This window comes from Neofelis nebulosa, chromosome 10 (genome assembly GCF_028018385.1).
Source record: "Neofelis nebulosa isolate mNeoNeb1 chromosome 10, mNeoNeb1.pri, whole genome shotgun sequence".
Classification (NCBI taxonomy): Eukaryota; Metazoa; Chordata; class Mammalia; order Carnivora; family Felidae; genus Neofelis; species Neofelis nebulosa.
The window spans coordinates 100,812,183-100,868,746 of NC_080791.1; the positions used below are offsets into that span (position 1 = coordinate 100,812,183).

The following is a 56,564-nucleotide window of genomic DNA, read 5'->3' on the forward strand; positions in this document are numbered from 1 at the left end:
TTATAGGAGCCGAGAATTGTGATGTGAAAAAGAAAATTGGAGTTATCTTGCGTTAGAAAATGCAGGTTTGGTGGCCAGACCACACGATGAGCCATTCTGTATGGCAAAGAGACGGTTAAAGTCCATGATTTTAAGACCAAATTTTGGTTTATGATAGGATGGTCACCTAAATGAACTCCAGAGGTATTTAGAAATTAATTACATAGCAAGAAGTGGGCATAATGAAATATGATGTAAAGTGATTCTGTGGTTTTAACTCTGGACTTCACAATGGAAATAAAAATAAACTAGTAAAGGGGCACCTGGGTGGTGCAGTCAGTTGGGTGTCTGACTCTTGGTCTCAGCTCTTGTTGTGGTCTTGCCGTTTATGGGTTTGGGCCCTGTGTTGAGCTCTGGGCTGGTGGTGTGGAGCATGCTGGAGATTCTGTCTCTCCTCTCTGCCCCCCCCCCACCCCGCCACTGTGCTCACTCTCTCTCTTTCTCTCTCTCAAAATAAATAAATACACTTAAAATTTTTTTAGTGATAAGAAATAAACTAGTAAACATAGAGTAAAATCAGTTACTCAAGATATTAAAAACACACTCACTGATTTTCTACATAATGGTCCATTAAAAAAATCCATACAGGAACTGAATCATAAAATGCCAGAAATTAGGAGGACGGACACTGTTTATAAGATCCAGAGTCTTTCTTATTTACACAAGAAGTGAGTTCAAACAAACAAACTTCAATCAAAAAACCCTCTGATACAAATCATGGAAATGAGTGGAAATGACAGACCATCTTTGAAACGAACATGAGGATTCTCTAGACGAACCTGAAACAAATTTGATGAAATGTGTTCATTTGTATCTCTAATAAGATGCAAAAATAAATGCTTTGTTTGAAAACAGGAAATATCACCAAACGGAAGAGATTGTGTAACCAGATTATATGAACAGAATGACAATGAAAATACACGAATAGTTTTAGCCTATGTAAATGCAATACTAAAATTACAATGATTATAAAGGCCTTATATACAGAAGGATAGAAAAGTAGAAAAGTTTATGAGGAAGATGTAATTAAATAGAGTTTTTATAACAGAGAAATTGGATAGATAATCTGTTTGTCAAGTTACTAATAAAAATAATTTTTGCCAGATTTAAAAGTTCAAGCTTTACCCTTTATTTAATGTGTTGCTTTTAACCAAATTTACTCAACTTACCTCTCGGGGGTTCTAACCAGGTAGATCACCACATCTGTGATGTGAAGCCCCTTTTGAAACAGGTATGCAAAAATATTTGTGTTGTTAGTGTCTTCGCGATTGCTAATTCCGGGATGTTGGTGGCAGACATTTTGTTGCCCTGCTGGCTTCTTACCTACTCGTGTGATTTAACCTTAAGACCCGCTCCTCTTCAGGCTACTGCAAAGCTCCACCTGCAACTCTCACATAACAGTGGGAGTTTTGTTCTTTGCCCCCTGTGTCTATCCTTATGTTCTACATGTGGGGTTTTACACAGTGATTGCCTCCATGCTGAATCGTCTCATCTCTACCCTGAGAAACATGGAGATGAAAACCAGCATGCGGAAGGCATGGTCTAAAATGGCCCATTCAGAATTCATGTACATGAGTGATAATCATCGTGCTTTTGATCCTGTGTAGCAAAGGCATTTAACATTTGAGGTGTTGTAGAAAGTACATAAGTTTTGCCTGGACACTTGGGCTAAATTACCCATGACTGCTGTCACATGAGCCAAAGAAACAAGTTACTGGGAATCAGATTACCATCTGCACCTTAAAAGATCCAGCTGGTTCCACGTGTGCCCACTTGCATGTGAGGAAGCTAAAAGTGTCCTGAAGCATCTCTCTGATCCTATCACTCCCCTCTCCAAAAGTTTGTAAGAAATCCCATTTTCCTTGGAATGAAATCCAACCTTCCTGCTTATTAGAAATCTTCCATAAGTTATCTGAGTCTAATTTGCCGATCTCAGAAATCACTACGTTGGTAGAAAGTGTGGTATTACAATGATAGGCTTTAGGGTCAGGGAGAGCTGGGTGATTCCTGACAGCTTTTATCTCTGGGTCTTGACATTGTGCTCTAATTATATTAGTCTCTCTTGTAAAAAGATACTGTACTTCGCAAAGATGTAATATTACTTTGGCTAACACGTGTGAAGTTTTAGCACGGCACGTGGCTACCAGCACCTCCTGTGAGTTATTTTTCTATGTTTGCTTTTCTCTCTGTGTGTCCCTAAGCTCAGAAGCTTTCATCCAGGTACACTGGGTCCACGTCCATTCTCCAAACATATTCTAGAACCTATCAGCTCTGTGGCTTTCCTTCAGCCATTCTTCTGCTTAGGATTCCTCACCCTCAGGCTCCAGGGTCCATGTCTTACATGTAATTCACACTCGTGGTGTCATGTCATTCAGGAAGACTAGATGTGTGAATGCAATATGAGTGTTATATGAAATGTAAAGGTACAAGACATGTGGAGTAACACGTAGAAGATCTCTGTGACCTTGAATTGGAGACAAAAATTTTCTAAACGTGTGGAGCAAAAGTGTCTGTAAAAAAAGATGATTTGTGTTTCACCAATATTAAGACTATGCAGGAGAACTACTATATAGAGAGGAACTAAATAGTGGCAGACGTAAATGCAATTAGTATCTGTCTCTGAAGGTGTGTACAGGGCAAGGTTAGAGATACGACTGGCTGTCTCCTGCTGTAGATTGCTACAGGCTAGCTCTTGAGTACAGCTCGGTCAACACTGGGCATAACGTTGAGGTAGACTAGTTGGAAATCACTGGGCCCTGATGTCCTTGATGCCGAAGTTGTAGAATCTTTCATTTACTCAGGGTTCTTAACCTTTTAAAGCCTGGAAGCAAGCACTAAACTTAGAACAACACATTTTCTTGCTTCAGATCTTTACTGGCTAGTTGAGCTAGTTACTTCACCTCCAGGACCTTCCGTGTTTTTATCTACCAGGGAAGCTAATAATATTTGTGTCAAAATATGTGTTATTATAAGCATTGAATAATATGATGAACCCGATCTGCCCAATCATCTCTCAGTGTATTTTTGCTACTGTTTGGCTAAGTTGTTTGATCTGAAACAGATCAAACATTATAAAATTTGATTTTCTGACATTTTTTGCGTGAGGAAACTTTACATGAATGGTAGAGAGAGACTGTCTGGTTTCAGTGCCTGCAGATGAGACTGAGTCTGAACGACATGTGAAGAGTCAGTGAGCACAGAAAGAACCAGATGTTAAACACAATGAAAGCTCTGTGGTTCTTTGCTCCCTTCCTCTGATTGTCCCATATCATGTTTGCTTTTCCTCCTTGCCAAGTTATGAGGAAGAGATGTTTACTCTTATCTTTTCTTTTGTCTTCCATTTTTCAACATGTATGTCATCAATGGTAACCTCATACCAAGTACGATATCACAAGTCATTGATTTTATTTATCCATCTGCTCCGCACACCAAGGATCTTGATAATCCCCGCAAAAAGACTGTAAGCGGCCATCTTTGGTTCTCCTTGTCCTACTTCATCTCAGATTTTCCAGAAAGAGAACCTGATCCTATTACAGCCCAAAATTTCCCTCCTATTCCTCAGAAATTTGGAAGAACACAGGGCAGCCAGGGTTTCACAAATTGCTTTGACTGTAGCCTTTTTGGGCGTGCAGGGGAAACGGGCCAAGTTATTTTCCAAAGAGGCAAATATGGAAAGTTCATTCTCAAGAGCACCAAGCACATTACTATCGATGGTGGCTTTGGCAGCACTTGGGCTAACATCTGTCTAGAAATGCCTTTGGGAATATAATGACACAGAGCTTTCAAAGACCTATTAATTCTTGCCACGTCAGTTTGTATTCTGTTCCTCTGAACCAGACTGTCCTCGGGTGTAGACATAAAATAAATGCATGATTCCTAGGACCTAAATACTTGTGTTAGCTTTTGCAGGAATATAAAAATACACGTTGCTTATTTTTTCTTCCGAGCTCTTACTAAGAAGTTAAATCAGACTTCAATATTCCTGCTTTTCTGGGGGCTGAAGATCCACTTCTTCATCACTTCGTCTTAGTGAATGTTTGAAGTCCGCTTCCCTGGTAGACTGTAGAAGGTTTGAGACATGTTGAAATTTTCCAGATATTTGCAGAGAATTAACCTGAATGTGTTCGAATTATGGGTTTGTAAAGTCTCTGCAATGTATTCCAGATTTCGGTGCTAGAGACGAACTGGCAGAGTGAGTGTCCGAGGACAGAATGCTTCCTGATGCATGCCCAAGCTAACCCGACAGCCACTCCATCTCATGGTTAGTGAATTATCCTTGTCACCTTGGTTTGGGAAGGGTCCAACAACACATGTGCTAGGCTAATTGTGTGTGCGTATGTGTGTGTGAGACAGAGAGAGAGAGAGAGAGAGAGAGAGAGAGAGTGTGTTTTTAAGTATTTTGTTTGTTTCTTTTGTTTTTTTGAGAAAGAGGGAGTGGGGGCATCAGAGAGGCAGAGAGAGAGGGAGAATCTCAAGCTGACAGCACAGAGCCCAACGCGGGGCTCAAACTCACGACACTGAGATCACGACCTGAGCTGAAATCAAGAGTCAGACACTTAACTGACTGAGCCACCCAGGTGCCCCGATTATGTGTACTTTGTGTTTATTGTATATAATTTCATTTGAGGGCTATAACTTCTTTTGCAGCATAGGATAATTAGATTACGATAACAATGTTTTGGCATCCTTTAGTTTCAATTGCGCATTACCTACAAGCAAAATTCCCTTTCTGGGGAACAGGAGTAGAGCTAGATGAAGCATTTTCAAGTGGGCAGTGAATTTCATCGTGTCCCCAACTCTTGTTTAACGGCATCCTTCATATTACTATTAAGAAACAGACCAGCTTATACTTGAATATGTACAATAACAAATTGTTTTCTTTTATTTCAAAACATCTGCCCTCCTAAAATAGTTTTATCTGAGTCAACTATGGTAAGTTTATCTACATTCTGTTACACTAAGAGAAGATTTGAACGTATGATAGTAACTTGGAGTTACGTATAAGACCTTCTATTCCTTTATGGACAGCATGATCCACAAAGTACACATAATTTGGATTCAATAATACCAAAAAATACAGTAATCGTTTGAGTACACTTTTAGACAAACATGCTAATTGTAACATGCTAATAATGTAACAAATTGTTGTTTACCTGATCATACTTGTCAAATCCATGTTATGTATCTTCTTCTTTATTTCCTTACTTTTTCTGCTGGTCGAATGTGTGTGCATGACAATCTGTGGTTCTAACCTAATCAATCGCTCGGAGAGGAAAAACAGTGAGAGAAAAATGTTTTGAACCACATGTGTCTTGGGCTATTTCATATCACCTCATGTATTCCTCATCAAAATGCTGAATTTTGTAATGATATGTCAGTTGTAAAATGAGTGCGATGATGCTTAAAGAGATTAAAGAATTCACTCAAGGATTGCCCTGGTCAGTTTGAGATTCCAACACTTTCTATGTTGCTCCTGTTTCGGCCACTTGTTCAGTGGTTGCCCGAAGTCCTTTATTTATCCATTGTGATTTCAGTTTTCCCATAGGAGGGTTCCTTAGTATCGCTATATTGTTTGATGATAGTAATTCTCCTCAACTGATTTTTTCCCCTCTTCGCTTTCACCCCTGCTAACAGCATTGATCATACAGCATGGGCAGGGTTGCGAGCTATTATAGATTAAATTCCAATAATGATCTAGAAAACAAGCAGGCATTTTTTTAGTTTATTTATTTATTTAGAGAGCCTGCACAAGTAGAGGAGGGAGAGAGAGAGGGAGAGAGAGAGACAGAAAGAGAGAATCTGAAGCAAGCTCCAGGTTCCCAGCTGTCAGCACAGAGCCTGCTGTGGGGCTCGAACTCACAAACCATGAGATCACGACCTGAGCTGAAGTCGGACACTTAAGTGACTGAGCCACTCAGGTGCCCCAGAAAAGAAGGAGCAATCTTGATGAGGAATTTGCATTTTTGTAAGGCTGAAGGCAAAGAATTTCGAATGTTTTAGAATCAGAGAATTCTAGAATACATATCTATCTTAAATATTCCCTATCTCTTTACTTACAGAAATACTGGAAAGACACATGGGGTATCTGTGAACCCATCATCTTGCATATTTTTTTCTACTCCGATGAGGAATCAAAACAGTCTTTTCACTGCTGCCCTTCATGGCACCTCTCAGCACTCTGCCTTGGAACATAACCCCAGATTGAGGAAGAAGCAGGATTTCTGTCTTTTAACATTCATAGTGTATTACTTTTCAAACCTGAGAAATTACTTAGGTTCTCTCGAAGTTTCTTCTATCTAGAATCAGAGATTTGAATGGGTCAAGTGATTTCCATATGTATATTGCTCAGTCTACTGAAATAATGGTTGCCTGTAAATCAATTCGTTTTATATCAAGAAGTGTATCTGAAAATTAACATTATTTCTACCTAGTATCAGAGGCAACAGGTAGAAAGTGGGCCAATGCCCCTCACATCCTAAAACTTTTCAGTACTCCTTAGTGACTGCTAACTTCCGGACACTGTAACAATAGTTATTTTACTTTGTTGCATCAAGGGGTATAGAGATTCCTTGTTAGTGAGTCTGAAAGCAAAGTAGGAACAAACCGAAAATTTATACTTTTAGGAATGCAGAATTTTGACTAGTAATTTAAAATAGAATGGATGTCTTACAGTACGGGCCATTTAAAAAATGCCGTAACTGTCAACCGTTGGCCATCTAAAATCTTCTCAAAGACTATGAATAACGTAGATATTAAATTTGTGAGTTCCTAGAGATGATAGTTTCTTTTTTTAATGTTTATTAATTTTGGAGAGAGTGACAGAGCATGAGCAGAGGAGGGGCAGAGAAAGAGGGAGACACAAAATGCGAAGCAGGCTCCAGGCTCTGAGCTGTCAGCACAGAGCCCGATGCAGGGCTCAAACTCACGAACTGTGAGATTATGACCTGAGCTGAAGCCAGACACATAACTGACTGAGCCACCCGGGCGCCCCAAGAGAGACAGAATTTTAAGCAGGCTCCACACTCAGCATGGAGCCCACTGTGGGGCTTGATCCCATGACCCTGGGATCATGACCTCAGTTGAAATCAAGAGTTGGGTGCTCAACCCACTGAGCCATGCGGATGATATGACAGTATATATTTTTGAAATTGTATTTAACTCATAAAATATAAAAATGATAAATGAATAGATTTCCTGAGTATTTTTCAAAATTCCAGTCATTAATTGACATCTTCCTTTTGCTGTATAGTTTTCAAACACTCTTTGTTTTTTTTTTTTTTTTTTTAATTTTTTTTTCAAAGTTTTTTATTTTATTTTTGGGACAGAGAGAGACAGAGCATGAACAGGGAGGGGCAGAGAGAGAGGGAGACACAGAATCGGAAACAGGCTCCAGGCTCCGAGCCATCAGCCCAGAGCCTGACGCGGGGCTCGAACTCACGGACCGCGAGATCGTGACCTGGCTGAAGTCGGACTTAACCGACTGCGCCACCCAGGCGCCCCAAACACTCTTTGTTTTTTAATGTAAGAGCAATTCCATTTGTTTAACATGACCCATTGACAACGTTTGGCCAAAAAACAATGAGTAGTATGCTTTACACAAATTAAACTCCAGGAGTTCAAACTGGATGTTTAAACAAATGTGAATCTCTTTGGGATTCATTTCCAGAAAATTAAGGAAATGTACTCAGATAATTTTTAAAAATTTTTTTTTCAACGTTTTTTATTTATTTTTGGGACAGAGAGAGACAGAGCATGAACGGGGGAGGGGCAGAGAGAGAGGGAGACACAGAATCGGAAACAGGCTCCAGGCTCCGAGCCATCAGCCCAGAGCCTGACGCGGGGCTCGAACTCACGGACCGCGAGATCGTGACCTGGCTGAAGTCGGACGCTTAACCGACTGCGCCACCCAGGCGCCCCTGTACTCAGATAATTTTTAAAGAAGGAAAGATGATTTTATCCGTAAGTTACGAGAATTGAGAAATATGGGAGATTTTTTTTTTGTTTTACGTCAATGCGACTAAATAATATCATTAGCAGTTCTTTATCTAAGTATACAATTAATGGTATTAATGCTTTATTTTCCAAATAGCATTTAAATATTTAAGACAACTGCTAGTAATATTGGGTAAAATATATAATTATTCTCATTATTGTCATTACAAAATTATTTCATGACACATTTATAAAAGACAGCATTAAAAAGGTAGCCTAATTCAAGAAATCAATTGTTATCAACTCCAATTATGTCAGCATGTATTTTAATAAATTTTGTATTATCGTGTTCATACAGTTAATTCTCACCTCCAATTATGTTCTCGTTCTTTCAGAAACAGAAGTCCTTGTGAAAGCATACACCAAACTCAAATATATGAAAAGCCAGAGAAACATCTCAGAATTCATTCTTCTGGGACTTTCCTACGACGAGAACATACAAGTATTTTGCTTTGTCCTCTTCTTAGTCTGTTACGTCGCCTTGTTGGCAGGAAACCTGCTGATCCTCGTCTCCATTCGATGCAGCCCTCTTTTTCACCAACCCATGTACTATTTCCTCAGCCACTTATCCTTAATAGACATCTGCTATACCTCTACTGTTACACCCAAGTTAATTGCTGACCTGCTGGTGGAAAGAAAAACCATTTCCTATAGGAGCTGCATGTTACAGGTGTTTACAATGCACTTCTTTGGAGGCACCGAGATCTTCGTTCTTACCGCCATGGCCTTTGATCGCTATGCTGCCATCTGCAAACCTCTCCACTACGTGATTGTCATGAACAGGACAAGATGCAATCTGCTAGTCGTAGCTGCCTGGGCTGGTGGGGCCGTCCATGCCTTCCCTCTCTTTTCTACCGCGATTGGTTTGCCCTTCTGTGGTCCTAATGAAATTGATCACTACTTTTGTGATATTTTTCCTTTGCTAAAAGTTGCCTGCACCGACACCTACGTCACTGGTATCCTTGTGATTGCCTTTTCAGGTCTGGTCGCCTTAGTCACCTTTATTGTTTTATTTGTGTCTTATGGTATTATCTTATTCACTTTAAGAAATCTCTCAGCTGAGGGAAGACGCAAAGCCCTCTCCACCTGTTGGTCTCATATCACTGTGGTCGTCTTATTTTTTGGACCAGTAATCTTTATCTACCTTAGGCCACCTACTACTTTTCCTGAGGACAAAATATTTGCTCTATTTTACACGATCATTGCTCCTATGTTCAATCCCTTAATCTACACTCTGAGAAACTCAGAGATGAAAAACATGATGAGGAAAGTTTGGTGTCACACATTATTTTCAAAGGAAACACACAATTAACGTGAAGAAGCTTCTTGGCTACGCAACTTTGAGAAACGAAAGGGGGAGGTGTGAATGAAAAAGGTGGGGACTATCTCATAGATTTTGTAAACCATCACTCTTGTGAATGGAATGAATGAAAGCAATGGGACTAAAGTTTAAAGTAATCACTAAGCACATATTAATTCTTGCATGCCAAAATTAATTGGCAACTAAGTTAGTTTTATGGTGTATATGTAGGGTAACCTACATGAAAAAAACAATTGGGTCAAAGCAAATACACCAGTGGTATATTGATTAGTGAATTATAATGGAAAATATTTTAATGATAATTTTATTAAAACTTCAGATGTAGAAGCCAGACCACACAATGACAGACATTCTTGGGTAGTTCAGAAGTTGAAATCCAAAAAATAAGGCTATAATCTAAAATTAAATGAATTAACTTAAATTTCATGTACAACATGCATATATACAGCCTCTAGTTCATGTAGAAATCAGTTGTGCAAACAAATAAATATTTAGAGTAGAATCTGCTTTTAAGTGGTTCCTGGGGGTCAGCTCTCCTCATGTCCCATTGAAATCAATAATAATACGTAGTGACGACAGCATGAAAGTCTAGAATTCAGAATGCTGAAACACACTTACTGGTATTCCACCTACTGGGCAGAGTTTAACAACATTTCCCATTAACTTCAGAAACTATATCTATTAAAATTTAAGTGTTGACTCACTGCTATTTGCCTAAAATTGGTAAGTACATGGTTGGTCACTGGATCCTAAACCAAGACTTTTCCTACTGAAATGACAGAGAGAGAGAGAGAGAGAATAGCAAAAGATAAATAAGATGTGATCTAACCACAAAGTGAATGAAGAAACAAAATGCACTTTGGGTGCACACAGGTATTCATTGCAGGTTTATTCATAATCACCAGACGTTGGGAGCAACAACGATATCCTTCAGTAGGTGAATAAATCAACTATTGGAAATACGGAGAATGGAATAAAATTCAGCACTAAAAACGGAGCTATTAAGAAGATATACGCAGGAAACACAAATGCATATTTCAAAGTGAAAGAAGCCAATGTAACGTGGCTATCTTTTGTATGATTTCAACTACACGCCTTCCTTGACTTACAACGGGGTAATGTCCCAATAAACCCATCATCTGTTGAAAAAATTTTAAGTCAAAAATGCATATAATACACCCAACCTACCAAACTTCATAGCTTAGCCTAGCCTACCTTAACTGTGGTCAGAACACTTACATTAGCCTACAGTGGGGGCAAAGTCATCAAATACAAGGCTTATTTATAATAAAGTATTGAATGTCTCATGTAACTTGTTGAATACTGTACTGAAAGCGGAAACCAGAATGATTGTACGGGCACAGAATGGTTACAGGTGTGTTTATGGTTGACCATCGCGATCGATTGGTTGACTGGGAGATGCAGTTCTCTGCCCCTGTCCAGCATCATGAGAAGATATCATAATTCACATCACTGGCCCAGGAAAAGATTCAAATTCAAAGTTCAAAGTACAGTTTCTACTGCATGTGTATCACTTTCGCACCATGGGAAAGTTAGAAAAGTATAAGTCCAACCATTGTAAGTGGGGACCACCTATACATGACATTCTGGGAAAGGCAAAACTATGGAGACGGCAATAAGATCAGTCAGTGGATGCCAAGGATTAGGGAAGGGAGAGGGGTAAATAGGTGGGCCACAAAGGATCTTTAGGGTAGTGAAACTGTTCTGTATGTTACCTCATTTGGATATTGTCATTATACGTGTCAAAAGCCACAGAATGTAAAACATCAAGGACGAACTCTAATGTAAACTGAATTTGGGGGGGGGGATAATGAAGTGTCGATGTAAGTTCATTTACTTATAACAAATGTAATGCTTTGCAGGGAGAGATTCTCCCAGTAAGGGGGAGAATAGTGGCACTTTTATTAATTAAAAGTACCTTGTGGCACAATACCTAAACGAAGTCATCTTGTCACTAAATGAAGAAGAGTCTTCTGGAAAAGATTTTCTACTGGGACCAGATAAAGCTTTTCAACTTTAGTGTAAAGTCTTTTCCTCATGCTTAACAGTTTTAAACTTAAGATTGCCTACGAAACACAGCAATTATAACAGAGAAGGGACTGGATAGTGGAATTTTCAGAAAAGGAAGATAGTTACCGTACTGAAAGAGTTTTAGGTTAGGCAAGTGCGATGCGGGAGGTACAATCATTTTGGGAGAACTGTGCAAAGAAACATAAAGAGCAGGCAAAAGTGATGAGGGAGATAAAATTAGAGTTTTTATAGCAAAGAGAAATTGGGTGAATTGCTATCACAGCGGCTACTAAGGGAAGAAAGAAAATATTGCAAGATTTGATGTTATCTCTTAAAAAAAATCACAAAAACATTTGTCAGTCGAAAGGTTGAAGGGGTATGTGCTTAAAATGACCAATTACAAGGACACCTGGGTGGCTAGGTCACTTAAGCATCAGACCCTTGATTTCAGCACAGGCCATGAGCTCAGTCATGATCTCATGGTCCTGAGATTGAGCCCTGCATTGGGCTCTGTGCTGGGTCTGGAGACTGCTTAAGATTCTCTCCCTCTCCCTCTCCCAACAAAACAAAGCAAAACCAATTTTGTTACTAACAGAAAAATAATTTTCATGTTTAGAGTAGGTAGATCATTCAAATGAGCAGTATCATGTAATCAGCAATCAGATTCAGTCACAAGTTACCAGTAGACCACACCACAAGTCTTCTTTGTACTTCTGTGAAATCCTCACCTTCTGAAAGTAATCACTATCTTCACCTATAAAGTCGATTAAAATTACCTAGTTTTGATTCTGTAGAGAAAGAGCAGTGCATACTGTGCTCCTAAGGGTCTCTTTTCTCATTATCAAGTCTGTGAGATTCAGTCTTCATGCTTTATCTATATTCTGGTCGTTTTCATTCCTTTATAGTCGCTCACTGCATGGACATGTGACAGCTGATCCGTTCTCTTGTTGCTAGACATTGAGGCCATTTCTAATTTATGGATAGTATGAGTTGAGCTGCTTTGACATTTTGAAACATGCTTTGGTGACTCTCTGTCATCTGCTGATATGGACTTTTTACAAAAGATGCACCTAACCCCTAGGCCATTAAAGATTGAAAATAAAGGCATGAAAATGTTAGAACAGTCAAAATGCTGTTGGTATTTGAAGAAATTATATATATGATATATATCATATTATACAAATATATACGTGTATATATAAAACCAAACAGACTTTCAGATAAGAGCCATTCTCGATTCTTCAAATTCTTAAACATTGATAGAATTTGCAACATTGAAGCATTTACAAATCTGAATGTGTGTGCATACGGAAAGATATAGAGGATTTGATCCAAACCAATAAGCAGCCAACTCTGGATGTATATAAAAATGCTACACTCATCAGCTTGTGACTGAATATAAGTTATTTGAAAGAACTCGTCTAATTTGATACCACAGATTTATTCTCCACAAGTGTCAAATTCTCTGCACCACCAGAGCAACTTATCTGATGATAATTCAGTTAAAGTAGGAAACAAAAAATAAAGGCAACTTTCAATCTCAAACAAATGGTAATTTAAAAACTGTTTAAAATAAAAAGTGAAAATAAATCATAAGAGAAATTAGAGAATAACTAAAAATAAAACTATAAAAATAGGATTTATCAAAGAAAGTATACCAATGCTTAGAGGTAAATTTCTAGCACAAAACCATACATTATGGCATCCATAGATGATTTGTTTCCACTTAACTGTAACTACACTTGATCTTAGCCAAAGTACTGGGTGTTGTATGTAAGTGTTGGATCACTAAACTCTATACTGGCAACTAATACTACACTGCATGTTAACTGGGATTGAAATAAAAACTTGAAAATAAACCTAATTGTATCTTAATCCCCAAAGTGTTCCCTATAAATATTTAAAAGAATTATCTACAATTGTTTTAGTGTTTATTTATTTTGGGAGAGAGAGAAAGAGAGAGCAAGCTGGGGAGTGGCAGAGAGAGGGAGACAGGATCCAAAGCAGGCTCTGAACTGTCAACTCAGAGCCCCGTGTGGGCCTTGAACCTACAGACCACGAGATCATTACCGGAGCCAAAGTTGGATGCTTAACCAACTGAGCCACCAAGGTGCCTCACCTAAAATCTTGTAGAACAAACAACATATTGAACTGCGAAATACTAAAAGTTATTCCTTTGAAATCAGGAACAAGTGACACTTGGTATCACCAGTTTAAACTTAACACATTTTTTAAAGTTTATTTATTTTCCGAGAGAGAGAGAGTGGGGGGAGGGGAAGAGAGAGAGAGAGAGAGAGAGAGAGAGAGAGAGAGAGAGAGAATCCCAAGCAGGCTCTGCACCATCAGTGCAAAGCCTAATGTGGGGCTCAAACTCACGAACCCTGAGATCCAGATCTGCGCCAAAACCAGACACTTAACTACTGAGCCACCCAAATGCCCCTTAGTATCAACAATTTAAATTGACATTATTCAATATTATACTGAAGGTCCTAGCCAAGCAATAAGTCAAACAAAGAAACAAACAAAAGAATGGAAATAAGAATTGCATCAAAAATGAGTGGGATACTCTTTGTGTAGACCTACAGAAATTATGAGCCATAAGAGAATATTTTGAACAATTCTATGCTAAATTTAAAAAGACAGACAATGCCAAGTGTTGGTGAGGTTGTGGAGAAACAGGGAGCTCTCAGACATTGCTCATGAAAAATGTAACATAGCGCCACCACCTTTAAAATGCTAATATCCAGTTAACATAAAACCCAGCAATTCAACTCATAAGTATCAGTCCAAGAGAAACTATAATATATCTCCACACTAAGACTTGTACATGATGTTCACAGTGGCATCATTCATCGTAGCCATTGACTGTACACAATTCAAATGTCCACCAACTGGTGAATAAGTCTACAAAATATGGCGGAGCCATGCAGTGAATACTATTCGGTAATGAAGAGGAATTACCATAATGCAACGTGATAAACCTCTAAACCATTATGGTAAATGAAGAAGGTAACAAAATTACACACTACGTCGTTTTTTTTAGGAAGTCCATTTCTCTCCTGGTTGTGGTGTATGGTTTCAATATTTCACATACGAATCGAGGGAAAAACTGGTGTATCTTTGAGGTTCTCTAGTCTCTGACCAAAGCTCTGCTGATTTCTATATGTCTCAGCAGTAGCTGTAAATGTGTATAAAAACGTGGAACCTTGGGGTGCTTGGGTGGTTCAGTCAGTTAAACATCTGACTCTTGACTTCAGCTCAGGTCATGATCTTGCTATAGCAGGTTCCACTCAACTCACCTGCTTGGGACTCACTGTCTCCTTTCTCTTTTCTCCTCCAATGTTAGTGTTCTGTCTCTCTCTTTCTCTCTCTCTCAAAAATAAATAAACTTAAAAAATAAAAAAAACCACACACTTGGATCCTCAGTTCCATCCTGTACCCAGAAATGAAAATTCTCAGGGTAAATGTGATTGTCGCTGTTCACCTCAGCTCTGTGTTTACCAACCCCCCCCGCCCCCATTATTCTTCTCATTCCTTCTAGTTCTTCTTCCCTTAGTAGCTCTCCAGTCTCTTTGGAGATGATTCTCTGTTTCCATCTTCTCCACCTTTTCATGTAGGAATGCGTGTCTGCTGTCAGTCACTCCATCCCACCCAGAAATCTGACATTCATGTTTGAATCTGAACTGTAAAGGGTCTACCTGTAAAATGTGAGTCTGTAGAGTTGAAGAATGGGGGAAACAGCATTCTAACGGACAAATATGATCCCATTGCTCCCTCCTCGGAAAATGTGGGTAATATCCCATTGCCCCTGGGATAAACTCTTACTTTGTATAAGAGCAGTGTTGTAAGTAGAATTCAACATAAGTTGACCAAAACACACTAATTTGATCTGAGAATTCAAAATGATGGATGGGGCTGGGGTTTATGTCAAGTCAAACATGACATAGATTCTGACCCTGTCATATTTTAATTGTGAGGCTTCGCCCAATTAGTTTCAACTTCCTGAGCTTTCTTTTATTAATTCATCTGCACGATTTTGGATAAGTGGGTGACTCACGTATGTTTTCCCACAATACACCTATTAGATTGGCCAAAATGTGGGACACTGCCACCAATGCAGCTGATGGGGATGTGGAACAATGGGAACTCTCATTCATGGCTGGTGTGAAGGCAAACTGGCGCAGCCATTTGGGAAGACAGTTTGTCAGTTTCTTCCCAAACCATCATATTCTTACTGCACAGTCCAGCAACCTCACTCCTTGGTATTTACCCAAAGGAGTTGAAAACTCTTGTCCACATAAAACACTTGCACACAGATCTTTATTCATAAAGCTTTATTCATAGCTGTGAAAATAATTGGAGGCAGCCAAGATGTCCTTCAGTAGGTTAGAAGAGATAAACTGTGTGACATCAGACAATGGAGTATTATTCAGTGCGAAAAGAAATGAGCTATCAGGCCATGAAAAGATGTGGAAGAACATCGCAATGTGTTCCCCGTGTGCAGGCGTTCAACTTTAACACACAAGATTCTTCTTGATCTTCTCTGTCGCTAATTTGCCAGTTTCACATCTTACTAATTAGACTTTTACAAGCACAGTGTCCAGCTTATAACCTGACACACAGGAGGGGCTCAGTAATTCATTATTGAATAAATAGATGAATTAATAGCCACAACCATATTGAAATGATAAGGTTTTCTGCTTATTCTTTTTCACCCAGTGGCCTTTGTTATGGGTCCTCTCCTAGAATACTCTCATCCCAACACATGCCTCTTCACGCTGATGATTTCCTTTCATGCTTTGTATCCCATTTTAGTTGTGTTTTCATCTAGGAAGTCTCCTCGAACCCCCAAGTCTTTGTCGTGTGTCCCCCAAACATGCTTTCATAGCACCCTGTGCTGCCCCTCTCTTACCATTTATAACATGGTGTTGTCATTTTCTGCGCCCCTCTGGTTGTCTGTCAGTGGATCCTAAGCCTGTGAAGGCAAGATCTGGTTTCCTCTCTATTCACCACTGAAGTTCCAGCAACTATCAATGTGTCTGATGTACCTTTGGGCTTAAGAAATTACTGTTAACTAATGAGTGAGGGATGGAAGGAACAAATGGAATATATTTATCCTGAAGTTGTTTTGTGTGTAAATGGAGCCACATATTTTTAAAAACACCTTTTCATAATGAGATGTTACCAAGAAGTAAACTAATTTTCAGAGAAGAATAACATAAACAGCCCACAATCGTAAGATGATGAAATCTTGCTGAGAGCAGGGAGAATATCAAGGTAAGCTATTTTCCCCTTCACTGAGAATCAGAGTTTCAAATTCTTTCTCATTACACAGGCGAAGCAGGAGTTAAAAGAAATTGTGGTTTCTCTAAGAGATCTAGCTAGGATTTATCAGATAAAAGTAGGAAAAAGTCCCTTATCTCCAGTACTATTTACTGGTTCAACATTTTATTGACTTCATTCATCTTCCTTTATACCATTATTCATTCGTTCCATATCTATTGTGCACCAGACATTAAACCTTAGTGTAGAAACTATTTTTAGCAAGTAGTTAAGTACCCTAAGGAGAGTGACTTTATTTAATAAATAGAAATTCCTGTCAAATAATAAAATGTTCATTTATTTGAATCATCATTCTTTATGATGGGTTAGAATTCAACAACGGGTGACACAAACAATTCAAATGGCTCTGAAGTCTACAAGGAATTTGGAAACTTGGGGTAATTTTTGTTACGCCTCAGGGGTTAAGTGGCCCTTTGCTTTTACAGCCCTATAGTAGTTTTTTTGCCATAATTTTATAGACAACACATTACTGTCAACCCTGATGTATAAAAAGGAGCAGAATTATTAATAAGAATATGTTGTAATTTAAAGATAATGATTATAATTCATATAATTAATGATAATATATATGATATATATGACAATATATATGATATAGTTTGCAGCATAGTCCACGTTTATGTTTGCTTTCTCTTGCACACATTTCTGCTCCACTCACTGCGATCATCCAAAATGTCCTTTTGACCCTTGCCTCAGTTGAATCAACGTGGGTGTCCAGGCATATTTATTTCTCTCCTGAAATTGCTTTCCTACTACACAATTTCCTAATGGCATTTTTCATCTGGTCATTTCTCAAGGTATAGATTAAGGGATTTAACATGGGAGTTATCATAGTATAGAACACTGCCACTGCTTTATCGATAGATAAAGTAGCTACAGGTCTCATGTACACAAAAATGCAGGGCACAAAGAATAAAACGACCACCGTGATGTGGGAGGCACAGGTGGAGAGGGCTTTGCGCCTTGCCTCCAAGCTGTGGTTCCTGAGGGAGCGCAGAATGACCACATAGGAGACCATCAAGAGGAGGAAGTTTAAGACACAGATGAAACCACTGTTGGCAGCAACGAAGAGGCCTAGAGTGTGCGTATCAGTGCAGGCAAGTTTCAGCAAAGGGTTCAGATCACACATAAAGTGGTCTATGATGTTAGGGCCACAGAAGGGTAACGGGATGATAAAGAAGATCTGTATGGTTGCATGAAGAAAGCCTCCCACCCACACCACTCCCATTAGCAGCCCACATACCCGCCGATTCATGATGGTTGTGTAGTGCAATGGCTTGCAGATGGCCACATAGCGGTCATAGGCCATCACCGTAAGCAGGATGACATCAGCACCTCCAAAGAAATGTTCCCCAAAGATTTGGATCATACATGCATTGAATAGGATGGTCTTCTTTTCACAGAGTGAATCTGTGATCAGTTTAGGGTTATTGACAGAGGAATAGCAGGCATCAATGAAGGAGAGATAGGCCAAGAAAAAGTACATGGGGGATCCCAATAATGGGCTGGCAGTGATAGTGACCAGAGTGAGCACGTTTCCTACCACAGAGAAGATGTAGATGGCCAAAACCACAACAAATATGACTTTCTGCATCTTTGGATTCTCTGTGAGCCCCAGTAGAACAAACTCCGTCACGTTGTTCCTATTCTCCATTATGTCATATTATGGTTGATTACATTACCTGAAAAGAAAAAGCCTTTGTGATTAATTCAGCCTTGAATTTATTAAGCTTCTTCCTGTAGTAAATAATAAATTCCTAGATTCTCCCAAGTCACGAATTCTTATGAGGTTGTTGAGATAAGTTCTGAGTTCTTGAATATTACTTACATTATCTCCTGGGTGAAGATTCTGTTGCATGTAGACATGAGAAACTTTTGTAAACAAATAGATAGAAGACCATATTTGTGCACATAATCACCCGGGACGACAAAGCCTAACAGAAAGTAGTGCGTCATACACATAGTGGCAGCTAAGTAAGAAAAGGGAGATGGAGCATGATGTAAAGTCTATGAATGCAAAGTTAAAAAAACTTTCCCTTTATTCTTAGGAAATGGGGAACCATTGGCACAAGTTGAAAATACAAGTGGAAAAATGAAGAGGAATTTGAGGAAGGGGGAATCAGGGATATGATTTTAGTAAAGATCTTACTGTGCCTTAGATGAAGTGGGGTGAGGTTCAGTAAGGAGACAGAAGCCAGAGACAGAAAGCCCAGTTAGGAGATTATTTATAACAGTTGACATAGGAGGAACAGGGCATTGGTGGTGGGTATGTAAAAAGAGTATACCAAAGCTGCTATAAATATAATTCATAATGCTTGTTGTCTAAATACAATAACATTACATTTGCTAATAATTTTATATACCTTAATAACTGATTTCTATGTTTGTGGCATTGTAACGAGTGCTCTGTACATATGATCCTACTTAATATTGGTAAAATCCTGTGTGGCTGGTATTATCTCATACATTTTGCGATGAGGAAACAGAATCAGAGACTTATGTTGTTGGTAATAATTACAGTAATATTAACTAGAATTAAAAGTTTAGTGGATCTAAATATTTTGTAGACATCTGCTGATTTAATCCCCACTACAACCTTGTAAGATAATTACTGCTATTTTTTAAATACTTGTCTTATACATGATGTAATAGAAACAGAGAAGTTAAAGATCCTGCCAATATCAATATTCTAAATAAGGACAGAGCCAAGATTAGTTCAGATTATATTTGTTAATTTTTTCCTTAAAATTCTTACCCGTGCCCTATTTTCTTATAATTAACAACATTGAACTAGTAATTTCCTCTTTATATGACCACATTAATTATAATTGCTTTATTACTACTTTGGAGGCAAGGGTATATAAAATAGTTTCATTAGTAGACACACACACACACACACACACACACACACTGACATGTTTAAATTCCCAATTATCAAATGTGGTATTACATTCACTGAAAAATCTTTTTATCTGGACTTCTCCCTCAGACCTAGTTCTCCCTACTATACTCCACTTCCAAAGCAAAACACCTGCAAAATGTTGAAAAGGATTGCCATGTGGTTAAGTGTTTTGGTTTGAAAATCAAAAAGACCAGATTAGAATCCTGATTCTTCTACTTGCATCTTCTTTGATCTGGACTATATTTCTAGCACGTCACATCTTTGTTTCCTCACCTGTAAAGCAAGATTAGTAATATCCATCTTACAGATTTTTACGAGAATTGATTATGGAAATATATTTGAGCAGATTACCACAGTGTTGCACACACAGAGGGCTCTCATCTATTTTTCAACGTTTATGCATCTAGGATAATGGAATGGTTGACATGTTGAGTGATAATTATGCAATAATTTAATTATTCAAGCATTCAGGAAAAATCAACTCCAATTTTACTTTTAAAGAAGGCATACAGACTCCATTATCCATAGCCTTTGTTACCAAGAAGAACTCTCCACTCATGCTTGGACTAAATGGCTGATGATATATGTCATTTGTATTCATACTTCAGTCTTTTCTATGTGAGAAGTATATGTATATTTTTTTCTCTCTCATGATTCATCTAGATGATTAAACTAGATACCTCATTGCAATTGTAAGTGGTCTGGTGACAGAGAGCTGGGTTCTACAATTGGCTTAAATTCCATGAAGTTCAAAGTCTTCATCCGTCAACTTAGGTTAATGATATTTACCAACTATCTTTTGAAAAAATGGGGTGAGGATAAAATACTCCATTACTATGTTTGAAGAGACTGAAACAATGTTTAATACATGTGGGAAGTAACAATCTTTAAGACACACCCGCAATATTGAACACTTACCTTACAGACATAGAACTTCCTGATGTTTGGAGAGTTTTGGAAATAATCCCATCTTCAAAGTAACCTTCCCTAGATAAGTAACTTTCTATATGAAAGATATGACACGCTTGGGAAGAGACTCTTCAAATAATCCCATATCAAATTATCAGTTTTTAATGAAGTGTTTTTATAAGTCAAAAGCTTCCCTTCTAGCCCAAAGCCTCAAAAAGTTTTTACAGAAGACCTAGGATTTGAATTTAGAATGGATTCTTTTGAAACATTTTGGAGAAAAGATCTACAGATGGCTTTGGTCCCATAGGCAAGAGGCAAGAAGTATGGAGGAAACACATTCAAATGGGTCATTCCAACCATAATGAATCTTGCTCTGGAAAATGTGATCAACAGAAATCATTTTCAACTTGCACTGCATGGATATTTAAAGAGGTTTCCATAAAGGTTCAAGGACCTTGTCTTGTAGCTGCTACTGTCTCTCCCAGGAATTAATTATCTCCTCAGATGGAAAGGCTTTGTGTTAAAGCCATGTTAAAGAGACATGTTTGACAAATATCCAATTTTGAATAGGGAATTGCGTTCCTTGTACTTGGAACCTAACAATGTGAGAGTTCCCTTCTCTATGTGAAACTTGGTGTCTAAGAAAGCTACATGTCCTGTGAATGGAAAAATGCCATAATTCCAGTGTGGGGGTTGTGATGTAATTAATCCATTGACTCACATCACAGGGAGAACTTCCGTCTCCTTGGCAATAATAAAACTTTTTTGGAACCTGCTAAGGATTGCTCGAGAACTAGATCGATGAAGGCATAAGATCACGCAGCCACTTTCAAGTCAAGACTCCAAAAGCTGGTTTTCACATGTATCAGGAAGCTACAGAAGTGAATAAAAACTCTACAAGGCTCCCAATGAGTTATCTTAGGGACTTATGGTCTGGTCAGTACAGAATACTAGGCAGCATTGAAATTGTGGCGAGACAGCAGAACACGAGCGGAGAGTCCCAGATGCTCCTCATCTTTGTCACTTGGTACTGTTAGTTTTTCCTTGGAGTCATTCTAGGAGACGTGTGGTGATGTATGGCTGTGGGTTTAGTTTTCTTTTCCTGATGGCTAATGATGAGAGTTTTTTTCATATTATTGACCATTTGTAACCCTTGTTTTGTGCCATTTTGTTCAAATCCTTTGCATAATTCAAAAATAACGGTTCTGGTTTCTTATCTCTGTGACAATTGTTCTTTATATATAGTACAGGTCTTTGTCATACATATGTTATGTATATATACAAAACTTTCTCCTAGTCCATAGATTGTTCATTTAAAAAATGGTGTTATTTGAGGGGCGCCTGGGTGGCGCAGTCGGTTAAGCGTCCGACTTCAGCCAGGTCACGATCTCGCGGTCCGTGGGTTCGAGCCCCGCGTCAGGCTCTGGGCTGATGGCTCGGAGCCTGGAGCCTGTTTCCGATTCTGTGTCTCCCTCTCTCTCTGCCCCTCCCCCATTCATGCTCTGTCTCTCTCTGTCCCAAAAATAAATAAAAAATGTTGAAAAAAAAATTTAAAATAAATAAATAAAAAAGAATAAAAAATGGTGTTATTTGAATAGTAGCAGTTTTAAAACTTTGATGAATACTAATTTTTTCTTATGATTAATGTTTATTATTTTGTATCTAATAAATGTTGGTGTACTGCTTAGGTCAAAATGGTTTCTTCTGGAATTTCTGTGGATTTAACTATGGATATTTAACTTTGACATGTAGGTCTCTGTGTCATTTTGAGTTAATTTTTGTGCATGGTATGAAGTGAGATTGTGGTTAAGATTAATTTTTTTTCTCATGTGGACATACAATTGATCCAGTATAATTTGTGGAAAAGCTTATACTTTCCCCATTTTATTACTTGACATTTTGTAAGAAGTCACATAATTATGCCTTTTTCTGGGCATTCTATTGGTTTCAGGTCTCAATGTTTACGTCTTCGTCAATACCAAACAGCATTGATCATGGAACTTTATAACAATTCTTGAATTTATGTTTATGTGCACTGGGAAACCAAAATAGCCACTGACTCACTTTGTTGTGATATTCACTTTATTGCGGTGATCTGGACTTGAGTCAACAATACCTGAAGTATGCCTGTACTTTGCCAGGCTGTTTAAAACTCTGCCTTAGCCTTCACTTCTTGCTTTCATGAGTGGTGAATATTTTAGTGTCTTCTTGAACATTTCTCAGCACCCATCCAGCCCTGAGCATCTACGGATGGTTTTCTAGATTCCCTGGTATATACATAGGTGGTTCTCATAGCCCTTATTCTCACATGTATCTACTTTCCAAACCTCATTCTTCCTAAATTTTTCAGTCGATTTACTGCTTTCCTTATCTTATACTTTGCCTCAGGCAGTTGTAGGCAGTACATTTGCTCAAATGCTTTTGATAAAATCTGTCCTGCAGGCCTTTCCAGCCTCTAGAAGTCTCTAAGGCAGATGAAACAAAATCAAGCTAGTGAGCCAATTCTTCAGGGCGCCCCCAAAAGTGCAAAACATACCATCCCAAGTTTTCGAGGTCAAGTTGTGGCACCAGCAAAGCCACAGGAGGAAGGTGGGCCATCATCCCCATGGCTGCAACTGAGCTGCGAAGTGGGAAATGCTGAGTAAGTTAAAATTCCACAATGTTTTCTTCCCAAAGCGTATCAGCTTCTTTCTTCATGAATCATTCCACTGGTTGTGGTAGCTTTTAAATAGGTTTAATAGTTCCTAAACTTTGGGAAATCCTAGGCAGTGATTTAAATAGCTAAACAGACACCTAACATGTGGCCCAGACATTCCGCTGGTATTTATGCAAGAATAACAAAAACGTATGTGCATACAAAGACTCTAACTTGGGCTATTTGTAATGGCCCAAAATTGTAAATAATCTCAAAATTTACTAGTAGATGAATGAGCAAATTGTGACATAGCCAAACAACAGAATACTACACAACAAATTAAAGAAAATCTTAGTTGCTTGATATTTCATTATCTAAGACAAGTGTAAATCATGTCTATTTTAATTACATGTCTTATTGTTTATTGATGGCAAATAGACATGTATTTGAATATTGTATATTAATCTTATGGTTGGCACTATGCATCTCTGCTATTTCTAATCATATCTATAAAATTTTTGGATTTTGCATGTGAATGATCATGTCACCTGCAAATAATATCAACTTTATTTCCTCCTTCCCATTACCTGCATATCAGATTTCTGTCTTACTGCGCTGCATAATAGTGTTGAATAGAAGTCACGATAGAAATAAACATTTTGTCTCATTCGTTTTTTTCTACACTTATTTGTTTATTGTGAGACAGAGAGCACAAGAAGGGGAGAGGCAGACAGAGAGGGAGAGAGAGGATCCCAAGCAGGCCCCGCACTGCCAACATAGTGTAGGGCTAGAACTCACGAACTGTGAGATCATGACCTGAGCAGAAACCAAGAATCCGATGCTTAACTGGCTGAGCCACCCAGGCGCCCCATCATTTTGTCTCATTCTTGATGTAGGCAGAATGTATCTAACTTAATCCCTTTAGGATAATGTTTTCAGTAGAGCTTGTAAGAACCATTATTTTTAGCGTCAAGAAAATTCCTTTATATCATTAATATACTTTTGAATTTAATACTGGTAAACATTTATATGATAAACATATAAGTTTATTATGTACTTTTTCTGCATCTGTTGAAATGACTATTTGGGTTTTCACTTTTGATTTCCAATTTTGTGGATATATTTATCAAATTTCTAATAATAAACGTATTATAGAATGGATAATACTTGGTAAAGGAATGTTAATTTTTATACACAGTTAAAGTAATTTAATATTTTGTTAAGACTATTACAGTCTTAATTTCAGGAGGAAAAGCACCAGTGAACAATTGTATTTCCTTGAAACCTAGTCTTTCACAATGAATGGATGAAAGTTTGATTTTTACTCATCTATGAGAAACTCTATAAAAGAGTGGAGTAATCTATTTTGATAAAATGTTGTAAATCCATTTGTGACGGGTATTTCTTTTATGGGATTAATTTTAATGAATTCTGTTCTTTACTAGTTATAGACTAGCCATCTTTTGTAATTCCTCTGAAGTTAGTTTGGGTATAATTTTTTGTAGAAACATCTTGTTTGTTTGTTTGTGTATGCCTTCAACATTATTGGCATTTAGTTGTTGATAATATTTTATATTTTTCATCTCCAGTTTTATCAGTAGTTATGTTATCCTTCATTAACATTATATATGTATCTTTTTTATTTTGTACTGATCCATATTGATAAAAGCTGAACTATTTTGAAAGGCTTTTTCCAAGATCCCACATTAAAATTTGTTGCTCTTTCTTTTGTATTTTTTGTTTCCTTTTAATTTCTACCATGATTTGCCTTATGTTTTTTCTTATTACTTTTTAAAAAATTTCTTATATTTATATTTTATTTAGTTAACATACAGTACAATATTGGTTTCAGGAATAGAATTCAGTGATTCATCACTTCCGTGCAACACCAAGTGCTCATCACAGCAAGAGCCCTTTTTAATACCCATCACCCATCCAGCCCCTCTCGCACCCACCTCCCTCTACCAACTCTTAGTTTATTCTCTATCATTAAGGGTATGTGGTTTGTTTCCCTCTCTTCTCTTCCCCCCCCTTCCTGTATGTTTATCTGTTTTGTTACTTAAATTCCACACTTGAGTGAAATAATATGGCATTTGCCTTATTACTTTTTTATGTGCTCCTGTATTCTAAAGATAGCATCCTTTTCAGATTTTCCGTGTTTCTAATGCAAATGTTAAGGTTATAATTTTCTTCAAAAGCACCACTATCCCTGCATCCTATAAACCTGGACAGGTAGTAGGTTCCTTATAGTTTAAGTCTAGGTAGTTTTTAATTTTCCAGTATTATTTATTTCTTAACAAGTTAGCTATTTTGCAGAATATAGATGTAATTTCCTAATAGTATATATGTGTGTGTGTTTATATTCAGAACCACCTATATCTAAATCTAGACCTACTTATACTATTTATCGTGCTCAGAACTGTGTATTGTTTCCTTCTTTACAATATGGTGAGACGTTTAAAAATAATCTAATAACCAATTTTATGCATATTCTATCTATGCATGCAAAAATATATACTCCTTGCCAGATGTGTAATTTTACATACATTTCTACATATTTTAAGTTCTGTTGTTCAGATCGTTTAGACCCTCTGAACTTCCTGCCTTCTCTCCTCACTATTAATTGAAAAAGGAACATTGTCATCTTCCACTGTGAAGGTGGATTCATATTTTTCCTCATGTGGATTTCTCTAACCTTGTTGTGTGCATTTAGAGGCTACATTACTAAGTGCATGCATGAAGCAGGGTCTGCAGCCAGAAGACAGAGGCAACTACCATTATTTAAGGAGTGTTGCGAGAGGTTATTTTTAAGACGTGGACAATTAGAGGAAAGTCACAAGGAATGTGCAAGGTCCTGGGGCTCATGGAGTTGAGTATGATTGAGTACAGTGGGGGCACAGAAGTGGCAAGCAGACGTGGAAATGAGCAATGCAGAAAAAATAAAATAAAATTAGACCTTAGGTGGACCTAGCGTGAACTAAGGGCTTCAGTTTATTAAACCGGATTTACTCAAAGTAAAACAAAAATAAACTAAAATAAGGAAAATAACTAACGATGCATTGTGGCACTTTCCAAATCCTAACTGGTACCCTAATATTAGATGATACCTGGTAACACAAAACAATGTGCATGACTTCTAAGTTTCCAATGGGTGTAATTAACCATTGAGGATAATTTCAAACTCTTCACGCTAATGGCAATGATTCCATGTTGATGAGTAAAATATTACTACTCTTCTATACTCTCTTTGCATATTTACCTCATTAGATGATATGAACAATATAAAATCTATATGTGTATGTAATACATATCTCCAGGCTTTGATGAAATTATTCTAGGAGAAGGGGGAGAGAAAAATAGATGCCCATATTACATCAGTATTACAACATTCAGAAGTATTGAATTACTAGAGATAAATGAAGTAAGCCTCAAGGTCGTCTATATGACCGCTATAATAACATGGGCTGTATTTTTTAAATTATAATCACACACACATCGGCTTCTGTAAAATGCCTGTGGGAGATTTCCCCTCAGGACCCTCTCATGCTTTGACTCAAGGTATTCCCAACAATGTTTTCGTGAAAGGCTCTTTGGATGGAAGATTCACAGGAGAGTTGGAGATGCTCCATGTCTGCTGTAATATAACACAGACACAGAGAGTAAAGGGAACCTCCAGAAGGTTCACCTTGACATTTATATACAATATTATATATAAAAATACATATAATGTATAGATAAAGATGAAATCATTATGATTTCCACAAGTCTTCATTTAATACAAAATTTGATGTTATAATTAAAATTTTTAATTTCTTCTGTAATTTCATTGGTGTTTTTTAAAGTTTATTTATTTATTTTGAGAGGGTTGGGGGACAGAGAGAATCCCGAGGAGGCTCCTCACTGTTAGCACAGAGCCCGACACAGGACTCGAACTCACAAACTGGGAGAGACTGATTTGAGCTGAAATCAAGAGGCAGATGCTTAACTGACTGAGCGACCCAGGCTCCCCTTCTTGGTGGCAATTTTGAGAGGGCAGTCAGGAAATGCTGGAGTGCAACTGATGAGGGTTTTAAGCCTTTATTTTCACATAGGAGAAGACATCTAAGCATAGATGAAAAGAAGCATAAGCTTCCAAATCATACAGAAATGGTTTAGATGGAGATCTCCCCCTTAGGATTTATGTAACCTTGGATGCAAGTTCCCTTATTTGCAAAACAGGGGCAATAATACAGCAGTCCCCTTTACCCATGGTTCATGTTCCACGGTTTCGGTGACCTCTGTCAACCACGGTCTGGAGGCAGACGATCTCCATCTGATGTACTGTGAGAAGGTCAATAGTAGCCTAACCCTACTTCCCTGTGCCTATCTCATCCACCTCACTTCCTCTCATCGTGTAGGCATTTTCTCATCTCCTATCATCACAAGAAGAAGGGTGAGTACACTAAGGGTGAGTATAGTTGATATTTTGAGAGTGAGAAGGAGAGAGAAAATGGGAAGGGAAAGGAAAGAAAGAGGCACAGGGAGATTTTACGAATTCATTTTTTTTTCCCCAGAAGATTCCCGGCACAGAGTTTATGGGAGCTGCTTGGAAGGATCTTTTTCTATACTGATCTCTATTTTTACAATTGATATTTAAGCATTGTAGGTTGAGAAGCACTGGACCATCTGTTAGATGTTGAGGCTTATGCCAATGTCGGCAAACATTCTAAACCAAAAGTTGCATTTTCTACGGTTTTGACTCTCTAGTTCTTATGCTACAACTTTAACGAAAACCTACTCTGGGATTTCTATATGTCTTTTAACTGATCATATTCTTCCATGTAAACAAACATTCATCTTGGATATTCTCAATTTATACATAAAAGTACTTTGCTAAGCTCTATGTGGAAATCAGAACAAACTTACACCAACAGAATGTTTTTTCCTTAACCTCAATGTATGTCTAATATAAGTTCTTCAATCTGTCCCGTTGTGGCAGATACAAAATCCACAGGTAAAGGCAATCAGATGATGAAAATGCTGGTACGTATCTTCTTACATAACCATTTGTTCCTCTTCAAACATTGTTGGGGGTACTCTTCTGTGGACCTGACAAGTTAGAATGATAAGGCCTTCTACTGTATATTCTTAAATGGACTTCCTTTTGCTCTTGGATTCAGAAGTTTTAGTTCCACGTACCAGCTGAAGGGCGAGGATCAGGGAGAATGGATTGCTCAGTGTAAACAAAAAATAGTTAACAAGACACGGGAGCCTGGATGCTCACCTTCAGGATCATTAGATGAGGGAGGGATCTGTCCACTGCATCATATTGTTCCGCCGTTGGTACCGTTAAAGTAATTCCGAGACATCAATAGTCTTTTAGGCAAATCATGATTTTGCTGTGGAGGACGCTTGGTTATGGGTAAAAGGTGATGTCTCCACATATTCACACTCTGCTCCTGGGTCTACTGCGTCTAAGTGGTTGCACTGTTCTAAACGCATCGCTAAATATGCAGGGCATTCTTTAATCACACTGGGTTCTTCGATATGTACCAGACAACAACTACCTGTCCTCAGTGTTTCTAACATGTTAACAGCAACCTCTAAAATGTGTATTTAGAATGATTAGGAAAAAGGGAAAGCTTTTATATAACAAGAACCCGTGTTCCTGTTTTCAGATGCCCAAATAGTGTTTCCAAATACCTATTTTCTGTATCTCCATGTCCTGACTCTTGACCAAACTGCCAAGAAGGAGAGTCACTGGATTTGTTATCAATGAATTCAGGTTATTTATCTGCTACAATTAAGAACCTTGATTTTGCTTTCATTTGAAGAGTATTAATTCCACTCAATGCACAGAATGTGGTGTTAGGTTGGGATTTTATAAATTATTATATATGGCATAGAGAAGGGGAGGGGATTACTTACAGTTATTTGCGTGTTAATGCTAGAGATGGAAAAAAAAACATACTGTTTAAGGAGGTGGAAAATGGACGGAAGTCCATTTGGTCAGTGGATAATGTAGCATAGCTCTCAAGAGCATACAACTTAGCATCAGATACAGGATCATATCTTAGGTTGCTACTTATATCTGAAAGAATTGGTATTATTATCCAAACCCACCCATTTTTGTTCCCCCACTTGTCAAATGAGTATCAGAATAGTAACTATTTGGATATTATGAATTAAATGCATGCAAAATGTTTGTAAAACCTCCCAGCTTAAAGTATGCTGTCATTAAGTATCATTTGAAATATAATAATGGCATCAAACCAGAGGGATTTAAAAGATTAAATGCAATAGTTCCTTTGTGACCTACATATTTTTCAGTGTAAATATCCTCCAAAAAAGCAAAAAGGACTCTAAACGTGTCGTATGTTCTGTATCATTTCAGATGAATTAAATTTCTATTGTGTCCCTGGACTCACCTCAACCTCATGGAAAATCAGAACAATGTCACAGAATTTGTTTTCATGGGTCTGTGGGGAAATAAGCAAATGGAGCTCCTGTTCTTTTTCTGGTTCCTGCTCTGTTACTTGGCTGTCTTAATGGGCAACTTCATCATCTTGCTCACAATCACCTGCAGCCATCTAATCGAACAGCCGATGTACTACTTTCTCTGTCACCTTTCCCTCATGGATCTCTGCTACACCTCCACTGTGGTCCCCAGGCTACTCAGGGACTTAGGCGCCACAAGAAAAAACATCTCCTATAACAACTGTCTGACCCAGCTCTTCGCTGCCCACTTGCTGGCGGGTGTGGAGATATTCATCTTGGTGTCCATGGCTTTTGACCGCTATGTTGCCATTGTCAAGCCCCTGCACTACACGGTCCTCATGAACCGGCAGAGGTGTAACATGTTGATCTTCACGGCCTGGGCCGTGGGTTTTTGGCACTCCATTGCTCTGTTGCTCATGGTACTCAACTTACCATTCTGTGGTCCTAATCAGATAGATCACTACGTATGTGATGTGAAGCCTCTTTTGAAACTGGTGTGCAGAGACATTCGTGTTGTTAGTATCTTAGCGATTGCTAATTCAGGGATGGTGGTGGTTGTCGTTTTTCCTGTCCTGTTGGCTTCTTACATACTCATATTATATAATCTTAGGACCCGCTCCTCCGCAGGGCGACGCAAAGCACTCTCCACCTGCAGCTCTCACATAATGGTGGTGGTTTTATTCTTTGTGCCTTGTATCTATATTTATGTTCTACCTGCGGGGAGCGAGAACAAGGATAAGGAAATCTCCATGTTTTACACGGTGATTGCCCCCATGCTGAATCCTCTCATCTATACCCTGAGAAACACGGAGATGCAAATCGCCATGCAGAAGGTGTGGTCTAAAATGGCACATTCAAATTTCCAGTAAAGGTGGTATTAAGTGCACTTCCAACTTTGTGTCCCCAGAGCATATTATTTCAGGTGTTATAGAAAACATATAACTTTTGGGGGGAAGCTGGACCAAATGGTCTCTAACATAGAAGACCAAAGAAGGAAGTCGCTGCAGTTCAGATTGTAGTCCCCACTCTAAACTTTCCAACTGGTTCCAGATATGGTTGCATGGGTTTGAGGAATGCTAGAAATGCCTTTCTAAAACACATGCCCAATCATATCACTACTCTCTCCAAAGATATGCAAAGACCCTCTATTCCTTGGAACAAAATCCAAACCTTTCGCTGTTTGTGAAAATTTCTCCTGGGCAAACTTGCTAATCTCAGAAGTCACTACATTGGTATAAAGCATGGTGTCACGATGACAGATACTGGGGCCAGGGAGAGGTGGGTGATTATTGACTCTGGTGTGTTTTTATCTCTGTGTCTTGTTAATTTGCTTCATATATGCATCCTCCCCCCTTTTTAAATATTTAGTTAATTTTGAGAGAGAGGGAGAGATAGACAGAGAGAGAGAGAGAGAGAGAGAGAGAGAGCAAGCGAGGGAGGGGCAGAGATAGAGGGAGACACAGAATCCGAAGCAGGCTCCCGGTCTGCGCTGTCAGCACAGAGCCAGACATGGGCCTGGAACTCATGAACTGTGAGATTATGACCTGAGCTGAAGTCCAACGCTTAACCGACCGAGCCACCCAAGTGCCTCATATGCCTCCCCTTTTCTCAAATATCTACCAAATGAGTACTATGGTACTTTAGAAAGTTGTAATATTACTTTGACTAACACATGTGAAGATTTAGCAGGGCATATGGCTGCTGGAAACGTTACATATTTTCGTTCTTTCTCTACCCTTCTTCATTTATTCCCTGTGTTTGGATGCTTTCAACCAGCTGCACTGGATTTCTCTACATTCTCCAAACATACTCTAAAGTCTGTCAGCACTATGACTATGTCTTCTCTCTTCTCTGCTTATGTTGCCCCCACTATGCCTTAGTGTTCATGTCTTACCTATAAGTCAGACTCTTGATGTTTTCTTATTCCAGAACATTTTGCTGACTCATGGACAGACCAGAAGCATTTCTGATTTCCTCCCTGTTCTTTTGTTGATATGAAACTGTACATCTACTCCTTTTAAATAATCCTGTGCCCCATATTAGTGTTTCTTCTTATGTGTTTTTCCAGTTTGATTGAGCCAACTCAAAGAAGTGGTATATATTTATTTTCTTTTATCTGTTTTCTAGCAATAAACCCATGCAAATTTGGAAGTTAACAGGTAATGAATTACTTTCAAAGATCCTATCTTCTCTTTTTATTGGCCTTTATACATTGTTCTCACATATCCAGCACCTCCCCTTATGTTATGAGCTATCATGCATTAATAATAAAATGTGTAATGTCAGAAAGGTTAGAACTTCAACATACATTCCCTGTAGCAATCAGGGATGAAGTCCAACAGACTCTCAGCCCCCTATAATATCTTTTTTCTTATTTTCTGCATTTTGAGGTACTACTATTTTAATTTTCATTTATTCCTTGTCCTCTGAATCACATAGGCTGGGTCTTGGATCCCATTTGTGTAGACATTTCTCTCTGCGAAAGTATTTGCCTTTCTTAGCAGAACGATTGCATCGTTTTCACAGTTTCCTCAATTGAATTACTCCTGCCCCAGAGCCAAGGAGAAGTCCAGGACAAAACAAAAATGAGATAGTGTTTGCTCTAATGTCAGGAAATCTTCCTTTGATAGTTTTCCTCTTAGAACTTTTCACACGTCGAATTACTTTTTTTTTTCTCCATGGGTCCAGGAAAACCTGTGGATTATCAAAGATAAACATTCTATTTCATAGGAAATCAAGTCTGTCTAGTCATAGTTTGGTTTGAACTGGCTTAATATAGTAATTCTCCAAAGAATATCTGGATTATTTTTAATATAGAAATGTAGTGTGTATATTTGTTCCTGTGTATGTGTGATAATTCTCTGTGTGAGAGTGTGTGTGTGTGTGTGTTTGTGTGTGTGTGTAGTAGGGGGCAGGTTGATGGTCTTGAGGAGGGGTCAGAGAAAATACTCAACCCATCAGAAAGAATGCTACACGACAAAACCAAAACATTTTCTTATCATTTCTTTTTTTCTCAAGAATTCACAAGATTTTATTGGCAAAAAATCATGACTATTTTATATAGTAAGCCCACCAAAAATATACTGAACTAAGATTAGTTATCCAGTTGTAAGTTGTTCTTTCTAGAATTCTGTTTCCAGTCTGTAGAACAATACTTAATAACTTCAAAAATACCTGGAATCTCGTTTTTTTAAATCTTTTTTTAAATGTTTACTTATTCTTGAGAGAGGGACAGCGTGAGTAGGAGAGGGGCAGAGAAAGAGGGAGACACAGAATCTAGAGCAGGCTCCAGGATCTGAGCTGTCAGCACAGAGTCCAACGTGGGGCTCGAACTCATTAACTATGAGATGATGACCTGAGCTGAAGTCAGACACTTAAGCAACTGAACCACCCAGGCACCCTTAAAATCTCGGTTTTATAAGTAAATCCATGTATTCCACAAAACAGAAGGTTTTAGAAGGGGATTAGAAAAGAAGGGTAAAAAGAACAAAATCAATACTCAGCAGAGAACTGAGACAAATGCAGGGATTGGGGTTGTAAGTGAGTCACTTATACACATGTCTAACAAGGATGATCCTGTGTTGTTGTGTTATGGGTAGAGATATGACCAGCTACCTCCTTCTGTGTGTTGACACAAGCCAGCTTGAGTGAAGCTTGGTCAACAAGATGCATTATACTGAAATGGACAACCAGTAAAACATGAGCTCTGATATCCATCATTCTGACATGCTAGAATCTCTCATTTCCTCAGGGTTACTCTACTTTAAAAGCCTGGAAGCCAGCAGTAAACACATAAAAACCTGTTTCTTTCACACACAGAAGGCACAGCGTTTTTTTTTCTTATGCTCATTTGGTAGCTCTTTGAGTGAATCTTTTTAACTTCTGGAAGCTCGTGTTCTTATCGGAACCACAGAACTAACTCTATTTATCTCACAAGATGTTCAGTTGTGAGATAAAACGATACGAGGAAGTTAAAGCACAAAATAAACTCTCAATAAGTTTTAGCTATTTTTGTTATTTTGTACCAGATAATTTCCTATAAAAGTTGATCTCCTAAAGTTTTACATGTATTAAGGACATTTTTCATATATGAATTTGTGTATGAGGGAGAATTGGTTCACCTCGTATCAGTGTGCACAATTTGGACTGAACCAACTAACCTGCAGAAATGAAGTAACACAGGACTAAGCCAAATGGTAAACAGAATAAAAGTTGGGCTATATATTGAGACTGGATGTCCCTTCATATTTTATTATATTCTCACTTAATGATTATATATGTATCTATCTATCTATCTATCTATCTATCTATATATATATATAGGATAGATTGTTTCTTCTTGAATCTTTCCTTTTCTTCTGTTCTCTATTCCCCAACCATCTATTTCATCAGTATTGGTCCCTGGCAACAAATACCTTGGGTTCCAGTCCTGATATTACAGGTCACTAATTTTATTCATCTGTCTGCTCTACCCACATACGTTGCTCTGGATAACGAAGCATATTGGACGGTACCGCGTGTGTTTGGCTCTGTTTGTCTCTCCCCAAGTCAGATCTTTCTGAAGCTACTATAAAAGGAAAATTCCAAAACGGAGCAAGCAAGCCTTCTTAAGATAGTCTCTTTTTACAAATAGGATCAGGAGGCCATAAGTAAGGAAGCGTTTAGGCACATCCGCATTGGAGAAACCATGAAGAGTTTTGAACTTTTCAGAGAGCTGGCAGCCTTTAGCCTGGACTTAACTTCCTTCCTCCTCATGACACCTGAGTCATCAGCATTCTTTGCTTCTAAAAGTGTTCCAATCCTTCATTTGCATATTAACCCAACCAATCCCAGTTACCCTAATTCCAATCTCTGTTTTGCAGAAGGGACCTGAATGAGAATTACACTCATAGCCTTTTGCCTCTATAACTCTGCCTCTCTTTGTCTTCCTGGGAAGGCAGTTTAGGTTCCTACCAGAATCTGTGCCTCCCCAATTACAATCGCAGTTGCCCAAATAAATGTTTCTATGTTTTAATTTTCAGTGAATTTTTTCTTCGTCAAGACTAGCTTAATACTATTCCACGCTATATTATTTTTCTTCGGAAAGTAAGACGAACACAAGGCAGGCAGAGCTTCTGAATTGCTCTGTCTGAATAGAGCATTGGGGAACCTTCAGGGAAACTGCTGGACACAGGCTAACACAAAGATAAGAAGTAAAGGGGTACTAGGGTGCCTTTCTCAGTTAAGAGTCCAACTCTTGATTTTGGCTCAGGTCATGAGATCAAGCCTCACTTTAGGCTCTCCACTAGGCCTGGAACCTGCTTAAGATTCTCTCTCTCCCTCTCCCTCTGCCCACTCCCCACCCCCCCACCCCCCTCACTCTCTTTATCTCTTAAAAAAAAGATAGATGTAAAAAGGATAAGATGTAAAGTTATATCCAGAAAATGCCCAAATGCCCACAGGCACCAGGGCCAGTCTCATGGAGAGCAATACAGAGGCCTTGGTGAAGATCTGTTCAGGAATGCCTCTGGGAATGTAATTTCTTAAGACTTTCAAAGACCTATAAATTCTTGTGTTGTCGTATGTTATGTTCTGCTTTTCCAAATCAGCTTTCCTTTAGGGATAGGCGTACAATAAATGACATTCTAAAACTTAAAATGTGTGTTTGTTTTTGTAAGAATTTCAAAATACTTCATGTTTTGCTTTTCTTTTTCTTTTCTTTTCTTCTTTTTTTTTTGTAGTCTGAAGGTCCATTTCTTACATCCCTGATGGTTAATGAATATTTAGACTCCACCCCCCTCCCCTTGCAGATGTATAAAATGTTCTAAGACATGCTGAGATTCTCAAGATAATTTTGGAGAATTGACCTACACATGTTTGCATGACTGGTGTATACATCTCTGCCTTTTTCTTTCAGCTTTAGACACTGGAGAAGAATCAGTAGAGTGAGTACCTCAGGAGGGGGCTCTCCTGATTTGGTCTAAAACTAATCTTACAGCCCCTGAGATCTCATGATCAGTGGGTCAACCATGCCGCTTCCTTTGGAGATGCTCCACCATCTGCTTCGAGGTGGTTCTATGCTATTTACATTTATTCCATTTAATTTCATTCTTACACTGTGTTTTCTGCGGCAGCACAAGATAATTTGATTACTATAAAAATAATGTAGCTAACTTTAGTCTTATTGTACATTACTCGCAGGCAGAATTCCACGGGTGAACAGGAATAGGTGAGTCGAAGTGAAGGAAATCTTCCAGTTTCAGCAAAATTTATTGAGTCCTTTTCTGGTGCTTTTATATATTTCCCCCATATTCTTATGAAGGAATAGCCCAGCTTTTCTGCCTGCATATCCCAATGATGAGTTATTTCCTAACTTTCAAAAATTTTGCTACCCTAAAATGGACTAGATTTGTTTGATTGAATTAAGTTAACTTTATAGCGGGCCATATTCTGGTATCATTAGGAAGAAATATGAACTTACAGTGGAAACCACTTTGAAAGCAATAATTCTTGTTGTTTTAATAGCACAGTCAAAATGCAGCATCTTTATGCAATACGACCAAACTAAGAAAGTAATAAACTGACTGGATTTTTAGAGTACAGGAAAATTGCATGCTAATGGTTACCATTAAGAAATGACCAAAGACCAGAAGCTTTAATGTTGATGGAATCCAATTTACCAACTTTATCTTTAATGGATTGTGTTTTTTGGGTCATTCAGATTTATATATTACACACTTTTCTATACTTTGATAAAAAGTTTTAAACACCAAAAAAAAAAAAAAAAGAAATGACTAAAGACAACTAATTGTTTAGAGTAATTTTGTTTCTTTTACTAAAAGATTGCTCCAAATTGAAATTTATCTTGGTCATCTTCATTAACATATAGTGATAGTTTCAGGTTTCTTGTTTCCTTGTTAGACTGGTTATATATGTATGCATGGCAAATTCAGAAACTCCTCACTCAAAAAAAAGAGAAAAAGGTTAAGGAAGATAATGTGTAGTTTTTAACCTTGTATGACCCTGGGGTATTTCATATTATTTTTTAATCCTCATTATATTTTTGCCTTATGTAATAGCTTATCGATTCTATAAATGTGGGCCGTGAAGCTTTAAGAGGTTAGCAATAACTTCAATGTTCATAAATGACATGGAAGGGGAGAAAGTGAATTCTGCTTATGAGTTCTTATGAAAAGTTACTGGTGTATAAGAAAGGAAGACATTAATAAAGTTAGTAAGAAAAATGTTTGCATAGTGTCTTTACTCAAATGGGGTGATTGACTTCTCACAGAACATGGGCCAGATTGCCCATTTTAAACTCTACGCTTCAATTCTAAATAACTATATTTAAAGTGAAATAGGGCAAATATAAGGGCATATTTCACTTCATATTGTAGACATATTTAGGTAATTGGTTTTCTTTTTACGTTCAAATTATTACTCTATAGAAACACAATTTGAATCAAAACAGTTCACCGTTCAGTAATTATACTTCTCCATGTTTCTACATCTTTCTTGTTCTGTGATTCCAACCACCTGTAGAAGGAGTGCATAATATGTCTTCCTCTCTTCACTTATGATTTCAATTATTTGACCAATTGGAAGATGTGCTCAAGAATCTACTGCATGTTTCAACGACAATAATCCTCTCACTGGGCGGCATCCACATGTCCCTTTTACTTCAGCTAATAGCAGTGATTATAATAGCACTTTCCCCAGATTTCAGGATCAGCGTTTAAGAGCTATTGTGGATGAAACATCTGTGATAATCTAGAAAACAAGCCAAAATCCTATCTGAAGGAATACACATTTTGCTAAAAATGACCTAAAATTATTTCAAAATGATTTGGAATCAAGAAGGCTAGACCCTATGTTTATATCCCCCCAAATATTCATAAACATAGACTGGGTGATTGGTAATCTGTGACCTTGCATACTTTTTAAAATTGGGATGTGATTCAAAGTGTTTCCCCTCACTGCTGGCCTCTGGGACACCCCGTTTTCTTGCTCTGCTCACAAGCGTGGGATACAGCCCCTGACTGACTGGGAATCCAGATATCTGTCCTCCACAGAATATTACTTTCTGATGTTAATAAATTACTTAGAATATCTTGATCTGAGTCTCTTTTATTGAAAATCAGGGGTTTGGATACGTCAAGTGATATCCATTTTACGTTGTTTACCAACCGACTTATCTCACAATTAACTTTAAGTCCATTTGTTTTAGGCAAACACATCTATCTGTAAAGTACACAGCATGCCATCTCCTACATTAGGAATCAGCATTAACTATAATAAGGTAAGGAGAAAATTGATCAATAAATCATAAAATTATGAACCTCTACTTAAGAACAGGTCACTATTGAACACTATGAACTTGGTAATTATTTTTGGTTTGTTAAGAACAAGAGAGAGGTTAGGAAGCCTTGTAGCAGTAATAAGTCATCATGGGAAGAGACTGAGTTTTTTTCTTCTTGATGAAATGAGGTTGAATGACAATTTAAAATAGAATTCGTTTCTCATAGTATAGACCATTTTAAATGCTACACCAATTACCCACTCACCATCTAAACTGATCTTAAAGACAAAAGTTTGAATTTGTGTGTCATGGGATTTGATGGCTTCTAAATAGTTTTGCTACAGTAGCATTTGGTGGTTTTATAAACCTGTTTATTATTTTTGAGAGAGAGAGAGAGAAAGACAGAGCGAGCAGGGGAGGGGCAGAGAGAGGGGGGACAGAGGATCTGAAGTGGGCTCTACGCTGACAGCAGAGAGCCAGACCCCGAGCTCACACTCGTGAACCATGAGATCGTGTCCTGAGCCCAAGTCAGACACTTAACCAACTGAGCCAGCCAGGTGCCCCTATAGTCTCTGTTGTTTTAATAGTCATCCAGAGTGCCAAGATAAGGTGGCTACATCGGGTCAGACAGAGGTGGAAAGTGTGGAATAGTGTTTGCATCTCATGGAGTGTCAGTTCAGTCGTCAGCACTGGAGAAAACGGCTCCCGGAGCACATTCTCTCTATCCCACACACTATTTCCCCCTACATAAATAATATCTCAAGGTTGTCCAAAAGATGCAAATTTGCGAATCTTTGATCCATTCATTAATACAACATCTAGTTGCTGAGTGCTGAAACAAATCTCTCTTAGAGCTACCTTCCGTATCATCTTCCTGTGTTGAATTTTATCGTCTAGAGTGAAATTTCTAGGAAAAGTCATGAAATATGAACAATGCACGTATGCTTGGGCAATTTCTTTTTACCTTTCATTTACCTCTTGCCATCACCAATTTAGATTAATTTTAACCATTTTTTTAAATTTTAACTTGTAAACTGTAAATTGGATAAATGAATAAATTGGCTTTATTTCTCACAACTTTAATCCATTGTCAGTCTATTTGCTGCTTAGTGTTCAACCATTCTTTGCTTTTAATGGACCTAAAACTATTTTAGTATAAGGTGTGCAACTGGTATGTTTATTGACAGGGCAAGGAAGTTCGTCCTTTAAACAAATTAAACAATTCAAGCTGATGTATTTCTTTCCTTTTTTTTTCAAGCTTTTTGTCAAATTCCAATTAGTTGGCATACAGTGTAATGTTCGTTTCAGGAGTAGCATCTAGCAATTCAACATTCACATACAACACCCTGTACTCATCACAGCAAGTGCCGTCCTTAATCCCCATATGTGGAATTTAAGAAACAAAACAGATGAACACAGGGGAGGAAAAAGAGAAAACCAAGAAACAGACTCTTAACTATAGAGAACAAGCTGACATATTTTAAATAAATTTTTATTCCCAAGGATACTCCCAAATCAAACAGGAAATGTGTCCAGATCTTTCTGAAAAAAAAAAAAAAAAGTTGACTCTATGGATAAAAGCATGCATTTTTAATGTGCACAATTTTTTTTAAAAGGACGTAAATTGTACTCTTTTTGTTATCTAATTTATACAATTAACAATTTGCTATTTTCTTTAACATCAACTAACATTTAAATGTTCCATAATCATCATTGTTAATGTTGAAAAGTTAACATCATTTTCCCCATTATAGAATTATTTACAATAGATTTCTAAAATGAGAGAAATAGGGGTACCTGGGTGGATCAGTCAGTTATCATCTGGCTTTAGCTCAGGTCATGATCTCACAGTTTGTGAGTTCAAGCCCCACATTGGGCTCTGTGCGGACAGCTCAGAGCCTGGAACCTGCTTTGGATTCTGTGTCTCCCTCTCTCTCTCTGCCCCTCCCTTGCTTGTGCTCTCTTCCTCTCTCTTTCAGAAATATTAAATGAATAAACTTAAACGAAACTAAACTAGACTCGACTAAAATAAAATAAAAAGAAGTGTAAATCTATGTATCAGGAATAATTAATTTTACTCATCCAATGGCGTCAATTTACTTTTTTAGTGAATTTTAATTATTGTTGCCATGCTGCTAATTTTTTTTATAAAGATTCATGTTTTCTTTCTTTTCAGGTATTTAACCCATTCGTTTATAATATACGCCAGTCTGAAACAGATGGAGAGTCGGAGGAATGTCTCAGAATTCATTCTTTTGGGACTTTCGTATGACCATCGCACACAAATATTTTGCTTTGTGTTCTTGTTATTCTGTTATGCTGCTCTCTTGGTAGGAAACCTTCTGATCCTTATCTCTATTCGATGCAGCCCTCTTTTCCACCAACCAATGTACTATTTCCTCAGCCACTTATCCTGTCTGGACATCTGCTTCACCTGTAGCATTACACCCAAATTCATTGCTGACCTCCTAGTGGGAAGAAAAGCCATCTCCTATGGTAACTGTATGTTACAGGTCTTTACCATGCACTTCTTCGGAATGATTGAAGTCTTCATCCTCACCGTCATGGCCTTTGATCGCTATGCTGCCATCTGCAAACCTCTGCACTACCTGCTTGTCATGAACAGAGCAAGGTGCAATCTCCTCGTCTTAGCTGCTTGGGCTGGTGGGGCCGCGCACTCCTTTCCTCAATTTTTTCTGGTAATCAGGTTGCCCTTCTGTGGTCCTAATGAGATTGATCACTATTTTTGTGACATTTTTCCTTTGCTAAAAGTTGCCTGTGCTGACACCTATGTTACCGGTGTCCTTTTGGTTGCCAATTCAGGAATGGTTACCTTAGTGGCATTTGTGGTCTTGTTTTTTTCTTATGTCATTATATTATTCACTTTAAGAAATCATTCAGCCAAAGGAAGGCGCAAAGCCCTCTCTACCTGTGGGTCGCATATCACTGTGATAGTTTTGTTTTTCGGGCCTTCAATCTTTGCCTACCTTCGACCTCCAACCACGTTCCCTGAGGATAAGGTATTTGCTCTGTTTTACACCATCATCGCTCCGATGTTCAATCCCTTCATCTACACTCTGAGGAACTCAGAGATGAAAAACGCCATGAGAAATGTCTGGAATCAAACATTGGAGCTCAACATCTTTTTTACAAAACAGAGGGGCAGCTAGATACGGATAGGGGAGAAAGGAAACCATCTCACAGAGTAATTTTTCCACTGGTAACATTTTATGAGTGACAGAAATAGGACTTGGAGCTTAATAGTAACTATAAAGAAATAGTAAGTCATCCATACAAAATATATAATTGATATTATTATAACAATATAACATAATAGTTCATTTTGCGGGCTTTGAGATGTTATGAACAGGTTGACGTGCACAAAATCAGTTATATGCATAGTTAAGACAATGTTATAGGAGCCGAGAATTGTGATGTGAAAAAGAAAATTGGAGTTATCTTGCGTTAGAAAATGCAGGTTTGGTGGCCAGACCACACGATGAGCCATTCTGTATGGCAAAGAGACGGTTAAAGTCCATGATTTTAAGACCAAATTTTGGTTTATGATAGGATGGTCACCTAAATGAACTCCAGAGGTATTTAGAAATTAATTACATAGCAAGAAGTGGGCATAATGAAATATGATGTAAAGTGATTCTGTGGTTTTAACTCTGGACTTCACAATGGAAATAAAAATAAACTAGTAAAGGGGCACCTGGGTGGTGCAGTCAGTTGGGTGTCTGACTCTTGGTCTCAGCTCTTGTTGTGGTCTTGCCGTTTATGGGTTTGGGCCCTGTGTTGAGCTCTGGGCTGGTGGTGTGGAGCATGCTGGAGATTCTGTCTCTCCTCTCTGCCCCCCCCACCCCCACCCCGCCACTGTGCTCACTCTCTCTCTTTCTCTCTCTCAAAATAAATAAACACACTTAAAATTTCTTTTAATGATAAGAAATAAACTAGTAAACATAGAGTAAAATCAGTTACTCAAGATATTAAAAACACACTCACTGATTTTCTACATAATGGTCCATTAAAAAAATCCATACAGGAACTGAATCATAAAATGCCAGAAATTAGGAGGACGGACACTGTTTATAAGATCCAGAGTCTTTCTTATTTACACAAGAAGTGAGTTCAAACAAACAAACTTCAATCAAAAAACCCTCTGATACAAATCATGGAAATGAGTGGAAATGACAGACCATCTTTGAAACGAACATGAGGATTCTCTAGACGAACCTGAAACAAATTTGATGAAATGTGTTCATTTGTATCTCTAATAAGATGCAAAAATAAATGCTTTGTTTGAAAACAGGAAATATCACCAAACGGAAGAGATTGTGTAACCAGATTATATGAACAGAATGACAATGAAAATACACGAATAGTTTTAGCCTATGTAAATGCAATACTAAAATTACAATGATTATAAAGGCCTTATATACAGAAGGATAGAAAAGTAGAAAAGTTTATGAGGAAGATGTAATTCAGTAGAGTTTTTATAACAGAGAAATTGGACAGATAATCTGTTTGTCAAGTTACTAATAAAAAAAATTTTGCCAGATTTAAAAGTTCAAGCTTTACCCTTTATTTAATGTGTTGCTTTTAACCAAATTTACTCAACTTACCTCTCGGGGGTTCTAACCAGGTAGATCACCACATCTGTGATGTGAAGCCCCTTTTGAAACAGGTATGCAAAAATATTTGTGTTGTTAGTGTCTTTGCGATTGCTAATTCCGGGATGTTGGTGGCAGACATTTTGTTGCCCTGCTGGCTTCTTACCTACTCGTGTGATTTAACCTTAAGACCCGCTCCTCTTCAGGCTACTGCAAAGCTCCACCTGCAACTCTCACATAACGGTGGGAGTTTTGTTCTTTGCCCCCTGTGTCTATCCTTATGTTCTACATGTGGGGTTTTACACAGTGATTGCCTCCATGCTGAATCGTCTCATCTCTACCCTGAGAAACATGGAGATGAAAACCAGCATGCGGAAGGCATGGTCTAAAATGGCCCATTCAGAATTCATGTACATGAGTGATAATCATCGTGCTTTTGATCCTGTGTAGCAAAGGCATTTAACATTTGAGGTGTTGTAGAAAGTACATAAGCTTTGCCTGGACACTTGGGCTAAATTACCCATGACTGCTGTCACGTGAGCCAAAGAAACAAGTTACTGGGAATCAGATTACAATCTGCACCTTAAAAGATCCAGCTGGTTCCATGTGTGCCCACTTGCATGTGAGGAAGCTAAAAGTGTCCTGAAGCATCTCTCTGATCCTATCACTCCCCTCTCCAAAAGTTTGTAAGAAATCCCATTTTCCTTGGAATGAAATCCAACCTTCCTGCTTATTAGAAATCTTCCATAAGTTATCTGAGTCTAATTTGCCGATCTCAGAAATCACTACGTTGGTAGAAAGTGTGGTATTACAATGATAGGCTTTAGGGTCAGGGAGAGCTGGGTGATTCCTGACAGCTTTTATCTCTGGGTCTTGACATTGTGCTCTAATTATATTAGTCTCTCTTGTAAAAAGATATTGTACTTCGCAAAGATGTAATATTACTTTGGCTAACACGTGTGAAGTTTTAGCACGGCACGTGGCTACCAGAACCTCCTGTGAGTTATTTTTCTTTTGTTTGCTTTTCTCTCTGTGTGTCCCTAAGCTCAGAAGCTTTCATCCAGGTACACTGGGTCCACGTCCATTCTCCAAACATATTCTAGAACCTATCAGCTCTGTGGCTTTCCTTCAGCCATTCTTCTGCTTAGGATTCCTCACCCTCAGGCTCCAGGGTCCATGTCTTACATGTAATTCACACTCGTGGTGTCATGTCATTCAGGAAGACTAGATGTGTGAATGCAATATGAGTGTTATATGAAATGTAAAGGTACAAGACATGTGGAGTAACACGTAGAAGATCTCTGTGACCTTGAATTGGAGACAAAAATTTTCTAAACGTGTGGAGCAAAAGTGTCTGTAAAAAAAGATGATTTGTGTTTCACCAATATTAAGACTATGCAGGAGAACTACTATATAGAGAGGAACTAAATAGTGGCAGACGTAAATGCAATTAGTATCTGTCTCTGAAGGTGTGTACAGGGCAAGGTTAGAGATACGACTGGCTGTCTCCTGCTGTAGATTGCTACAGGCTAGCTCTTGAGTACAGCTCGGTCAACACTGGGCATAACGTTGAGGTAGACTAGTTGGAAATCACTGGGCCCTGATGTCCTTGATGCCGAAGTTGTAGAATCTTTCATTTACTCAGGGTTCTTAACCTTTTAAAGCCTGGAAGCAAGCACTAAACTTAGAACAACACATTTTCTTGCTTCAGATCTTTACTGGCTAGTTGAGCTAGTTACTTCACCTCCAGGACCTTCCGTGTTTTTATCTACCAGGGAAGCTAATAATATTTGTGTCAAAATATGTGTTATTATAAGCATTGAATAATATGATGAACCCGATCTGCCCAATCATCTCTCAGTGTATTTTTGCTACTGTTTGGCTAAGTTGTTTGATCTGAAACAGATCAAACATTATAAAATTTGATTTTCTGACATTTTTTGCGTGAGGAAACTTTACATGAATGGTAGAGAGAGACTGTCTGGTTTCAGTGCCTGCAGATGAGACTGAGTCTGAACGACATGTGAAGAGTCAGTGAGCACAGAAAGAACCAGATGTTAAACACAATGAAAGCTCTGTGGTTCTTTGCTCCCTTCCTCTGATTGTCCCATATCATGTTTGCTTTTCCTCCTTGCCAAGTTATGAGGAAGAGATGTTTACTCTTATCTTTTCTTTTGTCTTCCATTTTTCAACATGTATGTCATCAATGGTAACCTCATACCAAGTACGATATCACAAGTCATTGATTTTATTTATCCATCTGCTCCGCACACCAAGGATCTTGATAATCCCCGCAAAAAGACTGTAAGCGGCCATCTTTGGTTCTCCTTGTCCTACTTCATCTCAGATTTTCCAGAAAGAGAACCTGATCCTATTACAGCCCAAAATTTCCCTCCTATTCCTCAGAAATTTGGAAGAACACAGGGCAGCCAGGGTTTCACAAATTGCTTTGACTGTAGCCTTTTTGGGCGTGCAGGGGAAACGGGCCAAGTTATTTTCCAAAGAGGCAAATATGGAAAGTTCATTCTCAAGAGCACCAAGCACATTACTATCGATGGTGGCTTTGGCAGCACTTGGGCTAACATCTGTCTAGAAATGCCTTTGGGAATATAATGACACAGAGCTTTCAAAGACCTATTAATTCTTGCCATGTCAGTTTGTATTCTGTTCCTCTGAACCAGACTGTCCTCGGGTGTAGACATAAAATAAATGCACGATTCCTAGGACCTAAATACTTGTGTTAGCTTTTGCAGGAATATAAAAATACACGTTGCTTATTTTTTCTTCCGAGCTCTTACTAAGAAGTTAAATCAGACTTCAATATTCCTGCTTTTCTGGGGGCTGAAGATCCACTTCTTCATCACTTCGTCTTAGTGAATGTTTGAAGTCCGCTTCCCTGGTAGACTGTAGAAGGTTTGAGACATGTTGAAATTTTCCAGATATTTGCAGAGAATTAACCTGAATGTGTTCGAATTATGGGTTTGTAAAGTCTCTGCAATGTATTCCAGATTTCGGTGCTAGAGACGAACTGGCAGAGTGAGTGTCCGAGGACAGAATGCTTCCTGATGCATGCCCAAGCTAACCCGACAGCCACTCCATCTCATGGTTAGTGAATTATCCTTGTCACCTTGGTTTGGGAAGGGTCCAACAACACATGTGCTAGGCTAATTGTGTGTGCGTATGTGTGTGTGAGACAGAGAGAGAGAGAGAGAGAGAGAGAGAGAGAGTGTGTTTTTAAGTATTTTGTTTGTTTCTTTTGTTTTTTTGAGAAAGAGGGAGTGGGGGCATCAGAGAGGCAGAGAGAGAGGGAGAATCTCAAGCTGACAGCACAGAGCCCAACGCGGGGCTCAAACTCACGACACTGAGATCACGACCTGAGCTGAAATCAAGAGTCAGACACTTAACTGACTGAGCCACCCAGGTGCCCCGATTATGTGTACTTTGTGTTTATTGTATATAATTTCATTTGAGGGCTATAACTTCTTTTGCAGCATAGGATAATTAGATTACGATAACAATGTTTTGGCATCCTTTAGTTTCAATTGCGCATTACCTACAAGCAAAATTCCCTTTCTGGGGAACAGGAGTAGAGCTAGATGAAGCATTTTCAAGTGGGCAGTGAATTTCATCGTGTCCCCAATTCTTGTTTAACGGCATCCTTCATATTACTATTAAGAAACAGACCAGCTTATACTTGAATATGTACAATAACAAATTGTTTTCTTTTATTTCAAAACATCTGCCCTCCTAAAATAGTTTTATCTGAGTCAACTATGGTAAGTTTATCTACATTCTGTTACACTAAGAGAAGATTTGAACGTATGATAGTAACTTGGAGTTACGTATAAGACCTTCTATTCCTTTATGGACAGCATGATCCACAAAGTACACATAATTTGGATTCAATAATACCAAAAAATACAGTAATCGTTTGAGTACACTTTTAGACAAACATGCTAATTGTAACATGCTAATAATGTAACAAATTGTTGTTTACCTGATCATACTTGTCAAATCCATGTTATGTATCTTCTTTATTTCCTTACTTTTTCTGCTGGTCGAATGTGTGTGCATGACAATCTGTGGTTCTAACCTAGTCAATCGCTCGGAGAGGAAAAACAGTGAGAGAAAAATGTTTTGAACCACATGTGTCTTGGGCTATTTCATATCACCTCATGTATTCCTCATCAAAATGCTGAATTTTGTAATGATATGTCAGTTGTAAAATGAGTGCGATGATGCTTAAAGAGATTAAAGAATTCACTCAAGGATTGCCCTGGTCAGTTTGAGATTCCAACACTTTCTATGTTGCTCCTGTTTCGGCCACTTGTTCAGTGGTTGCCCGAAGTCCTTTATTTATCCATTGTGATTTCAGTTTTCCCATAGGAGGGTTCCTTAGTATCGCTATATTGTTTGATGATAGTAATTCTCCTCAACTGATTTTTTCCCCTCTTCGCTTTCACCCCTGCTAACAGCATTGATCATACAGCATGGGCAGGGTTGCGAGCTATTATAGATTAAATTCCAATAATGATCTAGAAAACAAGCAGGCATTTTTTTAGTTTATTTATTTATTTAGAGAGCCTGCACAAGTAGAGGAGGGAGAGAGAGAGAGAGAGGGAGAGAGAGAGAGAGAAAGAGAGAATCTGAAGCAAGCTCCAGGTTCCCAGCTGTCAGCACAGAGCCTGATGTGGGGCTCGAACTCACAAACCATGAGATCACGACCTGAGCTGAAGTCGGACACTTAAGTGACTGAGCCACTCAGGTGCCCCAGAAAAGAAGGAGCAATCTTGATGAGGAATTTGCATTTTTGTAAGGCTGAAGGCAAAGAATTTCGAATGTTTTAGAATCAGAGAATTCTAGAATACATATCTATCTTAAATATTCCCTATCTCTTTACTTACAGAAATACTGGAAAGACACATGGGGTATCTGTGAACCCATCATCTTGCATATTTTTTTCTACTCCGATGAGGAATCAAAACAGTCTTTTCACTGCTGCCCTTCATGGCACCTCTCAGCACTCTGCCTTGGAACATAACCCCAGATTGAGGAAGAAGCAGGATTTCTGTCTTTTAACATTCATAGTGTATTACTTTTCAAACCTGAGAAATTACTTAGGTTCTCTCGAAGTTTCTTCTATCTAGAATCAGAGATTTGAATGGGTCAAGTGATTTCCATATGTATATTGCTCAGTCTACTGAAATAATGGTTGCCTGTAAATCAATTCGTTTTATATCAAGAAGTGTATCTGAAAATTAACATTATTTCTACCTAGTATCAGAGGCAACAGGTAGAAGGTGGGCCAATGCCCCTCACATCCTAAAACTTTTCAGTACTCCTTAGTGACTGCTAACTTCCGGACACTGTAACAATAGTTATTTTACTTTGTTATATCAAGGGGTATAGAGATTCCTTGTTAGTGAGTCTGAAAGCAAAGTAGGAACAAACCGAAAATTTATACTTTTAGGAATGCAGAATTTTGACTAGTAATTTAAAATAGAATGGATGTCTTACAGTACGGGCCATTTTAAAAATGCCGTAACTGTCAACCGTTGGCCATCTAAAATCTTCTCAAAGACTATGAATAACGTAGATATTAAATTTGTGAGTCCCTAGAGATGATAGTTTCTTTTTTTAATGTTTATTAATTTTGGAGAGAGTGACAGAGCATGAGCAGAGGAGGGGCAGAGAAAGAGGGAGACACAAAATGCGAAGCAGGCTCCAGGCTCTGAGCTGTCAGCACAGAGCCCGATGCAGGGCTCAAACTCACGAACTGTGAGATTATGACCTGAGCTGAAGCCAGACACATAACTGACTGAGCCACCCGGGCGCCCCAAGAGAGACAGAATTTTAAGCAGGCTCCACACTCAGCATGGAGCCCGCTGTGGGGCTTGATCCCATGACCCTGGGATCATGACCTTAGTTGAAATCAAGAGTTGGGTGCTCAACCCACTGAGCCATGCGGATGATATGACAGTATATATTTTTGAAATTGTATTTAACTCATAAAATATAAAAATGATAAAGGAATAGATTTCCTGAGTATTTTTCAAAATTCCAGTCATAAATTGACATCTTCCTTTTGCTGTATAGTTTTCAAACACTCTTTGTTTTTTAATGTAAGAGCAATTCCATTTGTTTAACATGACCCATTGACAACGTTTGGCCAAAAAACAATGTGTAGTATGCTTTACACAAATTAAACTCCAGGAGTTCAAACTGGATGTTTAAACAAATGTGAATCTCTTTGGGATTCATTTCCAGAAAATTAAAGAAATGTACTCAGATAATTTTTAAAGAAGGAAAGATGATTTTATCCGTAAGTTACGAGAATTGAGAAATATGGGAGATTTTTTTTTTGTTTTACGTCAATGCGACTAAATAATATCATTAGCAGTTCTTTATCTAAGTATACAATTAATGGTATTAATGCTTTATTTTCCAAATAGCATTTAAATATTTAAGACAACTGCTAGTAATATTGGGTAAAATATATAATTATTCTCATTATTGTCATTACAAAATTATTTCATGACACATTTATAAAAGACAGCATTAAAAAGGTAGCCTAATTCAAGAAATCAATTGTTATCAACTCCATTTATGTCAGCATGTATTTTAATAAATTTTGTATTATCGTGTTCATACAGTTAATTCTCACCTCCAATTATGTTCTCGTTCTTTCAGAAACAGAAGTCCTTGTGAAAGCATACACCAAACTCAAATATATGAAAAGCCAGAGAAACATCTCAGAATTCATTCTTCTGGGACTTTCCTACGACGAGAACATACAAGTATTTTGCTTTGTCCTCTTCTTAGTCTGTTACGTCGCCTTGTTGGCAGGAAACCTGCTGATCCTCGTCTCCATTCGATGCAGCCCTCTTTTTCACCAACCCATGTACTATTTCCTCAGCCACTTATCCTTAATAGACATCTGCTATACCTCTACTGTTACACCCAAGTTAATTGCTGACCTGCTGGTGGAAAGAAAAACCATTTCCTATAGGAGCTGCATGTTACAGGTGTTTACAATGCACTTCTTTGGAGGCACCGAGATCTTCGTTCTTACCGCCATGGCCTTTGATCGCTATGCTGCCATCTGCAAACCTCTCCACTACGTGATTGTCATGAACAGGACAAGATGCAATCTGCTAGTCGTAGCTGCCTGGGCTGGTGGGGCCGTCCATGCCTTCCCTCTCTTTTCTACCGCGATTGGTTTGCCCTTCTGTGGTCCTAATGAAATTGATCACTACTTTTGTGATATTTTTCCTTTGCTAAAAGTTGCCTGCACCGACACCTACGTCACTGGTATCCTTGTGATTGCCTTTTCAGGTCTGGTCGCCTTAGTCACCTTTATTGTTTTATTTGTGTCTTATGGTATTATCTTATTCACTTTAAGAAATCTCTCAGCTGAGGGAAGACGCAAAGCCCTCTCCACCTGTTGGTCTCATATCACTGTGGTCGTCTTATTTTTTGGACCAGTAATCTTTATCTACCTTAGGCCACCTACTACTTTTCCTGAGGACAAAATATTTGCTCTATTTTACACGATCATTGCTCCTATGTTCAATCCCTTAATCTACACTCTGAGAAACTCAGAGATGAAAAACATGATGAGGAAAGTTTGGTGTCACACATTATTTTCAAAGGAAACACACAATTAACGTGAAGAAGCTTCTTGGCTACGCAACTTTGAGAAACGAAAGGGGGAGGTGTGAATGAAAAAGGTGGGGACTATCTCATAGATTTTGTAAACCATCACTCTTGTGAATGGAATGAATGAAAGCAATGGGACTAAAGTTTAAAGTAATCACTAAGCACATATTAATTCTTGCATGCCAAAATTAATTGGCAACTAAGTTAGTTTTATGGTGTATATGTAGGGTAACCTACATGAAAAAAACAATTGGGTCAAAGCAAATACACCAGTGGTATATTGATTAGTGAATTATAATGGAAAATATTTTAATGATAATTTTATTAAAACTTCAGATGTAGAAGCCAGACCACACAATGACAGACATTCTTGGGTAGTTCAGAAGTTGAAATCCAAAAAATAAGGCTATAATCTAAAATTAAATGAATTAACTTAAATTTCATGTACAACATGCATATATACAGCCTCTAGTTCATGTAGAAATCAGTTGTGCAAACAAATAAATATTTAGAGTAGAATCTGCTTTTAAGTGGTTCCTGGGGGTCAGCTCTCCTCATGTCCCATTGAAATCAATAATAATACGTAGTGACGACAGCATGAAAGTCTAGAATTCAGAATGCTGAAACACACTTACTGGTATTCCACCTACTGGGCAGAGTTTAACAACATTTCCCATTAACTTCAGAAACTATATCTATTAAAATTTAAGTGTTGACTCACTGCTATTTGCCTAAAATTGGTAAGTACATGGTTGGTCACTGGATCCTAAACCAAGACTTTTCCTACTGAAATGACAGAGAGAGAGAGAGAGAGAATAGCAAAAGATAAATAAGATGTGATCTAACCACAAAGTAAATGAAGAAACAAAATGCACTTTGGGTGCACACAGGTATTCATTGCAGGTTTATTCATAATCACCAGACGTTGGGAGCAACAACGATATCCTTCAGTAGGTGAATAAATCAACTATTGGAAATACGGAGAATGGAATAAAATTCAGCACTAAAAACGGAGCTATTAAGAAGATATACGCAGGAAACACAAATGCATATTTCAAAGTGAAAGAAGCCAATGTAACGTGGCTATCTTTTGTATGATTTCAACTACACGCCTTCCTTGACTTACAACGGGGTAATGTCCCAATAAACCCATCATCTGTTGAAAAAATTTTAAGTCAAAAATGCATATAATACACCCAACCTACCAAACTTCATAGCTTAGCCTAGCCTACCTTAACTGTGGTCAGAACACTTACATTAGCCTACAGTGGGGGCAAAGTCATCAAATACAAGGCTTATTTATAATAAAGTATTGAATGTCTCATGTAACTTGTTGAATACTGTACTGAAAGCGGAAACCAGAATGATTGTACGGGCACAGAATGGTTACAGGTGTGTTTATGGTTGACCATCGCGATCGATTGGTTGACTGGGAGATGCAGTTCTCTGCCCCTGTCCAGCATCATGAGAAGATATCATAATTCACATCACTGGCCCAGGAAAAGATTCAAATTCAAAGTTCAAAGTACAGTTTCTACTGCATGTGTATCACTTTCGCACCATGGGAAAGTTAGAAAAGTATAAGTCCAACCATTGTAAGTGGGGACCACCTATACATGACATTCTGGGAAAGGCAAAACTATGGAGACGGCAATAAGATCAGTCAGTGGATGCCAAGGATTAGGGAAGGGAGAGGGGTAAATAGGTGGGCCACAAAGGATCTTTAGGGTAGTGAAACTGTTCTGTATGTTACCTCATTTGGATATTGTCATTATACGTGTCAAAAGCCACAGAATGTAAAACATCAAGGACGAACTCTAATGTAAACTGAATTTGGTGGGGGGGGATAATGAAGTGTCGATGTAAGTTCATTTACTTATAACAAATGTAATGCTTTGCAGGGAGAGATTCTCCCAGTAAGGGGGAGAATAGTGGCACTTTTATTAATTAAAAGTACCTTGTGGCACAATACCTAAACGAAGTCATCTTGTCACTAAATGAAGAAGAGTCTTCTGGAAAAGATTTTCTACTGGGACCAGATAAAGCTTTTCAACTTTAGTGTAAAGTCTTTTCCTCATGCTTAACAGTTTTAAACTTAAGATTGCCTACGAAACACAGCAATTATAACAGAGAAGGGACTGGATAGTGGAATTTTCAGAAAAGGAAGATAGTTACCGTACTGAAAGAGTTTTAGGTTAGGCAAGTGCAATGCGGGAGGTACAATCATTTTGGGAGAACTGTGCAAAGAAACATAAAGAGCAGGCAAAAGTGATGAGGGAGATAAAATTAGAGTTTTTATAGCAAAGAGAAATTGGGTGAATTGCTATCACAGCGGCTACTAAGGGAAGAAAGAAAATATTGCAAGATTTGATGTTATCTCTTAAAAAAAATCACAAAAACATTTGTCAGTCGAAAGGTTGAAGGGGTATGTGCTTAAAATGACCAATTTCAAGGACACCTGGGTGGCTAGGTCACTTAAGCATCAGACCCTTGATTTCGGCACAGGCCATGAGCTCAGTCATGATCTCATGGTCCTGAGATTGAGCCCTGCATTGGGCTCTGTGCTGGGTCTGGAGACTGCTTAAGATTCTCTCCCTCTCCCTCTCCCAACAAAACAAAGCAAAACCAATTTCGTTACTAACAGAAAAATAATTTTCATGTTTAGAGTAGGTAGATCATTCAAATGAGCAGTATCATGTAATCAGCAATCAGATTCAGTCACAAGTTACCAGTAGACCACACCACAAGTCTTCTTTGTACTTCTGTGAAATCCTCACCTTCTGAAAGTAATCACTATCTTCACCTATAAAGTCGATTAAAATTACCTAGTTTTTGATTCTGTAGAGAAAGAGCAGTGCATACTGTGCTCCTAAGGGTCTCTTTTCTCATTATCAAGTCTGTGAGATTCAGTCTTCATGCTTTATCTATATTCTGGTCGTTTTCATTCCTTTATAGTCGCTCACTGCATGGACATGTGACAGCTGATCCATTCTCTTGTTGCTAGACATTGAGGCCATTTCTAATTTATGGATAGTATGAGTTGAGCTGCTTTGACATTTTGAAACATGCTTTGGTGACTCTCTGTCATCTGCTGATATGGACTTTTTACAAAAGATGCACCTAACCCCTAGGCCATTAAAGATTGAAAATAAAGGCATGAAAATGTTAGAACAGTCAAAATGCTGTTGGCATTTGAAGAAATTATATATATGATATATATCATATTATACAAATATACATGTATATATATAAAACCAAATAGACTTTCAAATAAGAGCCATTCTCGATTCTTAAAATTCTTAAACATTGATAGAATTTGCAACATTGAAGCATTTACAAATCTGAATGTGTGTGCATACGGAAAGATATGGAGGATTTGATCCAAACCAATAAGCAGCCAACTCTGGATGTATATAAAAATGCTACACTCATCAGCTTGTGACTGAATATAAGTTATTTGAAAGAACTCGTCTAATTTGATGCCACAGATTTATTCTCCACAAGTGTCAAATTCTCTGCACCACCAGAGCAACTTATCTGATGATAATTCAGTTAAAGTAGGAAACAAAAAATAAAGGCAACTTTCAATCTCAAACAAATGGTAATTTAAAAACTGTTTAAAATAAAAAGTGAAAATAAATCATAAGAGAAATTAGAGAATAACTAAAAATAAAACTATAAAAATAGGATTTATCAAAGAAAGTATACCAATGCTTAGAGGTAAATTTCTAGCACAAAACCATACATTATGGCATCCATAGATGATTTGTTTCCACTTAACTGTAACTACACTTGATCTTAGCCAAAGTACTGGGTGTTGTATGTAAGTGTTGGATCACTAAACTCTATACCGGCAACTAATACTACACTGCATGTTAACTGGGATTGAAATAAAAACTTGAAAATAAACCTAATTGTATCTTAATCCCCAAAGTGTTCCCTATAAATATTTAAAAGAATTATCTACAATTGTTTTAGTGTTTATTTATTTTGGGAGAGAGAGAAAGAGAGAGCAAGCTGGGGAGTGGCAGAGAGAGGGAGACAGGATCCAAAGCAGGCTCTGAACTGTCAACTCAGAGCCCCGTGTGGGCCTTGAACCTACAGACCACGAGATCATTACCGGAGCCAAAGTTGGATGCTTAACCAACTGAGCCACCAAGGTGCCTCACCTAAAATCTTGTAGAACAAACAACATATTGAACTGCGAAATACTAAAAGTTATTCCTTTGAAATCAGGAACAAGTGACACTTGCTATCACCAGTTTAAACTTAACACATTTTTTAAAGTTTATTTATTTTCCGAGAGAGAGAGAGTGGTGGGAGGGGAAGAGAGAGAGAGAGAGAGAGAGAGAGAGAGAGAGAGAGAGAGAGAGAGAGAATCCCAAGCAGGCTCTGCACCATCAGTGCAGAGCCTAATGTGGGGCTCAAACTCACGAACCCTGAGATCCAGATCTGCGCCAAAACCAGACACTTAACTACTGAGCCACCCAAATGCCCCTTAGTATCAACAATTTAAATTGACATTATTCAATATTATACTGAAAGTCCTAGCCAAGCAATTAGTCAAACAAAGAAACAAACAAAAGAATGGAAATAAGAATTGCATCAAAAATGAGTGGGATACTCTTTGTGTAGACCTACAGAAATTATGAGCCATAAGAGAATATTTTGAACAATTCTATGCTAAATTTAAAAAGACAGACAATGCCAAGTGTTGGTGAGGTTGTGGAGAAACAGGGAGCTCTCAGACATTGCTCATGAAAAATGTAACATAGCGCCACCACTTTTAAAATGCTAATATCCAGTTAACATAAAACCCAGCAATTCAACTCATAAGTATCAGTCCAAGAGAAACGATAATATATCTCCACACTAAGCCTTGTACATGAATGTTCACAGCGGCATCATTCATCGTAGCCATTGACTGTACACAATTCAAATGTCCACCAACTGGTGAATAAGTCTACAAAATATGGCGGAGCCATGCAGTGAATACTATTCGGTAATGAAGAGGAATTACCATAATGCAACGTGATAAACCTCTAAACCATTATGGTAAATGAAGAAGGTAACAAAATTACACACTACGTCGTTTTTTTTAGGAAGTCCATTTCTCTCCTGGTTGTGGTATATGGTTTCAATATTTCACATACGAATCGAGGGAAAAACTGGTGTATCTTTGAGGTTCTCTAGTCTCTGACCAAAGCTCTGCTGATTCCTATATGTCTCAGCAGTAGCTGTAAATGTGTATAAAAACGTGGAACCTTGGGGTGCTTGGGTGGTTCAGTCAGTTAAACATCTGACTCTTGACTTCAGCTCAGGTCATGATCTTGCTATAGCAGGTTCCACTCAACTCACCTGCTTGGGACTCACTGTCTCCTTTCTCTTTTCTCCTCCAATGTTAGTGTTCTGTCTCTCTCTTTCTCTCTCTCTCAAAAATAAATAAACTTAAAAAATAAAAAAAAACCACACACTTGGATCCTCAGTTCCATCCTGTACCCAGAAATGAAAATTCTCAGGGTAAATGTGGTTGTCGCTGTTCACCTCAGCTCTGTGTTTACCACCCCCCCCCCCCGCCCCCATTATTCTTCTCATTCCTTCTAGTTCTTCTTCCCTTAGTAGCTCTCCAGTCTCTTTGGAGATGATTCTCTGTTTCCATCTTCTCCACCTTTTCATGTAGGAATGCGTGTCTGCTGTCAGTCACTCCATCCCACCCAGAAATCTGACATTCATGTTTGAATCTGAACTGTAAAGGGTCTACCTGTAAAATGTGAGTCTGTAGAGTTGAAGAATGAGGGAAACAGCATTCTAACGGACAAATATGATCCCATTGCTCCCTCCTCGGAAAATGTGGGTAATATCCCATTGCCCCTGGGATAAACTCTTACTTTGTATAAGAGCAGTGTTGTAAGTAGAATTCAACATAAGTTGACCAAAACACACTAATTTGATCTGAGAATTCAAAATGATGGATGGGGCTGGGGTTTATGTCAAGTCAAACATGACATAGATTCTGACCCTGTCATATTTTAATTGTGAGGCTTCGCCCAATTAGTTTCAACTTCCTGAGCTTTCTTTTATTAATTCCTCTGCACGTTTTGGATAAGTGGGTGACTCACGTATGTTTTCCCACAATACACCTATTAGATTGGCCAAAATGTGGGACACTGCCACCAATGCAGCTGATGGGGATGTGGAACAATGGGAACTCTCATTCATGGCTGGTGTGAAGGCAAACTGGCGCAGCCATTTGGGAAGACAGTTTGTCAGTTTCTTCCCAAACCATCATATTCTTACTGCACAGTCCAGCAACCTCACTCCTTGGTATTTACCCAAAGGAGTTGAAAACTCTTGTCCACATAAAA

The 56,564-nt window shown here is 38.2% G+C and overlaps 5 protein-coding genes across 7 annotated transcripts; 4 read left to right on the plus strand and 1 right to left on the minus strand.

The window, feature by feature from the left end:
• Positions 1 to 4,208: 4,208 nt before the first annotated feature.
• Positions 4,209 to 9,343, plus strand: LOC131488795 (olfactory receptor 4P4-like). The gene is made up of 2 exons (XM_058690630.1): positions 4,209 to 4,300; positions 8,367 to 9,343. The coding sequence occupies exons 1-2, from the start codon at positions 4,261 to 4,263 to the stop codon at positions 9,341 to 9,343; spliced, it is 1,017 nt and encodes a 338-aa protein (XP_058546613.1). The 5' UTR covers positions 4,209 to 4,260.
• An 8,107-nt stretch (positions 9,344 to 17,450) lies between these two features.
• LOC131488796 (olfactory receptor 4C46-like) lies at positions 17,451 to 18,380 on the minus strand. The gene has a single exon (XM_058690631.1). It carries the CDS (start codon positions 18,378 to 18,380, stop codon positions 17,451 to 17,453), a length of 930 nt encoding a protein of 309 aa, XP_058546614.1.
• Positions 18,381 to 21,352: 2,972 nt separating this feature from the next.
• Positions 21,353 to 41,169, plus strand: LOC131488797 (olfactory receptor 4P4-like). Of its 3 annotated transcripts, none has more exons than XM_058690633.1 (4): positions 21,353 to 21,564; positions 22,980 to 23,178; positions 35,439 to 35,573; positions 40,104 to 41,169. In XM_058690633.1, exon 4 carries the CDS (start codon positions 40,147 to 40,149, stop codon positions 41,095 to 41,097), a length of 951 nt encoding a protein of 316 aa, XP_058546616.1. In that variant the 5' UTR covers positions 21,353 to 21,564; positions 22,980 to 23,178; positions 35,439 to 35,573; positions 40,104 to 40,146; the 3' UTR covers positions 41,098 to 41,169. The 3 variants fall into 3 exon arrangements, 2 of the variants coding, with proteins under 2 accessions (XP_058546616.1, XP_058546615.1); XM_058690632.1 differs by having other exon boundaries at positions 35,546 to 35,573; XR_009250287.1 differs by lacking the exons at positions 35,439 to 35,573; positions 40,104 to 41,169 and adding an exon at positions 28,830 to 28,930.
• Positions 29,547 to 30,518, plus strand: LOC131488798 (olfactory receptor 4P4-like). The gene has a single exon (XM_058690634.1). It carries the CDS (start codon positions 29,589 to 29,591, stop codon positions 30,516 to 30,518), a length of 930 nt encoding a protein of 309 aa, XP_058546617.1. The 5' UTR covers positions 29,547 to 29,588.
• Positions 41,170 to 45,553: 4,384 nt separating the features above from the next.
• Positions 45,554 to 50,207, plus strand: LOC131488799 (olfactory receptor 4P4-like). Its single transcript, XM_058690635.1, has 2 exons — positions 45,554 to 45,645; positions 49,231 to 50,207. The coding sequence occupies exons 1-2, from the start codon at positions 45,606 to 45,608 to the stop codon at positions 50,205 to 50,207; spliced, it is 1,017 nt and encodes a 338-aa protein (XP_058546618.1). The 5' UTR covers positions 45,554 to 45,605.
• The last annotated feature ends 6,357 nt before the right edge of the window (positions 50,208 to 56,564 follow it).

Coding starts and splice junctions, on each gene's coding strand:
- LOC131488795 (XM_058690630.1), top strand. CDS start 4,261: ATGCATGCCCAAGCTAACCCGACAGCCACTCCATCTCATG. Junction 4,301..8,366: donor GACAGCCACTCCATCTCATG/GTTAGTGAATTA, acceptor TCGTTCTTTCAG/AAACAGAAGTCCTTGTGAAA.
- LOC131488796 (XM_058690631.1), bottom strand. CDS start 18,380: ATGGAGAATAGGAACAACGTGACGGAGTTTGTTCTACTGGGGCTCACA.
- LOC131488797 (XM_058690632.1), top strand. Junction 35,574..40,103: donor ACTGGAGAAGAATCAGTAGA/GTGAGTACCTCA, acceptor CTTTCTTTTCAG/GTATTTAACCCATTCGTTTA.
- LOC131488798 (XM_058690634.1), top strand. CDS start 29,589: ATGGAAAATCAGAACAATGTCACAGAATTTGTTTTCATGGGTCTGTGG.
- LOC131488799 (XM_058690635.1), top strand. CDS start 45,606: ATGCATGCCCAAGCTAACCCGACAGCCACTCCATCTCATG. Junction 45,646..49,230: donor GACAGCCACTCCATCTCATG/GTTAGTGAATTA, acceptor TCGTTCTTTCAG/AAACAGAAGTCCTTGTGAAA.